Below are 72,089 nucleotides of genomic sequence, written 5' to 3' on the forward strand. Positions count from 1 at the left end.
CGCTTTACAATATAACAACGGGTACAAAAGTGAGAGAAGCATATTTACAAACATGAACAGGTCATTAGAACAATAATTCCCTGCAGGGCCAGCGACATTGTCTCTGCAATGATTGATTGTACACTGTTGCCCTCTCTTACCCTTCTGGAGACCAACATGTTAGATGTTGCACAACGGGATATTTCACATGATAGGCGGCGGACTGACAGTTTGTTGCTCTCATGCTGCAACCACGATTCCTCGCGTTGGAGCCTTGATTCCTCCAGGTGTGGTTCCACAAGTCTGCTCAGCGTGTCCCAACATTGCTCAATGCGCTGCAGGCGAGAGGTCCACTCCTGCAGCGGGGAGCGCATTGGACTGTGGAGGCTCATTGGGCTGAATGTGCTCAGTTGTTCTGGCATGGCGGTAGACCCCTCATTCCCTGACCCTGGTACCTCACTGGCCTGTTGGCCTTGTGTGCTTTGGCCATCATCAGACTCTGACTGGTCTGGAGGTGCTGCAGCAATTACAGGTCCACTTGGAGTGGTAGCAGGGGGATTGACCAGTGGTGGCTGCAGGTTTGCAGGCACTGCAGAGGGAATGACCCGCAGTGCCTGCTGGTTTGCTGCTGCAGCAGGGATGGTGGTCTCCTGAGGGCAGTGCACCTCAACCGTAGTATCACCAGGGGTGTCGGAGGTGCCTGCGCCTGATGTCAATTGTCGTCTAAGACAATGTTCACGTCCAGTCCCCCTTGACGTCACCTGATGACCCCCATCTGTGTCAGATGATGTTCCTGTAGGGGATTGTAGGCATCCTGTTAATGGTATCACAGCATGTGTATGGTACAATCACATGCAACACACTCCTCGAGCTTCATCTAGATGCAGTTACACACATTGATGTGTGCTGTGGTCATGTGTGTGAGTCTGGGCATCCACTTTGGTGCATGCCATCTGGCTGGCCGGGGGGTGGTGGTGTCCCATGGGGGTACTGGGTGTGCTAGGGTTGATGGGGATTGTGACATGTGGCTCTCTGTGCTTTGCTGGGGGGTGACCCATGGGGGTACTGGGTGTGCTAGGGTTGATGGGGACTGTGGTATGTGGTTCTTTCTGCATTGCTGAGGGGGTGTCCCATGGGGGTACTGGGTGTGCTAGGGTTGATGGGGACTGTGGTATGTGTCTCTCTGCAAATTGTTGGGGGGAGGTATACCTTGATTTACATTCATGTCTTTGCACTTTCTGTACTTACTGGCCTCGGCAGGTGTCAGGGCTCTGGCGTCGGCTGAGCCGACTCCCTCGAGTCCCTCGATGTGCAGCACACTGCTACACCTCTCCTCCCATGGTAGCAGCTTCAGTGGGGAATGTGGTCCACCTCCTGTAGCGCTGCATTGCTGTCTGTGGGCTGCCAGCATGTTCCGCACCCTCAGCCGCAGGTCATCCCACCTCTTATGTCAATCTTTTACTGAACAGGGGGTAACCCCAACAACTGAGACCTTCTGGGTAGGCTCAGCCCATATGGCCTTTCTTCTCTGCTGCATGGGGCTCCTCTGGTCTGCGCTGAGCAACTCCCCTGCATTGTCGACTATGTGCTCGAGAAGCACAGTGAGTTCCGCCCGCCTCAATGAAGCAGGGTTTCTGCTGCTGGCTGACTGGGATCCTTGATATCATGTTCCTCAGTGTTTTTGGGCTGACACAGTAGTTGTCATCCTTGTGGTATCAGAGGATTGTAGTGGATTGTGATTTATGTAATGGCTGCCGCTCTCTTTCCGGTTTCCGTGATAACGGTATTTCCGGCATCAGTGTTTCCGCATCCGCTATATCAGATAAGGCTTTACCTCTGGCATTTGGGCCGGTGCATCTGTCTCCGTAGGTGTTACCGCGATGGCGGTGGCACTGTTTCCGCACTGTGGTGAGGCGCGCAGCCGCCAACCCGTAATTCGTCCTTGTTACCGCATGCATGCAGTGACAGAACCGCTGTCACCGCCATCATGGTAACACCGGATTTCAACCGCCAAACTTGTAATGGGGGCCTTAGTGCAACTGCAATAGTGTGCTACAGGAATGGGGAATACATCTGCCCCAGTGTGTACCCGGACCGTGGTTACGGCATGAGTTGGATTTGACGTCCTTGTGTGCAGTATATCACTGGAGGTTGTGCGCCTTATTTCGTAAGTGCCTGACTTATGTCAGATCTGATAATGTATTAGCTACGCTCTCAGCCTACATGTTATCATCAGAACATGCCTTTGTTAAAAAGTGGGTGACATACGTCTATAGAATCTTGGCCAGAGCAGACATTAGTTTAGACACTCTGCTTGGCAATCCTGAACGAGCAAAAATCAAACTATTCAGGTGTGATTGGATTGAGACGAAAAGGGAGTGTCTTGGGTATAAAGATTTCCAAGCTTTGATTTTTGAGCACAAAAAGCTCAATGTGCTTCCACCATATCTAAATCAAGCACCTTGTCCTCAATTAAGAACGACCATCATGCGCCTACGATTTAACTTAGTTCACTAGAAGATAGTTATTGAACCCGAAAGAGAATGTGTGTAGATTCTGTGGAGAACGTGAAGCTAAAGAAACGTTAGAACATATCATAACAGAATGTCCATCACTAAATGAGTTGAGAAACAAATATTTTTTGCAAACATATGACATATCTTGGCCCAATACATCCAGAAACTCGATGGTCAATAATCTTGTCGACGAATTCCATAAGTATTCGAATACCAACATTCAATTTCATTTCTGCTTTAGACTTGGAGAACGGTGTGTCTTAGCAAAAGGGTTAGGTTAACAAGAAATATGATGGAGTAATGTATGATCTCATTTTATAAGAAGTGCTTTGACTCACAAGAGTTATCCTATTGTCTGCTAGATATTTTGTTTTCATTTAGGTTATATATATGAATTTTCATTTTTCTGTTCCATCTTGGTATTTGAAAGTGGTTTTATTCTCCTTTTTAATGTTACTTAATCATTCTTCTTTGTTTTTGTTTTATCTGACTATATATCTTATGCAATGTTTAACATATGTACATTTATTTGTAATGTATGTTTAACATCTGTTTCATTCACTTTATTTATTTTGATCGTGTATTTTATATATTGTTTAACAAATGTACATTTTTATACTTTACGAAATAATGTATTGATTTATATTGAAAAAGTTGATTCTTCAGCTATATTCAATAAAAAACATTTTTTAAAAATGGGGAATATGTCATAGCATCCCAGCAGCGATTGACATCGCATTATTCAGCAGAGGCAGCAGAGTTAGTGGCAATTATCAGTGCGTTAAACATGAGGTTGGGGTGAGGGAGCACTAACAGCAGTTTATATGTGTGCTCGCTAATCCCACACCTCACGGGGACTCCAAAACAATTCTTGCCATAAGAAGTAGCAGTTGAGGAGGGGAGATGCTTGATGCATTTATCTTTATGTAGAACTAGGGAGCTGTTCCAGGGGCACACGGTAGAAGTGCAGTGGATAGATGAAGGGGAGCAGGTGTATGCAGGTCATTATGTCCAGCTTGAAAGCATGGCCTGGGGAGAAGCTACCAAGCATGTCATAGCAGAAAATAACATTGATCGAGCACAGAGGGGGACACAGCTGACTACTACCCACAGGAGAATATTTTGCAAGAACCTGACAGTACATAAGGCCTGACAGCCTCACCATGCTCTTGATGTGAATAAAGGGTTTGGTGTTTCACAATGGGAAGTAGCAAAGAGGGATGGTGCAATGCAAAGGGCTATTGTGGTATGAAGAAAGGGTAGTGAAGAAAATAGATAGTCAATCCAGAGGAATATGGGATGCCAATGTGCATTCTTTGACTTGGATGGATGAAACACACTGACCAGTCTACATAAAACTGCTCACACAGTATTCTTTGTGTTTCAGAGAAAATGGGACTATCGTGCTGGGGGTTGACACTGGTTGCGGGAGGACAATGAGAATCTCGGCATTGCAGAAAGGGACAGCAGCAGTGATGGAATGCTGCTGGGCCTGCGGGTCCTCCAGAGCCTATGTCCAGTTACCTCCAGAATGGGGAGGAATATGTGCACTGGTGACCTTCCACACCCCTACACGGATCATGCCCCGGGCAGGCTAGTTGCCATTCAATTAATTTTCCACCTTAAGAAAGAAGAATAAAGAAAAAGAACTGAAGGAGGTGAGAAACGAGCCAAAGTGCATGACAAGGAGGAAAAGGAACAGTAACTACATATATGCCGAATCAACACAGAGTTTGGACGCAATCCCACAGCATTTAAAACTTTTCAGCAAAGCATCCGTGTTCTTCACCTGCCTCCTGCTACCAGTGGTACAAGCAGTCGTCAATGTTAAATGGCTGCAGATTACCAAGAACGAGGTGCTCCAGTTGGCTAACGTGACCAAAAAAAGGCCAGAATTCAGTGCTAGAAGAGCTCTGTGCCCTGCGCTTGATGGGCCTGCAAAACAGATTCATTCTCGACTTAATGACTGCAATGGAGGGTGGTGTCTGCCACAAAATAGGAAGCAGCTGCTGCACTGCTATACACGTTAACGTGCCATCAATAGGACAATCATGGAATCTGTTGAGGAGAAACGTACCATACATGAAAACATCATCAAAGAAAGGCATGGCATCATGCCGGACAGTTGACTCAATTCACTATTTGCCAGGGAGCCAGAATGGCTAGCGGCTATGTTCAAAATAACTGTACCAGTGCTCGTCATGATGCTCGTCGCCATCTGTGTCAGTCAGTGGGTCATCGGCCGGGGCGATTGTCACAAGAGTAAAGCACAGTATATAATGCCTGCTAATCGATGAGGATGGTAATGAACTAGTAGGGCAGCCTCCAAGGATGAATGAGGGAGAGGACGGAGTGCATGTCATTTTTACAACACTTCCACCAAATGTAGAGGACTATGATGCTTTCTGGGTTGCATGTTCCCTAGATGGATGGGATTGTGTAATAATTGGGGACACCCTTGAGGGGTACGAAGAAGAAGGAGCGGACAGGAGCAGGTTAACTAAGCTATTGATGGCTAAGGAAATATGTAGGGAGATGATGGAAAAGAAGCTATTGACCAAAAGATCGATCAAAGGGGGGAATGTAATGAAGGTGCTGATTCAGCACCAGACAGGGGACGCACCTCCCAATTGAGGGAATAAGCAGGATGGGCTTGGACATCCTGTAGGGGGTAAACAAGGGGAGCAGTAGTCAGCCTCCGAATCAGGCCTGGTAACGAATAAGGCGATGGGGATGCTCTGTTTATGACATCAACGCAAGGAACCTGTATGCACAAGTGTGAGAAATGAGACAACCACAGGTTAGTGCACTCTGCAGGGATGCCACAGGTTGGGTTTCACCCTGAAGGCCTGCTCCAAAAACATAACCTATGCACCACGGCCGAGGGACGTGGAATCTGAACTCAAGCTGCTTGTCTCCAGTAGACCATAGTCACTGAGACAGTACTGGGTGATGTAATCGAGCCAGCAAGCCAGTCCCACGGCTGCCTGTGGGAGCTGGGTAAATCGGCTTGATCCAGAGAAACAGTCGCATAACACCATGGCAGTCTTTATATCTCTTTGGCCAGTGGGTATGGGAACGGGGAGGTGGAAGGATGGAAGTTCTGGTGTCCCTGAGAGGTAACCATCGCTCTGTGTTTCCACTACAATGTTTGTGAAGGTCGCTATCTTGCAGGTGCCGTGTGAATGACTCCCTTCCCACAAGTTCAGGGTGTCTTGTGTTCCTGCCACCGTGGTGCTCACCAATACCAGGTTAATAAAGAACCGGAGGTCAGTATAAATGTTTTTACTAATTGCAAACTGTTTGCGGGAGGAGTGGGAATCAATGTGGAGCCACATGAGAGAAGATAAGCTAAGAGACGGCAGATCGGTTTGCTCCAATCATATTCTACTAACGTATGTCTAGCTATAATGGTATTATGTATTTTAACCAGTAGGGTTTGTTGGAACCACAAAGACATGAAGTTTGAAGCACAACTGTTTCTACTACCATGAACATTCTATTAGCAGTATAAAGATACTGATCACCTGTCTACAGCAGCTGCCTCCTCCAGCAACGCTACCACCTGGATTCAATCCTTCCTGTCTAACCGTACCACCAGGGTCTTCGCACCTTCTGCCGCAGTGGACCCAATCCCCATCCACTGTGGCGTACCACAAGGCTCTGGCATCTCGCTATCTCTTTACAACATCTTCACCAAGCTCCTCTTTGACCGTCTTGACAACTTGGGCTTCACATACACCAATTACGCTGATGACACCCAGGTTCTCATCACTCTCTCGGGGTGCTATGAAGATGATTGTAAAAGAATCAACAAGATTTACTTGGAAATCCAGGCGTGGGTGTCAGATCACTGTCTTTGCCTCAATGACGAGAAAACTGAGCTGCTGATCGTCGGCTCCCTATCCCGCCTGAACAAAATAGACCCTTGCTACGACTCCATCTGCATCGATGGAAACCCAATCAAAGTGGCCAAAGAGATTAAATCCTTGGGAGTATACCTGGACTCCACAATGACCCTCAAGAAGCAGGTGAATGCAACAGCATTCTCCAAGGCCTACACAAACAAACAAATTAACGCCTGCAAGCAATTCCTGTCACCTGGTAGTTGCATCACACTAGCCAGGGATCTAGTGTTAACCAAGATCCACTACTGCAACACCCTCTACCTAGGCACCTCCGAAAAGAACCTCAACAAACTCCAGGTCCTTCAAAATAACACCTTAAGAGCAGCTGTAAGCATTCCAAGATGCGTGCACATCTCAGGCTTCAGGCAGGACGCTCCCTGGCTCCCGGTACAAGACAGAATCGCCGTCCGCACCCTTGTCATCACCCACAAGTATCTCTCAAGCACCGCCCACAAATACCTAGCCGATAAAGTCAACTTTCGCCAACCCACAAGACCAACTAGAGCCATCCACTCTTACTGTCTAGCCGTTCCAAGATTTCTTCTAAAAAGAGCAGGCAGCACAAGCTTCCCAGTACTAGCGGCCACATTGTGGAACGTCCTTCGTCTCAGCCTCAGGACTGAAACTCCATTCTGGACCTTTAGAGCGAAAGTAAAAAGCTGGCTCCTCGGGAATCCCAAGAAGGTTCAGCTCCCGGCCCGTCTGCACACCCCCCCGCACCTAACGCTGTATCTGTTTGCTGTTTTGTTTTTCCATATATGACCACCTGCACTTATGGTTGTTGTTGTACTTTTTGTCGATAGTCAAATGTGTAACTACTGTATAAGCTTCAGCGTCCAGTTATCCGAGGGTTTGGTGCGCGGCACAATTAAATAAACTAAACTAAACTAAAGATGATGTTCGCTGTATGAGAGTTTGTCAGCTCTCTTCAACCAGTTCTGTTCCACTGTCCTGTTTCATTTGTGCTCACTCAGCTATAATAAACTGCGTAACGTCTTGCCCGGTTTGCGCTCCTTTTGGATTACTTGTGGTAACTATTTTTTACAAGCTTTTTGGAGGACCCCTGATACACCTTACAGCCAGAGACAAACATTCCACCTGTGAAAATTCCATCCATGTCCCTTTTTATGTTTTTACAGCATGGGGCAAAGAGCTGTAATACGATTGCCACTTATTCCTCCCCCACCAGCTCTGTGCTGCAAATACATAATGATCACCACCACATAGAATGTTCATGTGGGTGAAGATGATGGCTCCCCATTGATAATGCCTCATTTTACACCTTAAAACCAGTGGACTCCATAGGAATTCACGTTGAATTCACCTGCCACACATTCATAGAAAATGGCATTAAAATGTGGTTTTGGTTAGGAATGTAAAAAGGCACAGAAAACCAGGACTGTCTGTATTTATGTCCCTCACGTTCATACCGAACCAAAAGCAATAAAAATAGAAGGACACTGACCATGGCAAAATTAATAGACATTGGCCACAGAAGCATTTTAGTGGCCCCGGCCCAGAGAATCGAGACACAATTTGAAATCGCCCTGAATGGTTTTTAACTGACTGCTCACTTATCACACTTAGTACAGATTTATAATAACTGATGCAAGTGTTGGGTTTTTTGGCCTTTTACCATCTAATCGCTACTTAATATTCAACAGCATTTCTCTTACAAAATTATGAGAACCGTTTCATTATTATATTTCCTGTTGAAATGGTTTTACAAAAGGTTTCTCGTTTTAAAAATAAAATCATCCACAATTCTTCATGTTAAGTATTTGGCACATAACAGATTCCGTTTTGAAATGTTCATGATCATTTCCACATACCACTGTATGCGTTGTCACACACCAGCCACTGCTCAACAAACAGGCCAGACCAGTAAATCAGGTTAAAAAAGAATTTTAATACTACAAGTGTAAAGGACTGGTCAAAATAAACAGTTTTTGAAGTATATCACCATTTGTCCAGATGGATCTTCGCGGTGGGTTAGTGCTGTGGGAAAGGAAATGTCTCTTGTGAAAGCAAAATGTACATACAAATGTTCCGCCAGTGCTCTGTAAGTCATGGGACTGGATGTCCCCTGGCAAATCCACACACTACAGGTTTGGGGGTTTCTCACACCCTCTCTTACCCCACTGGTTTTAGGGTTTCTTCGCTGGAATTCTCAGTGTTGTGCTTAAGGGTTTCAAAACCCTGTTTCCTTGAGTGCTCAGGGTCTTTTTTCCTTGGCCCTTAGTACCTTGCTCAGAGCCTGTGGTTGATTCTATAAGTGTGATCGTGAGAGGTGGTCCTTCAAGGATGGATTGGCACCAGAGGGTTCCATGTGTTAAAATCACAGCAAAAATGGCCGTGGACACAAAATATCGTGGCAAAAAGGCAGTGGTTTTGACGCCGCAATGCATGTAAAGGATGTAGGGGACACCCATGCGACCCCTGGACCCATTATACCATTTAAGGGGAGCGGGGGACACCCCTGCAACCCCCGCTCCCCTTAACTGGTGTAATGGGGTACACCTTTAATGGGTGAAACCATAACATTTATGCCACAATTACTTGTACTGGCAACATTTTTGCCGCGATTCTATCACTGCACACCCACCAGAGCATGACAGGAGGCTGCCCTAATACTGCCTCCATTAAGTTCCTCCTTCCTTCCTCTCTGTCAGGATACAGCTCCTCCAGACACATACTTGAATCCTTATCTCTTCCCAAGCATCTCACCTCACATTTTTCTCCACAAAGCTTTTTCCTTCATTGGGTATCGTTCTAGGTGTAGCTGTTTTTATCTGTCATGATCTCTGCTTCCAAAAGATCAGCACTTGCCCGACTCCCTTGGAAGCAGACCCATAACCCCGGTTCCGAGTGCCAGCCAGTCTCAATTGGGACCTTTTGGACCCTGTCCTGGCGCCAGTGGCACCAGGCTCATAAAGATGCCCAGTCCCAGCGCTGGAAGCGCCGGGCTCATAATGCTTGGGTGGACTTACCTGCAGCAGACCATGCTGCTTACTTACCTGCCAGTTGAACCCCTGATCCTCTTCTGTTTGGGACTACTTTTCCTGTTGGGTGGGGCAGGAGCCACTCCCTAGGTTCAGAACACTGGAACTCTTCTGGAAAGCAGGAACTCTTTTCTTACCTAGGCGTGGCTGTGGAAGGAGACACCTAAGCACTACAGGAGGCTACTTAAACCACACCCGATGGATGAACCTTGCCTTGCGTTATTCTGCATTCTCTGCAGCAGAACGCTCATCGTGTCTTCTGCTTCTGATCCTGGGCCTAAGGGAACAAAGGCTTACCATCCTGGAATCCAGCCTTCAGCAGCACCTGTAAAGACAAAGAAAGAACAGGTTAGCACTACAGTCTTCAGTGGCAGCGCATCTCTTACCTGGTCCATCGGCTGTCACCAACGCCTCGCGCTGCATTCCGGCACCTGAAAGACAAAGGCTTACCTACTCTTCGCATGCTCCGGAGGTCTTCGCACTGCATTCCGGCATCTGAAAGACAAAAGCTTACCAGCTCTTCGCACGCTCCGGAGGCCTTCGGCGCTTCATCCCGCACCTGAAAGACAAAAGAAGGTGCGTTTAAAGACATTGGGCAACTTTATTACTCACGTGCCATTACTCCTTCCCACACCGAATCCAGTGGGTATTCCAGCACCCTTCAGCTTCTCTAAAGCTCCGAACTTGTACCTGCAAGATAAAAGGGACAGTTAGTGTGCATCGTGAAGCAGGCTACAAGCGCTTACTTACGTGCTTCCAGGCGCTTCTATTCCTCACGCGGGTTCGATCCTCAACTCTCATCAGCCCGCCATCCGCCATCGCCGGAACCCTGCAAAACAAGAGATATCATTACAAAAGACTTTTAAGACATTTGAAGTGCCCAGAACTTACCGTTCGTGCAGTTAACGACGGACAGCAGTCCTCTGAGGTCAAGAGGCCTGCACCCTTATCCAGTGAAGAAACTGGTTACGGCACCCTGCCCTGAGGCAGATGGAGAGCTCGGCGTTCACTTACCTAAGGTGAGGGTGTTAACCTTTGGGGTTCTACAGGAGAAGAGAAAAGGAAGAGGAGAGAGGCACCCAATAACCCCAGTTCATTAATCCCATATTTTCTATCTGCAGACATCTTACTCTTCGAGTCAGACATACAGTGCACAGAGGTCCAGCCCAAAGAGCCAACCGTGTGTTACACATCACCTTTGAAGATACGGCATTCACCCAGTCAAGACCGGCGCCTCTGCGGGAATCAGGTGAGCGTTACAGAACGCAAAGCCTATCGCAAAACTCCCACCCAGGCGCTATGGAAACCTCGGATACCGACCAGCTAGCCCAGTTACTTGGGGAACTAAGAGCAGAAGTGCATGCAGCCTGTCAGGAAACAAATGCTCTAAGAAGGGAACTGATTATTTCCAAGGAGCGAACAGACGATCTCGCTAGACAATTGCTACAGTCACAAGCCGGACAAACTCCGTTACCCGCATCAGGGGCAAATCTTCCTTCAACATCCTCTACGAACCCAGTGCAGATCAACCTACCTGGGAATGTACCTCTGGCTCCGCCCGAACGATTTTCTGGTGACCCAAAGAGGTTTGCAGTATTTATTAATCAGTGCCGGTTGCACTTCTTATGCCGGCCAGCAGCCTTTCCAACTGATCAAGCTAAGGTAGCTTTCGTGCTTTCGTACCTTAGTGGCAATGCGACAGACTGGTCGATCCCTCTAGTTAATCAAGATGATCCGGTTCTCCATGATTTTCAAGCTTTTCAGCTCAGTATGGAAAAACTGTTTGCAAGACATTCACAGGGGCAGGCCTTGGACAATGAACTCCTTTCATTGCGACAGGGTAATCAAGACCTTTTGGCTTATATTGCGTCTTTCAACAGACTGATAGTGGAAACTCGATGGCCTGAGGACAAAAGGATTACGCTGTTTTATAGAGGTCTACGTGGAGAGCTCAAAGATGTGTTAGCCCAAGTAGTGAATCCCCCGCAAGACTGTTCGGACTATATTGACTTAGTCGTTCAAATTGACCACAGACTGCAGAACAGGAAGGCCGATCGTTCCAAGTTTGATGCTCGAGTATTTTCCAAACCACCAACTCCTACCAAAGGAGTAGACTCCGGGGAACCCATGCAAATAGGGGGCCTGAAAGGACCACTAACACAAAAGGAGCGGGAAAGGAGAAAACAGCTGCAATTATGCCTCTATTGCGGAAACTCGGGGCACTTTCTTCGAGACTGTCCGGTGAAACCAGCCAAGAAGGCAGTAGGCGCTGCAGTTACCAGTGTCACAACCTCTGAGCAGGGAAACGACCTCGCCCGACAAGAATAGAGGTCCTCTTGCCGAGCGTTAAAACCAGTTCCGTGACCTCTTTTCGTGATACCTACGGTCCTCATTAGCCCTGAACATCCGGAGCGATTACATGCGATTGAAGCTTACGTCGACAGCGGTGCCATCGGCAATTATGTGGATCATAAAATGGTTTTGAGGATGAATCTGACTCTTTGTCAAAAGGCTGTAAAGGACGTCATTACTACGGTGGATGGTACGGAGATAGCCTCCGGACCAGTAACGCATACCACCCAAGAAGTGACGCTAGTAAGTCAAGATGGACACCATGAGAAGATCGTGTTCGATGTGATCAAGGCCCCTCAGTTCCAGATTATTCTAGGAATTCCTTCGTTAGAGAAGCACAATCCTCAGATCGATTGGCGAGCAAGAACGGTTCCGTTTCCAGAATGTGTCTCTACTTGTCACCCTCGACCTGGTGTTGCACTGGCAGCAATTTCCTCGGAGGCTCCTCAGTTACCTCCTGAATACCTAGAATTCCAAGATGTTTTCCGGAAGGATCAGGCTAACTCTCTACCTCCTCATAGGTCTTATGACTGCCAGATAGACCTGATACCTGGATCTACTTCTCCTTGTAGTAGAATTTATGCCCTCACCGAGCCTGAGAATCTTCACCTCCGACAATACCTGGATCAATACCTAGCGAATGGGTTTATTCGTCCTTCCAAGTCCCCTGCTTCCTCAGCTTTGTTCTTCGTTCCAAAAAAAGAAGGGGACCTTAGAACTTGTATAGATTATCGCGCCCTGAACCAGATCACCGTTAAGAATAGATATCCGTTACCTTTGATCCCTGAACTCCTGGACCAAGTCAGAAAAGCATGCATATATACAAAGCTGGATCTTAGAGGAGCCTACCACTTGGTACGAGTAAAAGAGGGCGATGAATGGAAGACGGCCTTCCGCACCAAGTATGGGCTATTTGAATATCAGGTCATGCCCTTCGGACTTTGCAATGCCCCGGCCGCCTTTCAATATTTTATGAACGATGTCCTCAGAGAGCTCATAGATGTGTGTGTTGTTGTTTACATTGACGACATCCTCGTTTATTCTTCATCGGAAACTGAACATCGGAAACACGTGAAAATGGTCCTCGAGAGATTGCGTCAACACAAACTTTTCGCTAAGTTGGAAAAATGTGTTTTCAACGTGACTGAAGTTGAATTCTTGGTATTCATATTATCACCTACCGGAGTGCGTATGGATTCAAAGAAGGTCGATGCAATTCTCAAATGGCCATCGCCATCCTCCGTAAAAGGTGTTCAAAGCATGTTAGGCTTCGCTAACTTTTACCGCAGGTTTATCCCCGAATTCTCTCGAATAGTCCAGCCCATCACCGTCTTGTTAAAGAAAAACAAACGTTTTGAATGGTCTACCGAGGCGGAACAAGCTTTCCAGAGTTTGAAGACTAGATTTATCTCTGCACCGATCTTAAAACATCCTCACCCAGAACTCCCCTACATCGTTGAAACTGATGCTTCGAGCCTTGCTATGGGGGCAGTTCTATCACAAAAGGACCCAGTAACCAATCAGTTGCATCCCGTGGCATTTTGGTCCCGCAAATTCTCGCCTCCTGAAATCAATTACACTATTACTGATAAGGAACATCTAGCTATCAAGTCCGCCTTTAAGGCTTGGCGGCATTATCTTCTGGGGGCCCGACACACCGTTACTGTGATTACAGATCACCGAAACCTGCAATATTTGAAAACCGCAAAAGCTCAATCCTCTAGGCAACTCCGTTGGGCACTATTCTTTGCCGAGTTTGACTTCATAATTACCTATCGACCTGGTACAAAAAACGGTAAAGCTGATGCCCTTTCTCGGATGGGAGTAGAAGAACATTTGATCAATCCTAAACCTGTACCTATCATTCCCGAACAAAGAATTCTAGGTGTAATCGCCACACAATCCATAGAGGAAGTTAAGGATAAAGCCAGGCTACTGGTAACTCCAGCAGACATACAGAATTGGCATCTGCAGGGAAAGGACTTTACGGTGAAGGACAACCTATTATATTTCCAAGAACGGTTACACCTGCCCAGCACAGATTTACAGAAAAAGCTAATCTCTTGTTATCACGATTCTTTAATGGAAGGACATCCCGGTATGACCAAGACCTCGGAAAAGATCAAGCGCTACTTCTGGTGGCCGTCTTGAAAAAAAGATATCAGAGACTTTATAATGTCCTGTGGAGTATGCGCCCAAAACAAGAGTCAAAAGAAAAAACCAGCCGGCCTCTTACGCCCTATTGATATCCCGCCTCGCCCTTGGCATACGCTTTCTATGGACTTCATCACCGATCTACCTCCATGCTCCGGATACAATACGATCCTAGTAATCGTGGACCTATTCTCCAAGATGGAGGCTTACCAACAGCAGCAACTCTGGCCCGAGAATTTCTCGAAAACATCGTCCGACTGCACGGTTTTCCTTCAGTTCTAATTTCAGATCGAGGTAGTCAATTTTTTTCTCATTTTTGGCGAAGTTGCTGTCGGTCGGCTCAAATTGATGTGAGACTTTCGACCAGCCACCACCCTCAAACCGACGGACAAACCGAGAGGACCAATCAAACTCTGGAACAGTATTTGCGCTGCATGCTACAACAAACTGAAAAAACTTGGAAAGATATCCTTTGGATAGCCGAATATGCCTACAATAACTCTGTCCACTCGGGAACTGGGAAGACCCCGTTTTTTCTTTTATACGGTAGTCACCCTCGAACCTCGGAGTTGGATCCACTCCAAGATCTTGAAACACCAGCAGTAGACCACCTGCATTCTACAATCACCCAAGCCTTTAAGGAAGCCGTTTCTCACCTTCAAAGGGCTAAAGAACAATACAAGAAAGGAGCAGACCAACATCGGAAGGAAGCCCCCCAATATCAAGTAGGAGATCAAGTCTGGTTATCCACCAAATATCTACCTCTAAAAGGACCACGCACATTCAACCCAAGATACCTTGGTCCCTATTCCATCACTACCATAGTAAATCCAGTAGCGGTCAAGTTGGACTTGCCCCCTCACATGAAGATACATCCGGTCTTCCACGTCTCTCTATTAAAACCCGTGCAACCTCAAACCCGACTAACTACATCTCCAAAACCTATTCTAGTTGATGGAGAACTCGAGTTTGAAGTCAAAAGCATCCTGGATTCCAAGATCTCCAAATCTAAACTATTTTACCTGATTGACTGGAAAGGCTACCGTCCCCAAGAAAGATCCTGGGAACCTGCAGAATATGTCCACGCGCCTAACATTTCCTAACAAGCCCAAACCCCCGGAGAAGCCCGGTTTGGGAGCGGCCTTGAGGGGGGGTGCTGTCATCATCTCTGCTTCCAAAAGATCAGGACTTGCCCGACTCCCTTGTAAGCAGACCCATAACCCCGGTTCCGAGTGCCAGCCAGTCCCAATTGGGACCTTTTGGACCCTGTCCTGGCGCCAGTGGCACCAGGCTCATAAAGATGCCCAGTCCCAGCGCTGGAAGCGCCGGGCTCATAATGCGTGGGTGGACTTACCTGCAGCAGACCATGCTGCTTACTTACCTGCCAGTTGAACCCCTGATCCTCTTCTGTTTGGGACTACTTTTCCTGTTGGGTGGGGCAGGAGCCACTCCCTAGGTTCAGAACACTGGAACTCTTCTGGAAAGCAGGAACTGTTTTCTTACCTAGGCGTGGCTGTGGAAGGAGACACCTAAGCACTACAGGAGGCTATTTAAACCACACCCGATGGATGAATCTTGCTTTGCGTTATTCTGCATTCTCTGCAGCAGAACGCTCATCGTGTCTTCTGCTTCTGATCCTGGGCCTAAGGGAACAAAGGCTTACCATCCTGGAATCCAGTCTTCAGCAGCACCTGTAAAGACAAAGAAAGAACAGGTTAGCACTACGGTCTTCAGTGGCAGCGCATCTCTTACCTGGTCCATCGGCTGTCACCAACGCCTCGCGCTGCATTCCGGCACCTGAAAGACAAAGGCTTACCTACTCTTCGCATGCTCCGGAGGTCTTCGCACTGCATTCCGGCATCTGAAAGACAAAAGCTTACCAGCTCTTCGCACGCTCCGGAGGCCTTCGGCGCTGCATCCCGCACCTGAAAGACAAAAGAAGGTGCGTTTAAAGACATTGGGCAACTTTATTACTCACGTGCCATTACTCCTTCCCACACCGAATCCAGTGGGTATTCCAGCACCCTTCAGCTTCTCTAAAGCTCCGAACTTGTACCTGCAAGATAAAAGGGACAGTTAGTGCGCATCGTGAAGCAGGCTACAAGCGCTTACTTACGTGCTTCCAGGCGCTTCTAATCCTCACGCGGGTTCGATCCTCAACTCTCATCAGCCCGCCATCCGCCATCGCCGGAACCCTGCAAAACAAGAGATATCATTACAAAAGACTTTTAAGACATTTGAAGTGCCCAGAACTTACCGTTCGTGCAGTTAACGACGGACAGCAGTCCTCTGAGGTCAAGAGGCCTGCACCCTTATCCAGTGAAGAAACTGGTTACGGCACCCTGCCCCGAGGCAGATGGAGAGCTCGGCGTTCACTTACCTAAGGTGAGGGTGTTAACCTTTGGGGTTCTACAGGAGAAGAGAAAGGGAAGAGGAGAGAGGCACCCAATAACCCCAGTTCATTAATCCCATATTTTCTATCTGCAGACATCTTACTCTTCAAGTCAGACATACAGTGCACAGAGGTCCAGCCCAAAGAGCCAACCGTGTGTTACACATCACCTTTGAAGATACGGCATTCACCCAGTCAAGTCCGGCGCCTCTGCGGGAATCAGGTGAGCGTTACATTATCCTCAAGTGTACTACATTCTCCTCACCAAAATTGTGCCCTGCACCTCGCTGTACCACCTCATCCCCTAATTCTTCACCAGTCCTCAGCTGCACTGCTTGACTGCCTTCTTCCTGGAGGTTATCCAAGGTTTGCCACTCACTTCTTTCTGACAACTCTTGTTTTCTTTTCCATAGGTTCTCCACTATTTCACCTAATTCAATCCTTCTACCTCTAACCACTCATTTTCACTTTCCTCTATGTCCTGTCCTTTAATTGTCCATCCCTCATCTCTATGTTCTGGCACCAGCTGTGTATTCCCCACGCCACCTTCTTAACTCCTGTGGGCCCCTCATTCAAACCCTTTCGGCACCACCTTAACCCCTTATTTGTATTTGTATTTGTATTTGTTTTATTTGTATAGCGCAAACCAGGCCCGGAGGCTACCGGGCGCATATTTTAGCAACAATGGTTACATAGTATTCCGACATATCAAGTAACATTTAAATTGACATAGTAATCAGCAGCATTGATATTTTGTACATATATACATAGGTGATCAGGTATTCACAGTGCAGCTTGGACCTCAGATGTGACTAGCCAATGTTTGGCTTTGTATTTGAAGAGATTCAGAGAAGGAAGGTTTCTGATAGTAAGGGGGACAGAGTTCCATAATTTGGCTGCCAGAACTAGTAAGCTGCATCTACCGGCTGTTTGGAGCTTGTATTTAGGGATCATTAGGTTCTGGTTGATGGTGGATCTTAGAGATCGAGACGGTGTATACTGCGTGAACCGTGAGGAGAGGTAGATGGGGGCCAGGTTGTTCATGCATTTGTAGGTTAGGGCAAGAGATTTTAGAGAGATCCTTTGGGTGACTGATAGCCAATGAAGGTTCTTCCTGGTTTCCGAGATGTGGGCCGATCTAGGGATATTCAGGGCTGCTCTAATGGCATTATTTTGTGTGACCTGGAGTTTGTCTAAGTTGCCTTGATTGGTGCCTTGGTACAGTGCATTACAGTAGTCCAATTTGGACATGACCAGAGTTCTAGCAAGGATTGTGCAGTTATGAGTGGACAGAAAAGGGCGGCCTGCTGTGATCAGCTTGCAGGTGTAAGCAGCGGCGGCCGCAACTGCATTTGTTTGTCTGTGGAGGGAGAGCATGGAATCGAGGTAGATTCCGAGCGTTTTGGTATCTTTGGAGACTTTTATGGAATTTCCATCGATATTGAAGGAGCTGAACAATGGGTTAAGCTGGTTAAGTCTTTGCTGTGTGCCTAGGATGAGGAGCTCTGTCTTGTCGTCATTGAGACAGAGCTCATGTTGTGCCATCCAAGTTTGGATGACGAGGTATATGTCATTTAAGGCTTTCGAGTCAACTGTGTAATCGCCCGTGATGGGGATGAGTATCTGGGTGTCATCGGCATAGTTAGTGTAGGTGACACCCAGATAGTCAAGCACATCAAACAAGGGTTTAGTGAAAACATTGTAAAGGGTAGGGGATACACAAGATCCTTAGGGGACTCCGCAAGGGACTGGTGCAGGGTTGGCGGAGGCGGTGGGGGAGAATACCCTCATCTGTCTGTTATCCAAGAAGGATTGGATCCAGTTAGTGGCCTTGTCAGAGAAGTGGGCGGCCGTTTTCAGGTGGTGACAGAGGATTTGGTGGTTAACCAAATCGAAGGCTGCTGATAAGTCCAATAGTAATAGCAGGGCTAGTTTGCCTTTGTCTTTAAAGTCCTCAATTTGGGTTTTGAGATCTAGGAGGGCTGTCTCGGTACCGTGCTTAGGTCTGAAGCCGGATTGTCTCGTGCCTAGTAGATTGTTTGTTTCCAGGTAGTTCTGTATCTGAAGATACGCTGCTCTATTTAAGATTTGTAGCAGAAATGGGACCGTCGTGATGGGCCTGTAGTTGGTTGGGACCTCCGGATCTAAGGTGGGTTTTTTTAGGAGGGGGATGACCCATGCATCCTTCAAGTTTTTGGGGACCACTCCCGATTGAAAGGAGGCATTGATAAACGTGGTGATATACGGTGCGAGGTCATGAGCTGATTCCTTAATGATCTGGGCTGGACATGCGTCCCCTTGGCAGTTAGAGGGTTTTAAGTTGCAGATAATTTTTTCAACTTCCATAACAGAGAGCGGTGTGAAGATGAATTGCGCCGGGGAGTCAGGGGTGGTTATTTTCGGTGGCAGGGTGTTGCTGAATGTAGGAGTGTGGAGGGAGTTTTGTTTGCCGTTAATTTTGGATTGCAGTGTGGTTATTTTTTTGAGAAGTGCGTTTTGTATATTGTTGCACCAAGTGCTGTCTTTGGTACACACGTCAGGGACAGGGGAGGGGGATTCTAATTCTTTGAGAATTTTAAATAATTCTCTTGTGTTGGATTCTGCTTGGGATATGCGTGAATTATAGGTCTCTTTTTTAGCTTGAAGGATAGCTTCCTTATAGTTGAGAGAGGTGATCAGTAGGGAGGCTTTGTTAGCTGGGCTGGGATGACTTTTCCAGAGGGCTTCGGCCTTACGCTTTTCTTTGCGCAGCACGTTAAGCTCTGGAGTGAACCAGGAGTTTAGGTGGGACTGTTGTTTGGCTTTGCAAATTTTTAGTGGGGCTATGCTCTCAATGGCTTTGATCATCAAGCTGTTGAAGGCGTCTACTAAAACAGTGGGGTCCTTGTCCTTATGCTGAGAAGCGAAAGTGTTCAGGCAAGGGAGGATAAGAGGAAGCAATTTCACCCTGGTAATATCCTTTTTATTTCTGGTGGGTACAGCGGGGGCTATAATAGGTGTGGGATGGGGGTTAGAGGCTGGCAGGAGGAAGGTAATAACATGATGGTCAGACCAAGCGCAAGCATCGTTGGAGATGACATTAGTATTGCAATTTAGGTCAGCTAACCAGTCAAGCGTTCTACCCTTGTTATGTGTGGGATCACAAATGCGCTGCTGGAAGCCTAGATTGGAAAGGGTAGTGTCAACTTCAGAGGCCATGTGGTCCTTGGGAGCAGAGAGGCCGAGGTTGAAGTCACATAATAACAGTATCTGGGAATTCGGCTTGGTATTAGCCGACACGGTGGAAGCAACATTGTCAATGAATGAGCCCAGTGGACCTGGGGGTCTGTACACAAGATGGAGTGTTGCTGTGTTGGTGGGAGAGAGAGACAGTTTCACTGATAGTGATTCTGCGGAGCTGAATTGTGTGTTGTTGGCAGCTCTCATAGTGATCTTGTCTCTATGTATGGAAGCGACTCATCCTGCTTTAGACGCGTTGGAATGACGGTCATTTCTAATAATAGTATAACCCTTGGGTAGGGATAAGGCGAGGAGTGGGCCAGAGGCATCATGTAGCCAGGTTTCGGTAATGGCTAGGAAGTCAAGGTTATGGACAATGATGAGGTCAGCGATGTCAAGGGCATGGGCAGTAAGAGATCTTGCATTAATAAGGGCTCCCTTTAGCGCTGAGGTGGGTATGGTGGACGGGTTGGGGCTGGGTGCTACAGGTTTGTTGGGCTGTGAAGGAGCGGAGTGATTGCGCTGAATACAGGGTGGTCTGGGCAGTCTGGATCTAAGTCTGATATTCCTATGTTGTGGTGTGCATGGGAGGTTAGGTGTAGGTTTGGGTGCAAAGTGCTTGAGCCACAGGGCTGGGTCGTTAAGGTAGGGGTTCGAGGGAGGGTCCGAGCAGTGGAGCATGGTGGAAGGACGAGTACGTTGGCGGTTGTGGTGTGTCTTAAGGATAGTAGCAGGGTAGCTGCTAGCAGTAAAGGATAAAGATCCTAAGATGACTATGTGGGTGAGGTAGAGGCTAGTATAGGACATCGACTGCATCGACTGCATGTCGTGATTAGTTGGTTCACAAGTAACTTGTGGTGTGGTGCCAGTACGTAGTAGTAACTGTGTTTGCACTAATGCAGTGAGGCTACAATTATCAGTAGTACGAATATCATTTGGGCTTAGTACTAGGGCAACTAGATTCAAATAATGCACATTAGGCTACAAACAGCAGTCTACAGAAATCATTTGGGCTTAATGCTAGGGCATCTAGATTCAAATAATGCACATTAGGCTACAAACAGGAGTCTACATAAATCATTTGGGCTTAATGCTAGGGCATCTAGATTCAAATAATGCACATTAGGCTACAAACAGGAGTCTACAGAAATCATTTGGGCTCAATGCTAGGGCATCTAGATTCAAATAATGCACATTAGGCTACAAGCAGCAGTCTACAGAAATCATTTGGGCTCAATGCTAGGGCATCTAGATTCAAGTAATGCACATTAGGCTGCAGATAATGCAGGTTAGACTACAGTCAGTAGAGCTGCAGGAACATTTGGACTCAGACAGAGGCTACAGTCAGTAAATCTTACATGTAATTCGACTCAATGCACTGAAGTATCAACTATGAAGTATTAGTTTAGGTGGATAGACCTGTGGTGACTGCAGATGAGCATACGGCTAAGCAATAGCGGAGAGAGCAGTGTACACAGAGGCTCGTGGGGGAAGTAATGACAGGCATAGAGGGAAGAGCAGGTGGAGAGTACAAAGTGCGGCACAGGTGCGGCACAAAAAGTTACAGAACCGAACGAGCGCCAATAGGCAACCATCAGCAGGGTGCTGAGACTCGTTATGTCGTATGGATAGCTCACGTGTGCACTGCGATACAAGATGGGGGCGTGAATTATGCAAGAGCGATTGTTTGTAGCTTTGCAGCCAGCGTAAGGTAGGGCAGGAGTACCTTAGTGTTGTCGGCGGGATGGGCAGCAGGACATGGCCCTTGGCCCAACGGCTCAGGACAGGCTCAAGACAGGAGCCGAGCCTTGTTGGGTGAGCCTTAGTGGGTGTTGCCGGCGTTCGCCCTTAGAGAGAGCAGCTCCTCTAAACCAATTCTAGCTTTACTACGCCCTGTAATTTCTCTCCCCCCTTCTCTCCTTCTTCACCCGTATTAAATCATGTCAGATTCTCTGTTTTTTTACTATCCCTCTCTTCATCTCCCCCCATTTGGGTACCCTCTTCCTTCCACTCCTCTGGTACTTCCTTCTCCTGTCCCCCAGGGTCAGTCTCTTCACCAACCCTTCACCTTTTCCTCCCAAGCCGTGTGGGTCTTTTGATCCCTCCACTTTCAAGGTTTGTCTTACCTCAGCCTCCTAGGTCATCCCTGCAGCCTCCTGTTACCTTCTTACCCCAGCCTGCTGGGTCTCGCCTCCAGCCTTCTGGCTCATTTTCTACCCCAGTTCCTGAGATTCTGCTCAAGTCTGCAGCCTCCACCTCCTTTTCCAACTTCTTCACTTCCTGTTTCCAGCCAGCACCAAAGGAGCTTGTCCTCCTACTGCCACCACGCTCTAACCGAGCACTTGAGTTTTTATAGAGCATTGGCCCCTCTTTCCAGCCTCCCTCTGGTGGAATGGGAATCAGGTGTGGTGGTTCTGCATGAGGAGTTTGAGAATCATAGTTCTCTGGGTCTGGGTGGATCTGGATAACAGCTTTGAGAACCACGTCTGCACAAACCTTAGCTATGAAACAATGGATCGCTGTACATGTCCTTAAGGTTGGGCAGGAATGCAAGAAGATTTGTATTTGAAGATTCCAAAATGTGCCAGTCTATGTTTTAACCTCTTTGATCTTTAATTGGGCACATCTCATATGGGATGGGAGGATAGCACAGGTACAACATGCTTGACTTGGAAGCAAGGCAATGTTGAACAGTAAGGGTTCAAAACCTTGTCCCATGCTTAGAGGCTAGACTCCTGCATTAAGTGCGATAGAAGAACTCAATTCAGTAGTACTTCCTTACCAGCCGTATGGCATTTTTGTGCCTCTTCCAACTTCTACATTTTTTCTTTTGGTATTAATGCCCAACATTACACCAACATCCTTTGTGTTTTATATCCAATTGTTTCATCCATGATTGATCGTTATGGGCCCACAGTCTATCTGACTAATCAGGTTGCATGTTCTTTTTATGTAATGCAAGAGAGAGTTTTATGTAGTACTTCTAAATGCTTCAACTTCAGATTAGTTCTCTTTGTCCCAAAACACAGCAGGAACTGATAGAAAGGCAAAGCAAAAGTATGTTCAGGATGTCCAAATACAAGGTCCCTTGCCTGGCTCTCTGAGTACATGGTGGGGTGGTCATGGGGCCTTGTTCCACTGCCAGCTCTATGATTTTTTTTTTTTTTTACAGGGGACATTGGGATGAGTAACCCCTGGACCATCACACCATTTCCTAGCCATTTGTCAGGGACTTGTCACATTGGTTCACCACATGCACCAACCCCATTCAAGAAGACTTCAAATGGGGGGTTGACTCATCCATCCACCAGAAAATCTCTCATGACGATATCCCAAAAGTAAGCCTATTCAAGTTGGCATGAGACCCCCATCCCCTGAGGGGCATGATGACAGAGGAAGTTTTAATATGAAAGGTAAAATATTAGGGTATCCAGGAAGGGAATGTTTAGTGTTTTCAAATTATGTAGAAAGGTCCGCTAAGGTACGCTATAACTAGAAAATCCCCTGATGCATGTTGAACAGTGTGCTTCCTGCAATGCTGCACCCACTGTGGTTTACTGTGCATGAAGGAACTTCCAACAGATTTCACAGCGAGCTGAACCATGGAAAGCAAGTAAGGTGTTTCTACTCCAGAGCATGAGCAAATTCAAGACAACAGTTGACCATAAGAAGTGCTTGGTCACCATAATATCTGAAGTTCTAATGGTGGAAGGGTAGGGAGTGGTGTAGAGCACATGAATCAGAAAACGTCAGAACACGTCATCCAATTATAGATATAACCCACACTTGACTACGATTAGGAAGGGGAGGTCACAGGGGTATGACCAATTTCATATGTAAACTGGGAGCTAGGAGAGAATAGTGTTGTTGGTAAGAGAAGGATCTCAGGAGAGTGTTGATGGAGAATAGAGGAGAATTAGGAGGTTTAGCAGGAAGGTATAGGGAGGGGAAAGCTTGACAGGAGAATGTAGGGGGCGTGGCTGGCAGATAAGCGGAGTACTATCTTTAGGGGTTAAGTACCCTAAGGAGGAGGTTGGAAGTAACATCAAATAGAGGAAGGGGAATAGAAGTAATAGGGAAGAGACCCAGAAGAGAGATGAAGATCTAACAGGCAGAAAATAAGTAAACTAAACATTACAGAGGAGATTGGAGTAGTGAACAAAAAGGAGCAGGCATGCTGTTACCCTGTGAGACTGGAGTTGGGAAAGGGTAGATGTCGGAACAGCTGGTGAAGCATGAAGGGGTTACAGACAACGAAGTGGAGGGGAGAGAATAGAAGGTACAGCGAAGAATCCTCTAGGCAAAATATTACTGTGAGTCTTCAAGGTAGTAGATAAGGATGCCATTTTGTGCATTAGGACCCTGAACCAGGGAAAATAGAAGGCCAGCTTTTGTGCACCTGCATAAAACCCAAGATAACCAACCTCAAGGTAGATGTTTTGGGGCTCATCCAGTCCACCGAGCCCGACTGTTGCCATCATCCCGGTTTATCATGCATATGCATGCAGGGTCTTTAGAACCCAAAGAGTGGTGTTTCCAAGAGGCAAGGATGGGAAGCAAAGAACCTCAGGCACCTGAAGGAAAAGTCAAGAAAGAAATGCAGAAGCACTTAAGCACCAGAACTGTGATTGCCTGGGGGGGCCTACCAGCGATGACACCCTGGACAGAGAAAGGGAAAATCAGAAACTTTTTATTGTTGACTACAAGGCGAAGATAAGCTAATCTGTACGTTGCATTGCTCCTTTAGTTGGCACACATGTGTATAAATCCCTAATAAACCTGGAAGCTTATGCATACATCTCGGTGTTCCTCTTCTACAGATGTTACTGAGATTCTCATTAGTGCTTAGTATCTCAATTGGGCTCATTTTATAAGATGTGCAAATTAAATTGTGGGGACCAAAACTTTACCCCCTTTCATTTTATTTTACATGTTTACAAAACAGTGTTAAATAAAAGAGTACAAACAGACAGAATTGCCTTTAATATTTAATTTATTTGCCTGTTTTGTCACAAAGTAAATGCGGCCTGCACATTTCGCTTTCCAAAAAGCATTTACCAATGCAATCCTGTGGAATCCGCCTTCTTTTAGCAGTTGCTAAATTGAGGCAGAGTCCATAGGAATCCATTCATTTTGCACCTGCATATGCATCTCATGCTGGCATAAAACAAATTGCCATTGCAGTAATGGCTGCCTAAACAGTGAGCTGCGCCTGGAGTACCTGCAATCCTAACATATCTGTGATTTCGACCGAAAAGGTCAACTATATATGAGGCGGGAAGCTCCAGGATAAAAGGGGATCTAACTTTGCAGTTGAAAATCTCCCGCCCTCTGCTAATGAACCTGAGTGGCCTGGGAGAGAAACTGGCATGTGCTGCTCCACCCGCTTGGTGTGACTTGCCACCCTGAGCCTTTGGAAGTGTCGGCGGCTGTGGCCCTTGAACTGTTGTGGCTGATCTGTGGTGAAGGAGAGGAAGAGCTGAGAGGAGGAATCGGCACTCGAATGATTGCTTTTACCACTCCTTCCTATAAAATGAGACTAAAGATAAACAGTTGTATTATCATGCACATATATAATTATAACCCACCGACAGATTGTTGTGGCAATAAAAAGGCTGTAGGCTTTATTAAACATAATACGAATAACATTATACCTATTGTGGTTTCCACCCTCAGTTGTGCTGCTTGTCTTTGCTCTGTGCGTTTGGGCACTTGGGCCAGACAAAGGAAGGCTGTCCTTACCCACCAGTGTGACACTAGTGTGACCATAGTCCAGCAGTTCAATTTTCCAGGTCCGTGCCAGTGGGACCTCTTTATGTAATCTGGCTGGTGCTGCACCCCTGTGCCTTAAGGCAGCTTCCTTCCTGGCCTATGCATCTGTTATCTCCCTCTGTGTATTGTCTGTTCTCTTCCAGTTGGGTGGGTGGGATTGGAACAGAAAAAGTTGATTTTGAACGTTGGCTCTGTGCTGAGCGCAGGATTCTGCTTTGTGCCTCAGGAGCCAGATATTTAGCCAGATATTTAAGTAAGATATAAGCTTGTCTCTGTAACCACTACTAACGGCTGGCACGACATTTTGATCTCCACAGTGTTTAGAACCAAGAGCTCCATGAAGAGATCTTCAGATTTATGAGACCGTGCTGGCCCCCTCTTGTACCTTTTTTCCTGTATGATTGGGGAATCTGCAATATTCATTCATTCATTGAACTTCTTGGGGTGAAGGGACGAATACCCTAGAATTGTCAAAATACGCAAATGGCACATGATAATTGCCCCTTCAGATGCAATGGCAGAACGGTTTTAAAGAGGAAAGGGTTCCAAATGTAGAAAGGGAGACAATCCCATCATAGCACCATCCTGCTTTACATGCCATGATGTTACATGCCATGATGTTTCCAGTTTACTGTTTACAGTTACAGAAATTGACCAGCCACCAGCCGCATTGAAATGTTAATTTCCATCTCATGGATCTATCATGTATGATAGGTGAAGCCAGGTTTTCAGGTAGGAATATAACGTGGAAGGCTGTTCAGAATCACGCTAGTGGTAATACAAATTCTGAGAGACAGTGAAGGGTATTTTGAAAAAAAGGACTTGCCTTAATTTGGTGACCCATTCAACGTGATTCCATCGCTCCCGTACCTGCGGGGGTATCCAGGTGGCATCTCTGGAAGGGCCGTGCGCAGCTAAAGTGACCAGTCCCAAAACGCGCAAGCTGAGTGGCCTTGTGGGTCCAGTCTTTGCAGAACTCCCGCCTGCTCATTGGAGTGGGTGCGACCCCAAGGAGAGGCCCAACCCGGTTGTGGATTCCCCATGAATGGAGGCTTTCGGAAGAACGTGAACACGTGAGTATAGCCTGCAAGAGATAACAAAGTAGAGTTGGGTGTATAGAGCACTGTGAAAAGGATGAACACGCAGTCACTGAGAGCGAGAGTGGATAGTGATTTGGAGATTGTGGAAGTTTTTTTGGCTATTTTTTATACTTGTGTAAGGATATTAAGGATAAGGAAAAAGGAATACGGGAGCCTCCCTGAGTGAGGGGAGAAGGTGGTGCCACATGTGCACTGTCTCGGCCAGTGCAGGAGACAAATAAGGCAACATTTAGGAACTCTGTATAAATAGAGAGCTGGGGAGAAGTAGTGGTTGTTATTTTAACTTCTTATTTTAGTTTGTTTTGTTGGTGTAGTTTAACGTGTACAGAGGAGGCCCAGAAGGAGCGTGTACGACATGTTTGAGTGCATCAGGAGAGCGTGTAGCGAGTGTATGAAAAAGCTCTAGCGGGGACCAGGGAAGGGGGGGGGAGAAAATTGCTGATTTGTCTTGTGAAGTTAACGATAACATTGACTGGTGTTGAGGACACAATTAAAGTATGTTTCAGCTAGCTTGGACTAATTTCTGCTTTGACTGTGACATGGTAGTATAAAAGTATGTTTCAGCTAGCTTGGACTAATTTCTGCTTCGACTGTGACATGGTAGTATAAGCTAAATACCGGCACCCGACACCCTCTGGACTCGACCATGGGGGCAGACACACCCCTAGACCATATATTTAAAGCCTTGCCCCTGCACTGTGAGGACATTAAAAAGTATCACAATCAATGGGTGACTGAGACAAAAGGTGAAGGAATGCCCCAGTCCTGGCCAGAGCATGGGTCTTTCAAGAGATGTGCCCTGGACCATATGTCCACGTACTTGACTACGAAATATAAGGGTGGCCATTGCAAAACTGAAGGGAAATATTGTACCTCTGGAGAATGTTTGAAGAAACAGATGCCCCGACGGGAGGCGGGCTGACATCTGACAGTGACAGAAAGAAGAGTACAGAGGAGGGAGGAGGGAGGAGGGAAAGGGGAGACAAAAAAGGGAACATATCTATTGTATAGTGCTTGTGAGTTTATGCGGAAGTCTATGATGTCATGTAGAATGTTATGGTGGGGATGAGAGAATATGTGGGGGTTCCAAGCTCAGGCAGTTAGAGAGTCCCTGCCTGGGTGATGATTGCCAGTGTTTAGGTTCTATGTAACTTAAATGGATAACTGTAATTTAAGAAGATGTGAACAAACCTGAAGCAACCTTCAAGAAGCCTAAGAAGTCACGTTATTACATTGGTGACAAGCTTGTCAAGAGAAGAACCTACATGTGAGAAAAAGAAGTAAAGCTGTTAAATCTGCTGTGGGAGTGCAGAAAGAAGAAGGAAGAAAACACACTGCCCCCAGGCAAGTAAGACCCATCATCCAGGGCTGATAAGAGGGAGGATTTGAGGCCCTGCAGACTAAGAGAGTGAAGGACAGGGGGAAGCACACCCCAACGCAATATAGGGCGATTTAAAGGGGAGAAACAAATAGAAAGACTGTCCCAGGGAACACCAAGAATGGTACAGTGTTGTATGACCCCAGATAAGACCATGGGCAGATCCAAAAAGGAGAGCTATTCCTAGTCCTGTGCAAAAAAGAAAAAAAGGGGAGGAATGCAGGAGATTGAAGGCTTTGGTGTTAAATGCCCAAGGGACAAAGTAGCTGGCTTTACAGGAGCGGTAAAGCAGTTGTCTATATAAAGTGAAAGATGTGGCAGTGTTTAAACGCAGAAAATGCTACGTTTTATCTCGAGTAGTGCAAGCTGTTAGCTGAGCCATTCAGTGACCGTTAAGCAGCTGGAGCTTTGAAGTGTTTTGCTGACGTCTTGTGACTGGTGATGTCACGGCTGGAGGAGATGGTGAAAAGTAGAATGCCCGATTAGAATGTTGTCTCTCAGAGCTCTGCAGTAAGGGGAACTGCTTGCATGGGTGGTTGAAAAAATGCACCTTCTGCATTATGATGTTTTTCATGCCGTGCGAGGAAACAGTGTTGTATTGGAGCTGTGTAGGAATGCAGTTGGAGCCAATGGCCCATGGGGTTTGGTTTATTTCCCTGCATGGAGCGTGATACCATAGTAGTTGTGGTGCAAAGAAGAATTGAAGATGACACATAATGAAACGAAGTCGGCATGGAAGGATGCTGAAAAAATTACAAGTTTTTGCAGCGTTCTGAGTTCATCAAGGTATTGGGAAACAAAGTGTTTAGAATGAATCGAGGGGGTCAGCAAGTCATCGGTCATTAGTCGCATGAATTCGAGGTACTGTGAACTGCAGGTTCGGAAGTGTGCAGATGAGGGCATTTTAAGTGCTAACAAAGATGCATCCAGAGAAGTTTTTTTTTCTTAAGCACAAGGCTGAAGGAGATAATGTGTCTTGATGTTAATGCCAATTTCAGCAAGTTATGGAGGTGGTGCCATGTTGTTGAAGAGATTATATTACGGCTGTACTAGAAGATTTTTATATTGTATTTATACTGCACTTTAGATGCTTCAGTATGCTGATATGTGGTGTAAATGTGGGTGAGTGTAGATGGATGTATTATTATTGTGGTTGGGAATATGTGCTAGCATATAACGTTTTGAGGAATTGCAGGCTAGAGCCATGAGGGCTGTGGACTTTTAGGTATAAGAGATGGCAATGTGAGTTAGAGCCATGCGCTGGCTAAGGACTTATAGGTAAAATGGTTATTAAGTTGTTCAGAGATGTATGCGGGTAATGTTAGACATGATTATAGATATAACCAAAGTTTGAGGTTTTGCAGCTGTAGGTTGCCTAAATGCAAGATGGAGTATTAGTATTCTGAATCTGAGAAAGGGTATCTTTAAGTTGTCATGTACTGTAATGTGTTGCAAATCTTAATGATGTAGGTCAGAGTATGGCACAGCAGGTTAGTAAGAGTGGTGTGTGTGAGTCATGCCAGGTCAGTATGAGTGGTGTGTGTGAGTCACGCCAGGTTAGTCTGAGTGGTGTGTGTGAGTCACACCAGGTCAGTGAGTGGTGTGTGTGAATTACACCAGGTTAGTCTGAGTGGTGTGTGTGTGAGTCATGCCAGGTCAGTATGAGTGGTGTGTGTGAGTCACGCGAGGTAAGTCTGTGTGGTCTGTGTGAGTCATGCCAGGTCAGTATGAGTAGTGGGTGTGAGTCATGCCAGGTTAGTCTGTGTGATGTGTGTGGGTCACGCCAGGTCAGTATGAGTGGTGTGTGTGAGTCATGCCAGGTCAGTATGAGTGGTGTGTGTGTGTCACGCCAGGTTGGTAAGAGTGGTGTGAGTCATGCCAGGTTAGTCTGAGTGGTGTGTGTGTGTGTGTGTTTGTCACGCCAGGTCTATAAGAGTGGCATGTGTGAGTCACGCTGGGTTAGTCTGAGTGGTGTGTGTGAGACACACAAGGTCAGTATTAGTGGGGTGAGTGTGTCACCCAGGTTAGTCAGTGTGGTATGTGTGAGTCAAGTCAGGTCAGTATGAGTGGTGTGTGTGAAATCACGCCAGGTTAGTAAGAGCGGTGTGTGTGAATCACACTGGGTTAGTCTGAGTCACACCAGGTCAGTAAGAGTGGTGTGTGTGAAGTCATGCCAGCTTAGTAAGAGTGGTCTGTGTGAATCATGCCAGGTTAGTCTGAGTTGTGTGTGTGAGTCACGCCAGGTCAGTAAGAGTGGTGTGTGTATCACACCAGGTTAGTCTGAGTGCTGTGTGTGAGTCACGCCAGGTCATTATTAGTGGTGTGTGTGAAGACATGCCGAGTTAGTAAGAGTGGTGTGTGTGAATCACACCGGGTTAGTCTGAGTGGTGTGTGTGAGTCACACCAGGTCAGTGAGTGGTGTGTGTGAATTACACCAGGTTAGTCTGAGTGGTGTGTGTGTGAGTCATGCCAGGTCAGTAAGAGTGGTGTGTGTGTGTCACGCCGGGTTGGTAAGAGTGGTGTGTGTGAATCATGGCAAGTTAGTATGAGTGGTGTGCGTGAGTCACAGCAGGTCAGTAAGAGTGGTGTGTGTGGGTATCATGCCAGGTAAGTCTGAGTGGTGTGTGTGAGTCACACCAGGTCAATATGAGTGGTATGTGTGAAGTCACACCAGGTTAGTAAGAGTGGTGTGTGTGAATCATGCTGAGTTAGTCTGAGTGGTCTGTGTGAGTCACACCAGATTAGTAAGAGTGGTGTGTGTGAAGTCACGCCAAGTTAGCAAGAGTGGTGTGTGTGAATCATGGCGGGTTAGACTGAGTGGTGTGTGTTAGTCACATCAGGTTGGTAAGAGTGGTGTGTGGATCACGCCAGGTTAGTCTGAGTGGTGTGTGTGAATCACACCAGGGTCATTAAGAGGGGTGTGTGTGTGTCACACTGGGTTAGTGGTGTGTGTTTGATCACTCCAGGTTTTGCGTTGTTTTGGAGATACAGTTTGGGTAGAGAAGGAAGGACGCCTTTCGGGTTGTGGAACCTGAGTTAAAAGGGAGGAGGGATGCCTCCATTTGTTCCACGGAGTTGCCTACTTTCTAAACAAGGTGCTGTGTATGTTTGGGTGAGCGCAGGGTTTGTTGTGATGTGCCTCAGTGTGTGTGTGTGTGTGTAGTGTCTCCATAAGAAAGGGGGATGTCATGTAGAATGTTATAGTGTGGATGAGCAAATGTGTGTGAGTAATGTTTCCAAGCTCAGGCAGTTAGAGAGTCCTTGCCTGGGTGATGGGTGCCAGTGTTTATGTTGTATGTAACTTAAATGTGCAACTGTAACTTAAGAAGATGTGACTAAACCTGAAGCAACCTTCAAGAAGCCTAAGACGTCACGTTATTACAATATCCATTAGCCACACGCTCAGCAGAAAGGTACACCAACCCGACCTATGTGTCGGCAGGCACTATGGTGGCCACCCCAGGTACAGCCTCACCCCCATGTGTGTCTCTCCCCCTGGGGGTGAGTGCAAGAGAACTAGAGGTAGCATTAGCATCGACACGCACAGAATTGGCAAGGGCAATGGACGAGCACACTATGTACCCTGGGCACAAATGGATAAAAATAATCTCCTGAAGACACTCCCACAATTCACAGCAGGGGCGGGGAAATGGATCTACACATTCAAGAAAAACACAACAGGGGTACCCATAGCCATAGGGGACATTAAAAGCTCGTTAGTGGAAGCAGTGGGGGATCAGGCAGAGATGGTGTGGATTAAAGCTGGGTACCCGGGAGTAATGCTGAGTAACGATGGCCATGATGGAGCATCATTTAACTAAATTAGAGCACAAATATGGAATGCACTGCGACACACGTTCCCAGATACCCCAGACTTACAATCAATAATGTCATTAACAATGTGGGATGAGGAAGACGCTGCACAATGTATTCTCAGGGTTCAAGCGATGTGGAGAGCAGAAACAGGCAGCACCTAGGATCAATCAATATCTTTGTTTTATTTCATTGCGAAGACAGGGCGACCTAAGGAAGTGCAGAGGGGGCTCTATAAGATACCTGGGGTGGAAGCTAAAGGGTGGCCCGAGATTCAAAGTATCATAGTGCACCATTGTAGGAGGATCAAAGAGTGGGAGAAAGAAACTGTTCAGAGACGGCAGGAAGAGGGAGCAAAACTAGTTCAAAATAAGCTAGTGAAGGTAGCAGCGGTATCAACAGTGCTGCCCCCAGAGCAGACGGGAGAGGAAGGGTGTGTCTCCACTACAACTCAACAGACAAGGACAGTGGGGAGGAAACCAACACTTTTCGGGGCCCCAGTGGCAAGAAGGGCAGCAGCGAGGACGAGGTGGGTTCCAAGGACAAAGGGGAGGGGATTTGGAGGACAAGGACAAAGGGGTGGCAGACCAGAACAGTGTTGGTCAAGTGGGAGTTGGGGACACTTTTCGAGAGTATGTCGAAGCAGGCAGAGAGGGAACTACAACTACAATCAACAACACAATGGGTACCCCTGCCCAGGTAGCCCCCAAGGGCCCATTCAGGGAATGTCATCGACACTGTATGAGATCCACCAGGTGTGTACACTATTATCCCCCCCAATCACAGGCCCTTACAACCCAACACATCAACAACAGGCCATGGAGCCACACCATTCCTGCCCTAGCCCACAGGTCATGGAGAACAGACACCCTTTTGCTACCGCACCCAATGGAGCAGCGGCCCCATATCAAGGAGCAACAGTGGTAGGGGGAAATCCTTTTTGTTCCCCAGGACGGACACATACCCCGACTAGGACAGCCCATGGAAAGCACTTGGATGTCCAGTCCTGTCAATGACCTTACATCCTTAAGATGAACTGCTGGTGGGGGCAGAGAAAGGGAACAAACAATTCAACTTTATGGTGGACTCAGGAGCAGAGAAGTTGTGCATTAGTGAAGGAAATTTCTCGCTATCAGAAAAGACTCTCGACACGCCTGGATTCTCTGGGGCTATATTAATGGTTCCTTACACAAAACCTCTAGACGCCAAGGTGGGAGGGAAAGCTGTACGAGCTCCCCTCCTGTATTCAGAGAGTTCTCTTGTGAACTTGGTCGGTAGGGATCTGCTTAGCGAGTTGAACATGACAATCTTTTTCATAGACAGCGGGATTGTCTGTGCCGGACCTGGCATGTGCTCCTTACAAACAATGCTAGTAATACATGCCATGGCCGGTGAAGTGGCAGTGAGAGGTATATGCGTCAACCCTGACATCTTTGTCTATGGCATCAAAGTACTTACCCAAGCTGTCCGTCCAGATCACCAGAAAGAAGTGGAGAATACCCACTGATTTCCTTTTCTGACCAGTGGTGTTCCCTGAAGTGGTTGATGGTACAATCTTGTCATAAGATGTGGAAGGACTGCTGGTGTCTGCTAAAAGAATTGTAGTGCTGGGTACTGACCCCCATGGGTACCAATGGTGCACTGTGTTGTGCATCAATCCCAATGTGCCCCTAAGAGAGTTGACAGACGAGAATCTATTTGAGGATGACAATAATGATGGAGAAAGCCTCCTTATGGCTATTGTCAGTGGCTCAACCCCATTCAGCGAGACAGATTTGCAAAACGTCCCTGCACACTTATGGACAACTAACCCGCATGATGTAGGGATGGTGCAAGAAGTGACCCCTGTAAGAATTACACTCAAACCAGGAGCAAAACTCCTGTGAGTAAAACAATACCCACAACAAACAACTACCTCAAATGTGCTGCTCATGCTGTCCACATTATTGCATGTGAAAAGACAAAGAATACTATAACACGAGCTACGTAAATTAAAACTCTCTATCTCTCTCTCTCTCCCTCTCTCTCTCTCTCTCTCTCTCTCTCTCTCTCTCTCTCCCTCTCTCTCTTTTTCCACACCACTTACCTCTTCCATCCCTGTTCCTTCCAAAATCTGCAGGTACAACAATGATGGAGATGACACTGCTGAGAATTTCATCAAATGTACATACAATTAGTATTAGCAATACTAGGGCCTGCAGCTATGACGGTGGGCCTACATTTTACAGCAATTTTTTTTACAATACTTATGTTTGCATTAGGGATTTATTGGGGGTGTCTCTTATCTGGGCTGGCCATCTAAAAGAAGGGGGGAGGGGTCAAAAGGGACCTGGAACAGAAGTACACCGTGGAATGTTACATGATTAGTTTTAAATGGAACTGCAACACCCTCCAATATTACTGTATTTCTTTCAAATGTAACTGAAATGCCATCCAGTGCCCTTACTTCTAACCTTATGTGCTCCACAGTGACTAAAACTCTCCCGACCCCTACATCTTTCTCTGACACCGTAATAGCCCAGCCCAAACTTGAATACAAATTAAAGGATGAATGAAAGTACACCAGTAACAGTATTTGAACTCCCCACCATGCCAACCAATGGAAAATCGTATAACAACACCCTTGCAAACAGTAGGAGCTCCCAAACCACAATATGCAACAGTATAATGTTTGAATTACTAATGCCAGGTGTAAAATGATCCTTATGCAATACCAACATCACTACAGATGCAATGTTAATGGGGAAAAAGCCCACGTTGCGCAGTAGCATAAAGAAAAGGCAGGCGCACCAACGTAAATATGATGCATATCATGGCTTAGGACTAGATACAGTGGAAGATATTTGTCATCCCAAACACTCGAACAGTTGGTACTCCAACATGTGTGCAATGGGAAGGTGGACAACTAATGGGAGTTGCTACGTCTGTTCATTAATACCGCATGCATCTCGGGTACCCATGGTCTTACTTCCGCAAGAGGTACCCATGATAGAGACCCAATCTTTAATTAATCTTGCGCTATGTAGGATCAAAGGCATTTTCCAGTCATGCAACGTTCATCTAGTACTAATCGACCCGGACCCCCAAAAATACAAAACAAGTTACAACAACCACAACTGCCTTAAATAACCGCATCTAGTAAAAGAAGGGGCGAGATATGTCAACAACGAGTGGCAAGAAACAACACATGCATGCAGGGCTGAAGGACTTCTAGGGCTGTCTGAGAAAATTGCTCATGGAGCAGACATGCAAGGAAACATGGGCAGAGCATATCATGAAGCTAACTTGGTTTGCAGGCCACGAGAGACCAGTAAAGGTGCACCAACAGAAATCATACAAACTTGTTTTTTTTAGCGAAGGGACAGTTGCCGTTGGCTCAAACGAAGAATGCAACCGAACTGTCATAGTACCCGACCTCAAGAAAGGTACAGCTGCACTGATGGACTATTACTGGATCTGCGGCCAGCAAGCCAACTTGCACCTCCTGCCTTCTGGAAGGGTCTACTGTTCGCTAGCAATGCTGCACTGCGTCCTGCCGATCGTACCAGAAGAGGGGTTCAATGTCATAAAAGTGGAACTAAGGGCCTTAAGACTAATGAGTATGCAAAATAGGTATGTATTGGACATCTTGACGACAATGGAGGGTTTACAAAAAGATCGGGAATTCATGTTGCACATTTGTACCTTCTGAAGACACTGAAAACGGGACATTGCCACACGTCATTCCAGCAGGACATGAACTAGGGGTAAAAATGAAGAAAGAAGGTGGGGGTCACAGAAAAATACTGGTTTACCCTGACCTTAAACTGGGTCCCGTCCCAGCTTGGAACACTGGTGAAAGTGTTAGTGTCCATCATCATGGTTATCTTGTAGACTTTCTGCACCTGCCAATTAGGTCTCTGGTGTTGTGCCAAAGCTGTGCCTAATAGCGCAATGAGGATGTCAGTATTGGAAATAATAAAGTACTTTGTGATACAAGGGAAGTAGAGATACAAACTGAGCAAAATGACCGCCCCGTCCACCACATGGGCCCTATCCCTATTGGCAATGTAGTTGATAACCTGTATCACACAACAATTGTTCCTTCCCCTGATCCCAAGTAGAGGTACTGTAGTATCTACAGTAGATGCGCAGCACTAAGAAAACACATAGTACACAACGCCATTTTGTACTAGGCCCAAAAGTAAAGGCTTGCATGATCACGCTGTTCACAGACCCTGTACACTAGGCCCAATCTCATGAAAACAGAATGAATCTGCAGAGCCTCCTTCCCACGGAAGTTCACTCCCCCCTTGTCTCTCCAGTGCTGCAAATATTTACTATTAGCCAAAGGAATGTGCCCTGCAAGAACGTGAGACAACACCAGGCTGCGCGCTGTGTACATTCATCTCCACTAAACTGCCAATAGGCCTCTCACCCCCAGCCTGAGAGTCCAGAACCAGCCCCACACCACTGACCCAACCCCCACACCTTTGCATTCCCTGGTAAGCAGGCAAACCCTCTGTCCCACCACAAATCAAGTGCCTTCAGAAGATCTAAACATGTACGGCAGTATTTCTTCAAGTGAGAAAACACTTCTCTTGTAACACGAGGTACAGGGAAGGATACATTAAAGATCAAAACCCCTGGTGGAGACCTTGAGTGTGGCAACTGTGATATCAATGAAACCCTGAATGTGTGGGTCGGTGTGACTGTATTTTATCCTCCCTTCCCCCTTGCACCATTTCCTGTGCCGCCCAGGTGCCTACCACAATGCTATAGTAACTAGGCTCATCATATGTAGTTTAGAGTGAAACAATGCAGTAATGTGTGCCCTGACCTTCACTGTGAGGATGAGCCCAGCTGACCCATGTGGATCCTGATCAAAGGGAAAGAACCAACCAATTACAGCCTGGCATCCCCTATGGAGCAGGCACATGTGTAGGGTGCCTCCAATCAGTGGTACCAATTAGTACTGTAAGGAATTACGTTGTTTGGGCTTGTAAGCTTTTGTATGTAACAGGACGAGTCAGAGCGCTCTCGAGCCGCAGAGTCCTTTGCTGATATTTGTATTCTGTATTATTAAACCTTGTTATCCTTGCAACACTATCTTCTGGCATATTTCCCTAGCGGGTTGTCTTTATTCTGGAGTGTGCTTAAAAAATGGACTTGCCTTCAAACCGTAGGACCATGTCCTCACAACACCCTCAGGGTTGTATCCAGGGAGCATCATCATGAATTTGCCATCACTAGACTCTGCACATTTACAGGGTAATTCATAGAATTTCGCAGAAAAGTGTCGCAAGCGGCTGGCGCAGAGTGTCCGCGTGCGATTGTCTGCGCCAGGCACGTGCGCTAAAACCGATTTCCGCGCACAGCGTATTCATGGATTTTAGGCTCCCAAACCAGCCGTGGCGCAGAGTATCGCAGCGACCCTGCAGCAGCGGCAGTAACGCCCCCAAGAACGCCCTCGCGCAAGGAAAAGCCATCAAAATCGCTAAATCATCGCAAAGGGCTGCGCTAACCCTGGACCAGTTTACAGGGCTGCCAAACAAGGAACGCAAAGCGGGTAACGTGCCTCTCAGGGGTACGCGTGAAGTTATACACGCGATTAGCCAGGGTGCCAGGGTACGTGTATTTCAGGGGTGCGCGGGAAGTTCAACACGCGATAGTCCAGGGAACGTGTATTACAGGGGTACGCGGGAAGTTCAACACGCGATAGTCCAGGGAACGTGTATTACAGGGGTACGCGGGAAGTTCAACACGCGATTGTCCAGGGAACGTGTATTACAGGGGTACGCGGGAAGTTCAACACGCGATTGTCCAGGGAACGTGTATTACAGGGGTACGCGGGAAGTCTTACATGCGATTAGCCACGGCACGTGTAATACAGGGGTACGCGGGAATTATCACACGCGATTTGGCAGGGTACGTGAATTACAGGGGTGCGTGGGAATTATCACACGCCATTTTGATGGGTACGTGTATTACAGGGGTGCATGGGAATTATCACACGCGATTAGGCTGGGTGGGTCCTCACAGGTGTTCCCTGTACACCCTCCACGGCCCCTGCAGGCATCACACAAAACAGGGGACTACCCTGCACACCTGCTTATGTCCCCCTGCACCCCCACCCCCCAGCCACCAGGGGCACCCACCACCAGGCCCCCACCCATGTCTCCTACCACCCCCACCCCCCAGCAGTGCAGGGGCAGCCTCCACCAGGCCCCCACTCATGTCTCCCACCACCCCCACCCCCCAGCACTGTGGGGCACCTGCCAGCAGGCCCCAACCCATGTCACCCACCACCCACACCCCCCAGCAGTGCAGGGGCACCCTCCACCAGGCCCACACTCATGTCCCCTATCACCCCCACCCCCCGCCACCAGGGGTACCCTCCACCAGGCCCCCACTCATGTCTCCCAGCGTGCTACGTGTATTACAGGGGTGCGCGGGAAGTTCCACTCGCGAATAGCCTGGGCGCGTGTATTTCAGGGGTGCGCGGGAAGTTCCACACGCGAATAGCCTGGGCGCATGCATTTCAGGGGTGCGCGCGAAGTTTTACACGCGATTTCAGCAGGGTACGTGTATTTCAGGGGTGCGCGGGAATTCTCACACGCGATTTGGCTTGGTACGTGTATTACAGGGGTGCGTGGGAAGTTACACACGCGATTAGGCTGGGTGGGTCCTCACAGGTGTTCCCTGTACACCCTCCACGGCCCCTGCAGGCAGCCCACAAAACAGGGGACTACCCTGCACACCTGCTCATGTCCCCCTGCACCCCCACCCCCCAGCCACCAGGGGCACCCACCACCAGGCCCCCACCCATGTCTCCTACCACCCCCACCCCCCAGCAGTGTAGGGGCAGCCTCCACCAGGCCCCCACTCATGTCTCCCACCACCCCCACCCCCCAACACTGTGGGGCACCTGCCAGCAGGCCCCAACCCATGTCACCCACCACCCCCACCCCCCAGCAGTGCAGGGGCACCCTCCACCAGGCCCACACTCATGTCCCCTATCACCCCCACCCCCCCGCCACCAGGGGCACCCTCCACCAGGCCCCCACTCATGTCTCCCAGCGTGCTACGTGTATTTCAGGGGTGCGCGGGAAGTTCCACTCGCGAATAGCCTGGGCGCGTGTATTTCAGGGGTGCGTGGGAAGTTCCACACGCGAATAGCCTGGACGCATGCATTTCAGGGGTGCGCGGGAAGTTTTACACGCGATTTCAGCAGGGTACGTGTATTTCAGGGGTGCGCGGGAATTCTCACACGCGATTTGGCTTGGTACGTGTATTACAGGGGTGCGTGGGAAGTTACACACGCGATTAGGCTGGGTGGGTCCTCACAGGTGTTCCCTGTACACCCTCCACGGCCCCTGCAGGCAGCCCACAAAACAGGGGACTACCCTGCACACCTGCTCATGTCACCCACCACCCCCACCCCCCCAGTCACCAGGGGCAGCCTCCACCAGGCCCCCACTCATGTCTCCCACCACCCCCACCCCCCAGCAGTGCAGGGGCAGCCTCCACCAGGCCCCCACCCATGTCTCCCACCCCCCCCACCCCCCAGCAGTGCAGTGGCAGCCCCCACCAGGCCCCCACTCATGTCCCCTATCACCCCCACCCCCCCAGTCACCAGGGGCACCCTCCACCAGGCCCCCACTCATGTCTCCCACCACCCCCACCCCCCCAGTCACCAGGGGCACCCTCCACCAGGCCCCCACTCATGTCTCCCACCACCCCCACCCCCCAGCAGTGCCGGGGCAGCAGGCAGTCAGGCAGCAGCAGGTGGGAGCGTGCTCGGGCTCTGGGGGGCAGTAGTTCGGCCTTCCGGGCAGGAGCGTGGTATTCTGTGTGCGTACGGGTGGCCAGCTTGGTACGGAGTGATTTGGCACGTGAAAATCCTGCACGTCAGCGTGAAAACTGAGGAAAGGCCCTCAGCGCGTAAGCGCGTCTGTGACGTGACCCGCACAGGTGTTTCCCACACAGCACGTGATGACAGAGCACACGTGGAAAGACTGCACGTCAGAGTGTAATCGCGTGTGATTGGTGGAAATGGCCCTACACGCAGAAGTGACAAAGCGTGTGATTGGTGGAAATGGCCCTACACGCAGAAGTGACAAAGCGTGTAATTGGTGGAAATGGCCCTAGCGCGTACACGCCGCGTAAGTGACGCTGGACGTGTGGGCCTGTATAAAAGGTACGTGTAGAACACGTTTTCCTTGTACGTGCTTTTCGTGGAGAGCGAGTGGGTGAATTCTGTACTTCTTGTCGTTTCACACGCGATTTACTTCACGGCGTTTCAAGTTCGTATTCCCTGTTACCTCTGACAGCTTTTTCTCTTTTTTCTCTTTTACTGGTTTACCTGGGCCTGTTCCCTCAAACAGTGTTCCCTTCTACTGTTGTCCTGTCTCCTCAGACAGCGTACAAATCTTCTTTTGGCGGGGGTGTTGCCAACCAAACGTGCTCCTTTTACACGCTCGTTTACCAGGCAGACGGTGAGTCACGCACGTATCTAACATCTGTGCTTGCCCCGTGTGTAGCCTACCCCTTCAGAGGTCATTCTAGGCTGCGTGTTACACGCATACGTTCATTCTTGTGTTACTGGGTGCCACAGCGTAGTGCAGGTTTTTCTTTCTGCACACGTGGTTTAGGAGGGGTTGCGTGCACGTCATCTCCCTTTTTTGGGCCTCCTGTGCGTAGCGTGATCCGTCATCTTTCCCCAGGGGTTACATTCAGCCTTGCTAGAGCACTAGGGTACAATTACCATCTGGTACCCAACCCCTTTGACCCCCAATTGCCCAGGACAATAGTCTACATCCATTCCCATACGCACATTAACATCAGTGCCATGGCTGGGAGGCGAGGATTCCGTAAGGGTGGCAAAGGTGGAAGAGCCACAAGTGGTGGCCGTGGTGGATCCGGTAGGGGACGTGGTCGTAACTTGCAGGGTGAGCCTGTCCCCCCATGTGTGGAGGACCAGTCACGGGCACCCATAATCCCCCCCTCCCCCCCTCCCGTTGAGGCTGATGTGGCTGACACCATCCATGCTCAGCCCTTGTTGGACCAGCCCATTGTGGCACCAGACCTGGCTGACTCCATGGCTGACTTCCAGGTCAGCAGGGCTACGACACGTGCGCTGGTGCACGTTGATGCCATCATGCCACGTGGATCTGGGGCAGCAAGGTCATCTGCTGCACCAAGGAGGCAGGGCGGAGAGGCTGCAGGGGCAGCTGCGGCTCCATCCACCCCAGCCCTCACACACCCAGCCAGGACAGTGTCGGTCCTAGTCCATGCTGCTGACATTCCCCCTGACACCATCACACTAGAGCCAATGCCTGCACCAACTCACATGCTGAGTGTGCAATCCCACACTCCTGATACAGAGTCCACCAGGGCTCCTGCCCCTAGTGTCCAGAGCGGTGCAGGACACTCAGGATCACCACCACCTTCCAAGCGGAAGAGGAAGAGTGCTCGTCCGGCACAGGCTGATGCCCCAGACACGGCTACACAGTCCGGCCCGTCCAGGAAGCCCAGCTTCACGGATGACGAACTGAATGCACTTGTCGAGTATGTGTCCGGACATGACAACGAGATGGTCATTGTTGCAGGATCCAAGACCACACCTGCACAACGCCAGGCACACTGGCAGACCGTTGCAGACATCGTAAGTGCCCTTGGAATCGTGAGGTGCACAGCCAATGATTGCTATAAGCGCTGGAATGACCTAAAGCGCAGGGCAAAGAGTAAGCTGGCCTCAAGTCATGCCGCAACTCTAGTGACTGGAGGTGGGTCTCCAGTAGTAGACACGGAACTCACTCCACATGAGTCAGTCGCTGGGACCTACGTCACGGAGGAACAGATCCAAGGCGTGGGAGATCTGGCTGATTACGAGGCATTGTCCGGTGAGTGCACATGCATGTGTGTGTCATCCATGTGCATGGTGTGTGTGTGAGGGCTTCTGTTTGTGTGCCAGGTGAGAGTGTGTGCGCCTGAGTCGTATGGGTCAGCCATGTGCTTCATGCAATACTTCCTGCGCAGCTGCATTTGGCCATAGCAGTATCCCTTCTGCCAACAGTAGACATCTAGCCCAACTGCACGCCAGTTGCCCTTGAAGTGTCACCTTGCCACAACATTGTTGCTTATTTTTCACTGTTCATTCAGTCAGATTGTTTGCATTCCCCCACTTTTACTAGCCATGTCGCTGTCCACTAGTCACATGTCTGACATTGCTATGGTGAAGTGGAGTGACTTTGTTACCTGGATATCATTTGTACACACATGTCCCTGTGCAATTGGACCATTTCAGACTGGCAGCTCCAGGTGAAAAATCTGACCTGTTAGAATTAGAAAAGCAATTACATGCGGGAACTGGACTGAATGAATAGGTGCTGCCCTCCTCTCCATCTTCACTCAATAGCAATGGTACATGCCATCTGTGTGATGGCATGTGTGTTTCACCTGGCAATCACAGGCCAATGTGTGATGCCACTGCCAGGCAGCATGCAGAAAATGTGTTCATTTACCATCTTGGTGTCATCAGTGTGTGCCATTTGCCTGCACTTCATACGCAGTGAGGGTGCATGCATGGGAGGGTTTTAGTCATGTGGGACATGTGTCAATCAAGTACTGGTTCTCTTGCTTCTCAGCCCTCATTGTGTGCCATGGTGCTAATGGCTGTTTCCATTTCTTTGTTTTCATGTCTTTGCAGGGGAAGACGCACCTGATACTGCTGGGGTTGTGGAGATGGTGCAGACCCAGGACGGGTCCGAGGGCCGACCAACCACCAGTGAGGGACGTGGTGTGGTGGTGGGGGAGAACCCACAAGTGCTGCAGGTCGTGCTCTCAAGGGGTGTCTCTGGCTGCACCTCCCCCGAGCTGTACTCAGGTGTTGATTCGGATGAGACCTACGTGCCGTCGCAGGTGAGTGTTCCAGGGAGGGATTCTGTTCTGTCTCACCCACCTGCACCAGGGTCAGAACCCTCCATGGGGATGTCAGTGTTGGCAGCTACGCCTTTGGTGGTTACGGATGCAGGGTCACACTCCGCAACATCTGATCCTGTTCCTGGGCCAGCAGATCAGAGGGGGAATGCAGTCCTGCAGCCTCAGGAAGTGCCGGCACAGCAAGGCGCAGTTCGCCTTGCCCCAGACAGGTGTGGTGCCCGCCGACGTGGTGGCCGTACGCCACCTGGCAATACCGCATGGGAGCAATCCATTCACGGTATAGCAACCCAACAGGCTGCATCATCCGAGATGATGGCTCAGGCCATGGATAGGGTGGCCACTTCCATTGTCCCCCCAGAAAGGCTGATGGAGCGACTAGAGCAGGCAACCGACTCCATCTGCCAGTCACACAGGGAGGACATGTTGGGGTCCAACAGGGACAGGCGGGCGGCACTGGCGACTCTGCAGGAGGCTATCTCCATTGAGTCCCAGGGCCACAGGGAAGCCCTGAGGCAGGAGCTCCTTCACCTCAGGACGACTCTTGTTGAGCTTGAGGCTTCAACACACCAAAGGACAGAACAGCAGCTGGAGCGTCTCACCCGTACGCTCTCAGCTGAGATGCAGGCAACGAGGGCGGAGGTCCGGGCATCCCGTGAGTTGTTGCATGGGGACCTCCGCACACTCATTCTCCAGAACCAGACCTACCACACCCGCATGCTTGCAGCCATGGAGGAGCAGACTAGGGCCTTGTGTGGGCTGCCTCCCATAGTGCAACCACCTCCGGATGCAGCTGCACAGGGTGATAATAGCGACAGCAGTGATACTCCCACAACAGGGTAGCCGTGTGGGCCATGAGCCCATGGAGGTGTTTTATTTTCCCAGGATCCACGCAGGTGGGTTCTGGTGTGCATCCTGTCCTCGGACCTCCTGGGTGGCCTCCCCAACCCCCCCCGGGCCCATCAATGGCCATTTTTGATTGTTTCTTATTTTTATTTTTATTGTTATTTATTTTATTCCCTATTTTTTTGGGACGATTTGTTGGCTTCCGTGGTTCCTGTGGGCATATGCTGCATTGTGGCTGGGCACATGCAGGCTTGTAATGTATTTGGTTCAGATGCTTGGGTTTGAGTCACACACACCCCTCCTGCTTCCCGTTTCCATGGGCTTGCAAAGGGTGTGCCCAAGTGACAGTGAATTACACAGTGACGTTGGACTCCCATGAGCTGTTTGGGCAGTCTGTAGTCAATACTGTGTATACATTCCTAGTGCATATTGCTGTTGTGTTGTACACTGCATGTTGCATTGATGTGTAACTCATCTTCTGTGTCTACCTCCCAATTTGCAGGTCCCTTCCTCATGTCTACACAAGGACCTCTAGTCTGGAGATGGGGTCCATGTTGGCAGCAGTGCACCTACAACTCTACATGGCGCCAACACTGCACAGTTGGTGGTGGTGGGAGTGCAGGCATTTCCAGGTGGTGAGACTACTAATATGTAAAATTTGTGATGTCATGTTAATGGTAGTACGTGCTCAAGTATGTTGTTGGTCCGGCATTGCTGTGAGCATTTCAGGTGTTGCAGGTTTCTAATAGGGACACTGTACATAGTGACACTAGTGTCATGTTGTGGGGATTACTTTGTTTACCTGCAAATAGCATGACATGGTAAGGTGTGTCGTGTGGCGGTGCTGGGGTTGGGTTGGCTGACATGGCACTGTCCTCTTGTTGCATTTTGCAAGTGGGTATTCTTTTTAGCTGCTTGAATGTGTAACTCCACAAAACTGCATTGGTGGTGTCTGTGTGGGTAGGGATGCACACATTGTGACACTTCCAGGTGAACAATCTCAGGCTGATATGGTATTCACGGTTCATTCTCCAGACATTCAGGATCAGTGTCAGGTTGAGTCATCATTGATTGTCAGATGGAATGTGCCAGGGCAGTGTGCACTCCACAGGGGTGTGATTTCTATGTGAAGTAATTAGCCACTAGCTGTGTACGGGCTGCCTCCCCATCGTGCCCTTTCCCCTCCCATGCGCAGCGGCTGTGCATGTGGTTGGGGATGTGGGGCCACCACCATGTCCACGGCCAGGCCCCGGCGTGTTGCAACGTTGTGCAGGACACATGCTGCCACTATGATCCTGCACACTACTGGTGGAGCGTATAACAGCTGCCCGCCAGAACGGTCAAGGGAGCGAAAGCGTGACTTTAGCACTCCGAATGTGCGCTCCACTATGCCCCGGGTTGTAATGTGGGCTGTGTTATATCTTACCTCGGGTGGCGTGGTGGGGTTCCGAATTGGCGTCATCATGTGGGGGCTGAGAGGGTAGGCACTGTCCCCTGTGGAGGTGGTGATTGGTATCATTGGTGGGGTTGTGACCTTGCTCAGTATCCAACATGCATGCATGTGCAGTGGCATACATACTCACCAAGCAGCCATGTATCGCCATGCCGCCCAGCATCTAGGTCCCGGCATAGGGTGGACATTCGGTAAATGAAGCTGTCGTGGGTGGAGCCGGGATAGTTGGCATATACTGAAGTGATGATTCCCTTGGCATTACATACTACCTGCACGTTGATGGAATGCCATTGCTTGCGGTTCCTATAGATGTGCTCAGATGCCCTGGGGGGACGTAGAGCCACATGGGTGCAGTCGATGGCACCTAGCACTTTGGGGAATCGTGCCACACCGTAAAAATCCAGGGCGGCAGCATGCCTTTCTGCAGGTGTTCTGGGCAGGTATATGTGCCTGCGGACTGATGGGCGTGCAGTGATGATGTTCAAGACCTGGTGTAGGCAGCGTGACTGGGTGGCCTGTGACACCCCACCCACTATGGCACTTGTCCGCTGAAATGATCCAGTGGCTAAGAAGTGCAGTACATTGAGGACCTTCTCCAGGGGGCTGAGTGCTTGGGAGCACAGGGTGGGTGATGTGAGGTCATCCTCCCACTCACTCACCAGGTCCAGTATTATGTGTGGTGGAAACCTGTACCTTCCATACACCTGGTCATCAGGCATCCCGAAAAGGCTGGTTCTGGGTGTCAATATTCTGGCCCTGACTATCCTCCTCATCCTCCTTTGGTAGCCCACTGCCACTGCTGCTAGGAACGGTATGTTCATCCTGGCGTCTGGCTTGTTATTGTTAAAGTGCGCAAAATCATGCTTTGCGCGTGTTCTAGGCGAGCGTGTGACCCGCGCACCCCTGGAATCCAGTTCCCAGTCCAATAGCGTGTGGAAATTCACACGCACAACGGGATACAGGTGCGCTGACGTACTTGCGTGTGTAAGTGCCCGCGCACCCCTGAAATACACGTACATAGGCCAATCGCGTGTACACGCACATTTGTCCAATTACACGCGATGACACTCTGACGTGCAGTATTTACACGTGTGCTCCGTCATCACGTGCTGGGTGGGGAACACCCGTGCGGGTCACGTCACATACGCGCTTACGCGCTGAGGGACTCTGGACCAATAGAATCGCGTATGCGTGCTTACGTGCTTACGTGCTAAGGGCCTTTCCTCGGATTTCACGCTGACGTGCCGAATTTTCACGTGCCAAATCACTCCGTATCAAGCTGGCCACGCGAAAACACACGGAAGACCACGCTCCTGCCCAGAAGGCCGAGTTACTGCCCCCCGTGCCCCGAGCAGCCTCCCACGTGCCATCTGCTGCTGCCTGCCTGCCTGCCTGCCTGCTGCCACCGTGCCCTGCCATTTGGTGCCTGCACATCAGCCATCTGCAGGGGTCCAGTTGCTGTGTCCACCCCTGCTGGAACTGAAGACTCCCGACTGGGATTACATCGCTCCACAGCCCAGCCCCAGGACCCAGTTGCCCACCCACACCTGCCTCTGGGGTTGCCATGTTGGGCACTTCCACATCTGGCACCAGTGGCAACCCCAGGCCAGAGGGGCAGAGGGGCACCAGCTTCACTGCCACCGAAGTTGGTGTCCTGGTGGAGCATGTCCTGGGGCAGTATGATGCCCTCTTTGGATCGTCCCGCGCCAGCAAGGATGGATGGGAGAGGATCTGGGCCGACTGTGTGGTTGCCATCAACGCGGAGGGGGTGGCAACCCGCAACGTCCAGAAGATCAAGAAGCGCTGGGAGGACTTGAGGTCCAGGACCCTTGTGAAGGCCCGGCGCCTCGTGGAGGGGGGCCGGGGCCGCATGAGTTCCATCCAGATGAGGGTCCTGGAACGCGTACGCCCAGCGCTCCACGTCCAGATCCTTGAGAGGGAGGCCCGTCTGGAGTTGAGTGGTAAGTGTCCAAGCATTACTGTGTGACACAGGGCATGTTGCTGTGTGCTGGGTCTATGATACTTGCCTGTATGTGTGCCATAGACCATGTATGCATGTATGTGTGCATGGACATCATGGTAATGCATGTGCAACCAGTGATGTGTGACCCACATGGTTGTTGCATGTGTTCAAATGCCGCATGGGGACCCCTATGCAGATTTTGAACATGAGAGCATGCCAGTCTCTGTACCGGGACATGGGTGGGGGTGAGGGATGGGTGCTGATGCCAGGTACATATGTGGTAGCCATGTCTGTGTGGCTGACCTGCGTGTCTGTGACTTGTGCATGCCATGGATGCATGACACATGTGTGTGACAATGCACAGATTCAGTGAAGCAGCCAAATTGCCCTTGTATCCGCTGTGTTTGTTGTGTTTGGGGCCAGATGGATGTGACTGAGGTGAAGTGTGTGCATGTGAAAGGCATGAGCCATGATGCATGTGAGTTCCATATCATTGAATGTTTCAAGAGTCCATTGGACATGCATGGAAATGTCCATGGCATGCAGCATGCCTGTTACTGTGTGTGTTTTGCCTGGACTGACCCATGTGTTGTGGAGGGACATGATGGAAGTGTACTTTGACAGTGGTGGTCATCTGCTATTGCTACCTGTCTAGGGGACCATTGTACAGTACCCTGATGCTTGTGTTCTTTGTCTCCCTCTACGCAGCGGCTAGTGAAGAAGAGGGCGGAGACGGCGCTGTGGAGCAAGGCGGCGGGGATGCCCCCACGGCTACAGCGGAAGGGGTGGGTGAGCCCCCACAGGGGCCTGCTATGGTGGGAGACGGTGAGGAGCCATCCATGTTGGTGGTTTGCACAGAGGAGGAGGAAGCCGCCACTGGGGCACACATGGGGCCTGGTGGGGGCATCCCTGCTGGTGCAAGTGGTGCAGTCCAGGGGCAGGAGGCAGCACAGGTCACCGTGGAGGGGCCTGTGCATGTCGCTGTCCCTGACCCTGTGAGTGCACCACCATGCACCAGCAGGGATGCCCCGTCCCAGGCCCGTCCGCAGGTAGAGGGGATGTCCATGTCACCTGACTCCCCTCCACCTGCGGACGTGGGAACCCCTGGCCGTGCGGAGAAGGTCCTGATTGGGGTCGCGATGCGCACGGCTGTGATTCGTGATGCCGTGCGTGCTTCCCGGGAGGAGCACGCACGTCATCACGAAGTGCACCGTGCCGACGTGGCCCAATTGGGATCGGCCATGTTCGGGGGTTTCCTGCATGTGTTGGCCAATGTGGCGGCCCTCTCCTCCTCTGTGCAGGCTATCCACCAGTCGTTCTCCTTGCCGTCTTCCAGCCCAGATGCCACCAGGGCCCCCTGTGGACCTGCCCCGACCAATGCAGCCAGCTCAGTGGGGATCCCATCCCTGCCACAGTTGGGAGTCGGAGGTCCAGCAGGGGTGGACAACACAGCAACTGGACCCCAGCAGATGGAAGATGTGACAGCATCATCAGGCTGGGCACGTGCACGACGGCGTCGGTGGTTTCCATCAGCCTGGATGCCGTCGTGCTGGCAGAGGCAGTGGCGTCGGAGGCAGCAGCGGGCTCGACGTGGGAGGCATCATGGCTCGGGGCCATCAAGATCAGAGGGGCAGGCATCGGCCGGAGGGCAGGGCAACCCTGGGATGGTGGTGTCTTCCGTGTGGGAGCAGTTGGTCCAGCGGATAGGTGCAGAGCGGCAGCGGGCGGAAGAGGAGCGGCTCGCCATGGTCAGGGCGGAGTTCTCCATGCGTCGGGCGTTGAGGCGGGCTGAGTGCCTCGAGGAAGCTCGCAGGGAGTTTGAGCTGAACATGGGGTTATCCCTGCGAGACCTCGGGACCAGGACAGAGTCCCGCCTCCAGGACATAGACATGGAGTTCGATGATGCCCTGGCCAGCAACATCAACAAGTGAGCCGCAGGACTTGCCCGCTGCCTTTGTATATAGTTATATAGTTAGTTAGTTTTAGGTTTCCTTTATTTGTTTTTATTAATTTGGACCGCTCGGACAATGGCCACTTTTTTGTATATATTTTTTTCATTAGGTAGTAGTAGGTTTCCTTTATGTGTTGGGCTCATGGACCCTGGTACATTCCTGTATTTAGTTTGTTTTTTGAAGGAACATTTTCTTTTTTTCATTATTGTGTTCACCATGTGGAAATGGTTTTTCATTCTTTTCCTTCTACTTGATATTGCTTTGGTCAACATTTGTTTTTGTATTCCTTTTTCTTTTTTTGATTTTTACTTTTGTTCTCCGACATGGACCATTTATTTTGTTATCCACATAGTTGTATGTTTGATTTGTTTACTTATTTTTAATCTTTAATACATTTTTTATTTTTACTTCCACTTGTGTTATTTTGTCTTTGGTTTCATACATGTCATGATATGGGTTTTGACATTCACTTGCAGCCATTGTGTATGTGTGTGTGACGGACATGTGTTCATTTACATACTTGCCATTGGGGTTGTGTCATGTAATTGCATTCACTATGTGGGTGGATGCAATCCTTGCCTGGGTGTTTGTGCTGGGTATGCTGCCCATTACTGCCATGATTGTGTATCGTCAGGACCTGGGGGCAGGGGGACACGGGTGGGGGCCTGGTGGAGGCTGCCCCTGCACTGCTGGGGGGTGGGGGTGGTGGGAGTCATGAGTGGGGGCCTGGTGGAGGGTGCCCCTGGTGACTGGGGGGGTGGGGGTGGTGGGAGACATGAGTGGGGGCCTGGTGGAGGGTGCCCCTGGTGACTGGGGGGGTGGGGGTGGTGGGAGACATGAGTGGGGGCCTGGTGGAGGGTGCCCCTGGTGACTGGGGGGGTGGGGGTGATAGGGGACATGAGTGGGGGCCTGGTGGAGGGTGCCCCTGGTGACTGGGGGGGTGGGGGTGATAGGGGACATGAGTGGGGGCCTGGTGGAGGGTGCCCCTGCACTGCTGGGGGGTGGGGGTGGTGGGAGACATGGGTGGGTGCCTGGTGGAGGGTGCCCCTGGTGACTGGGGGGGTGGGGGTGGTGGGAGACATGAGTGGGGGCCTGGTGGGGGCTGCCCCTGCACTGCTGGGGGGTGGGGGTGGTGGGAGACATGGGTGGGGGCCTGGTGGAGGCTGCCCCTGCACTGCTGGGGGGTGGGGGTGGTGGGAGACATGAGTGGGGGCCTGGTGGAGGCTGCCCCTGGTGACTGGGGGGGTGGGGGTGGTGGGAGACATGAGTGGGGGCCTGGTGGAGGCTGCCCCTGGTGACTGAGGGGGTGGGGGTGATAGGGGACATGAGTGGGGGCCTGGTGGAGGCTGCCCCTGGTGACTGGGGGTGTGGGGGTGGTGGGAGACATGAGTGGGGGCCTGGTGGAGGCTGCCCCTGGTGACTGGGGGGGTGGGGGTGATAGGGGACATGAGTGGGGGCCTGGTGGAGGCTGCCCCTGCACTGCTGGGGGGTGGGGGTGGTGGGAGACATGAGTGGGGGCCTGGTGGAGGGTGCCCCTGGTGGCGGGGGGGTGGGGGTGATAGGGGACATGAGTGGGTGCCTGGTGGAGGCTGCCCCTGCACTGCTGGGGGGTGGGGGTGGTGGGAGACATGAGTGGGGGCCTGGTGGAGGGTGCCCCTGGTGACTGGGGGGGTGGGGGTGGTGGGAGACATGAGTGGGGGCCTGGTGGAGGGTGCCCCTGGTGACTGGGGGGGGTGGGGGTGATAGGGGACATGAGTGGGGGCCTGGTGGAGGGTGCCCCTGGTGACTGGGGGGGTGGGGGTGATAGGGGACATGAGTGGGGGCCTGGTGGAGGGTGCCCCTGGTGACTGGGGGGTGGGGGTGGTGGGAGACATGAGTGGGGGCCTGGTGGAGGGTGCCCCTGGTGACTGGGGGGGTGGGGGTGATAGGGGACATGAGTGGGGGCCTGGTGGAGGCTGCCCCTGCACTGCTGGGGGGCGGGGGTGGTGGGAGACATGAGTGGGGGCCTGGTGGAGGGTGCCCCTGGTGACTGGGGGGGTGGGGGTGATAGGGGACATGAGTGGGGGCCTGGTGGAGGGTGCCCTTGGTGACTGGGGGGGTGGGGGTGGTGGGAGACATGAGTGGGGGCCTGGTGGAGGGTGCCCCTGGTGACTGGGGGGGTGGGGGGGTGGGAGACATGAGTGGGGGCCTGGTGGAGGGTGCCCCTGGTGACTGGGGGGGTGGGGGTGATAGGGGACATGAGTGGGTGCCTGGTGGAGGCTGCCCCTGCACTGCTGGGGGGTGGGGGTGGTGGGAGACATGAGTGGGGGCCTGGTGGAGGGTGCCCCTGGTGACTGGGGGGGGTGGGGGTGGTGGGAGACATGAGTGGGGGCCTGGTGGAGGGTGCCCCTGGTGACTGGGGGGGTGGGGGTGGTTGGAGACATGAGTGGGGGCCTGGTGGAGGGTGCCCCTGGTGACTGGGGGGGTGGGGGTGATAGGGGACATGAGTGGGGGCCTGGTGGAGGGTGCCCCTGGTGACTGGGGGGGTGGGGGTGATAGGGGACATGTGTGGGGGCCTGGTGGAGGGTGCCCCTGCACTGCTGGGGGGTGGGGGTGGTGGGAGACATGGGTGGGGGCCTGGTGGAGGGTGCCCCTGGTGACTGGGGGGGTGGGGGTGATAGGGGACATGAGTGGGTGCCTGGTGGAGGCTGCCCCTGCACTGCTGGGGGGTGGGGTGGTGGGAGACATGAGTGGGGGCCTGGTGGAGGGTGCCCCTGGTGACTGGGGGGTGGGGGTGGTGGGAGACATGAGTGGGGGCCTGGTGGAGGGTGCCCCTGGTGACTGGGGGGGTGGGGGTGGTGGGAGACAAGAGTGGGGGCCTGGTGGAGGGTGCCCCTGGTGACTGGGGGGTGGGGGTGATAGGGGACATGAGTGGGGGCCTGGTGGAGGGTGCCCCTGGTGACTGGGGGGGTGGGGGTGATAGGGGACATGAGTGGGGGCCTGGTGGAGGGTGCCCCTGCACTGCTGGGGGGTGGGGGTGGTGGGAGACATGGGTGGGGGCCTGGTGGAGGGTGCCCCTGGTGACTGGGGGGGTGGGGGTGGTGGGAGACATGAGTGGGGGCCTGGTGGAGGCTTCCCCTGCACTGCTGGGGGGTGGGGGTGGTGGGAGACATGAGTGGGTGCCTGGTGGAGGCTGCCCCTGCACTGCTGGGGGGTGGGGGTGGTGGGAGACATGAGTGGGGGCCTGGTGGAGGGTGCCCCTGGTGGCGGGGGGGTGGGGGTGATAGGGGACATGAGTGGGTGCCTGATGGAGGCTGCCCCTGCACTGCTGGGGGGTGGGGGCGGTGGGAGACATGAGTGGGGGCCTGGTGGAGGGTGCCCCTGGATGGTGGGGGGTGGGGGTGGTGGGAGATATGAGCAGGTGTGCAGGTTAGTCCCCTGTTTTGTGGGCTGCCTGCAGGGGCCGTGGAGGGTGTACAGGGAACACCTGTGAGGACCAACCCAGCCTAATCGCGTGTGTAACTTCCCACGCACCCCTGTAATACACGTACCAAGCAAAATCGCGTGTAATAATTCCCGCGCACCCCTGAAATACACGCGCCCAGGCTATTTGCGTGTGGAACTTCCCGCGCACCCCTGAAATACACGCGCCCAGGCTATTCGCGTGTGGAACTTTCCGCGCACCCCTGAAATACACGCGCCCAGGCTATTCGCGTGTGGAACTTCCCGCGCACCCCTGAAATACACGCGCCCAGTATATTCGCGTGTGGAACTTCCCGCGCACCCCTGAAATACACGTACCCTGGCTAATCGCGTGTAAAACTTCACGCGCACCCCTGAAATACACGTAGCCCGCTCCCCCAGGCCCGATCGCGTGAAAAACTTCACGCGAACCCCTGTAATACACGTAGCCCACTCCCCCAGGCCCGATCGCGTGAGAAACTTCACGCGAACCCCTGTAATACACGTAGCCCGCTCCCCCAGCCCGATCGCGTGAAAAACTTCACGCGAACCCCTGAAATACACGTAGCCCGCTCCCCCAGGCCCGATCGCGTGAAGTAGTACCCTGCTGAAATTGCGTGTGAGACTTCCCGCGCACCCCAGTATACACGCACACGTATTTTTTGTCAGCGGGTGTCCGTGTTTGTGGGTACCCCTTTGCACGTCATTTTTCCTGGAGGGCCACAGTATGGGACATTCATCATGGCAGTATATAGGTGCTATTTGTTGGCGCACCTTTTGGCACACATTTCTTACAGCCGCAGAGACGCTACCGCCTGCTTTCTTGTGGCGGTCGTGTTTGTGCCTGTGCGCTGGTTTAAGCGTGCGCTTTTTTCCCCTATTCTATTCCATGAATACGTGTTGTAGGCAAGCGTGTGGGCGTTCCGCGCACTTGTGCCCTGTACTTCCCCCGTGACGCCCACGTTTTGGCAAGTTGTTCCCCATTCCGAGTGTTACGCCCGTGTTCCGCCTACTTTTGTTGCGTGCGCCGCGCTATGTGCGAATTTCGCTGTGGCCTGTGCGATTTTCGCTGTGACCTGGCGCACGCTGTTAGATGGCCTGTGCGCCAACGTGCGCGGCGCACTTTTTTATCGCACACCCGCTGGTTTTCTCGCACACGGACTTCCATGAATCGATGTGCGCTGCTTTTCGTGCGATTTTCGCACTTGCACTGCGATTTTCGCTATTCCACTGCGATTCGCACGTTTTTGCCCACTTGCGCCGCGCTAATTGTCTCATTCTGCAGATGTGACCATACTATGATATGAAAGTTGCATCCACCATTTGATACTGTTCTGGTCATGTATGCATGGCAATGCACAGGACATGTGTTCACATGTAGTCAATTTGCAAATATGAATTTGATTTCATTTGCAGACTGGTTCTCCCTCCCTTAGACCCCTCCCTACATCCCCCACACCTTGAGATGTCATTTTTCTTTGCCTGCCAGCACTTGCACAACACTCATTCTTATTTTGACGGTGTTAGACTTTGGAATGTAAAGCAGGTATGACACTGCTGACGTCACCTATGTTACACTATAAACCTTTGGTGACAGATGGTGTTCTGTGTGTCTGTCCTAGTGTGGAACTGTGTCACCATGTTCTATCGTAAGTTGGTAGGGGCAATGTGTGTAGAGATCAGCTTGATGCTAGGATGTTTCTTGTCTCATCAGTGTGTGTGTGTGTGTGTGTTTGTATTTGGTAACTGCACCTTGTGTTGTTCATTCCAACTTCAGGCAGGCACTGCCCAGTACTCCGGAACTGCATCAACATCTGCCTGGCAAGGATTCTGCACATATTGTGTCAAATTTCTGCCAGGAGAGGAAACGTGTGGACTGGTGCTGAAAGAGCGTTTTCATGGCTAAAAGAACCATGTTGTTCAGGAGATGGCCTATGGCAAGTGTGCACACACCCCAAAGCCTCCCACGACTACAAACACATTTCTGTTTGCTGTGGATGGCACACATGCAATTAGTTCTCACACAATACTGAAGAGGTATGGCCACTTCCTAATGTTGACACATTATCAGGGCACGTCAGGTCCCTTCCAGGTGGGGTTGGATTCTGAAGAGTAGTCCCAGTTTATGAATTATTGGTCATGAACTCGCTCAGGTCAGGTTCATGGAGCATGATCATGCCCTTGTGTCACCATTCATAACCTCCCTTGGGACATGATGCTGGAGCCTGGCACAGAAATGGTGATGGTGAAGTATGTGGTATTGAGTATTTTCGACTGTTGCTGGGGGTATCTGCAGAGTGGTTGCAAGTAAGCCTGCTTTGGAATTGGAATGATAGGTTTATTTTTCTTTTATGGAAGTGACAGAAAGATTGTGATGGTCACGAGGAACATAGGCCAGTCAACTTTTTATGCATTCACAGAAGGTAGGCCAGGGCATGTTGATATGGAGATATGGCCCATTGACTCCATTACAGGACATGGCAGGAATAGGTAATAGCTTGAGAAGAGCGAGGGTATGGGTGGGCCAAGCACACATGGCATGTGAAACGTATGGTGAGTCTATCCCAGCGATTCATGTCCCAGTCAAGGGCTACCTGGGTTAGGCCACATGGTTGCACACCGGTCTCTTCTCCATCTGGCTCCTTGCATCATGCAAAGTTAATGACTGGCCTAACATGAAGGAGTTTGAAACGGAAGTGGTATTCTTTAGAGGTAGCACAGGAAAGGTGAAAGTGACAGGTCAAGAGTATCTGCCATCACTCACTCATGGTCCATCCCAAAGCAATGCGAAGAGTCAATGCATGAGTGATTTTACAGTTCTGCATGTTACTTGTGGTTACATCTCATGTATGCCTGCCACCAATGACATTTTCACTTCCCCTTCCAAGACCATGTTAATGTCGAATGGTACTGTGTATTGCATCATGTTGCAGCCCCTTTATCATACACCCTGTATTTCCCTGCTCCTGAAATGTCGTCAGTCCTTCCCTTCCTTTGTCATCAATATATGTATGCATTTCCTTGAGAAATCTCTGTCTGTTATCATATGTTGTAAGAGGAGATGTGAACCTCTGTGTCTTCAAAAACGTTGCGCTATTTTTAATTTAGTAATTGACACAAATGTAGGTGGGCACAATGATACACTGATGTAATGAATGTCATGAAACAGGACATGTATACACATGTCTGTAGGTGATGCATGTAGTGTGTGTGTTTGAATCTGTGGCCATTGCCTCATATCCCATGTATGTAGCATATCTGTTTGTGTATGTCATGATGTAGAAAGCACTGGCAGCCACTATTTATATGGGCGTGACAAGCATAATAAGAACATTGTGAGGTTGTGGTGGCAAATTGGTACTCATGTGTGTCCCCTATGTTACTCTGCACAGAAGCACACACCATTTTGCCAGGTTAGAGGTGACTATTGTAGCTGATGCATTCATGCAGGGTGTTCTTTGCACATGGACAAGAGTGTACGGAGCATCCCCCAATGTTGTACATTAGAATGGCTGATGTGAGTGTCTTGTGCACCAACTATTCATCATGACATCCTTGACACACATTTGCCAGATGTAATTGCAGCACCCACACCTGGCTTGCTACGGTGAAATAGGTGTTTGCCAGCTGATCTCTCAATCTCATGGAATGTTCCCCTTCTGCATATGGTCGTTGTGGCACAGGAACTGTGCAAATGTGTAAACCCCCTGCACATCGATGCTGTGCAAGACGCAACAGTCTTCAATGATGTAGTAGTAATAGTAGTAGTTTGTCATTTATATAGTGCCTTTAACCAATTTGTATGGTCTCAGCGCGCTTGGACCGCCCTCAGGGGACTGAGGTCCAAGTTCTGGGAAAGATTGCCAAAGAGGATTCTAATGCGTATGTGCATTTGGTCGAAGTAGGTAACTGGTGGGATGGCCGAGCCCCGGTAAACTACCCATGATAGTCAGTCATGTGGATGTGTGCTGAGAGGAGCTCAGGAGAGAGCACGAGTGCAAGAGACTGTCCAGCTACACCATCTTTATCGTAGGACATAGCTGTATTCTGATGGCAGATGGGTTGTGCTTTGTGTTTAGTTTGGTATATGGAGGCGAATGTGTGCAGGAATGCGGCTGTGCCTGCGGCTGAGGGTACATCAGCATGGAATGCAACAGGTTTAATACATTGGCTATACTTTTTAAGAATGCCTTAGGTCCTGCCCTATGGCCTATTCTTAAATGTCCAGGTTGAAGAAAGATTAGTGGGCACCTTCTGCAAGCAGCCGGCTGTAGAGTATTTCATCTGGATTCAATCCATAGGCTACATTATACAATCACATGATTTAGTACATTGGCTGCATTCTACATTCACCGCCGGATTCAGTACATAGGGAGCAATCTACCTTCTCCTAGATACATTGCATTGGGTACATTCTGCGTTCAACTAGATTCAATATCTTGGACATATTCACATTCACATACATTCAATACATTGGCCAGAAATGACATTCAACTAGATTCAATACAGGGCTATATTCTGTAAATGACTTTTGAACAAAAATTGGCCACATTCTACATTCACCCAGAATAGGTACAGTTGGCCACAAACTGCTTTCACGTAAGCTGTCCTACCAAATCCTCCATCTACAACACACTACTTATCCCCTTCCTCCAAGTATGTTATACGACAGCTCCTAAGCTTTCCATCGAATGCAAAGTGTAACCCAACCCCCAACACCTCTCCAAGTGCAATAAAACAGCCATATTCCCAGCTCCTCCAAGTGCATTTGAACCCTGTGATTAAGTTGGACTTTGTGTTGGCAGTATTTGTCATGGTCATAAAGTCAGGGGGACAGGCATGCAGGGGTTGCATGCAACGGAGACCTGGGTGGACCCTGTCCTGGAGCCAAAGTAAACAAGAACATCCATTTAACACCAACAAGCTTTTATTATGGACATAACACTTCAGATGCATTAACCTTGAACATTCATCCATTAAGCAGGATGCATTAACCTTGAACATTCCATCCATTAAGCAGCCCCAAGTGCATTCTTGGGTGTGGCTGCTAATGGATTGCCTTTGCATGTGCTCACTCTCTAGGAGTGGCAGGGTGTGGTTGATAAACCAGCCCTAATGGGCGTGCCCATGATCTCAGCTATATAAGCTGCCCCGATCCTCAAGACAGACGCTTACTGTTATTCTGCACTTGCAAGCAGCGTAACACTCACCGTCGCCTGAGGTCAGACTTACCTTTGAAGCTCCTGCTTCCTGGACATCCTGCTTCCTGTCAACATATTTACCAACTGGGGGAAGCTGTTCTTACATGTACATCTCTTCGGCGAACCAAGTATTCATCTTTACACTTTCCGGAATGCCGAAATCTTCATTTTAGCACGGCAGCATGACCCACTCCATCGTTGACAGCAGAGCCTGCAAGGAAAAACAGAAGACAAGGTTAGACATCAAAAAAACAGTCAGTTTAAGGTTGGCTTTGCCATACTTTGCGCTTTTCCTTAAACCACCACTCACCTGCTGTCGAAAATTGCAGTAGCATCCATCTTCCATCCGGCTGCGTCTCGTGTCTCACAGCTGCATTGAGGCCGCATTTCCATCTAAGGGAAGAAAACAGAAGAGAGACATTATTGTGGGCAGAAATAGGAGCAACAAATAAAGACATTAAACAGAACGAGCAGCATCACAAGAGCTCAAGAAAGACTTACCAATCATAAGGAGAAGCATAGTCGCAGCTGGACTGTACTAATCCTTATCAGGGATCAGTGAAGGAACTAGATCCCATTCGACACACCCCTGCCAGAAGTAGCAGCACGGAGAGCTTATCTTCCATAATTCAGAGGTGAGCTTTATGGGCCGGCGTATGTTCACAGAAACCGTACTTTGGTGTGAAGGGTTCGAGAGGTACAAAAATCACAGATTGGTGCACTCACACACTCTTATGTCCACACAGGAGCAGTATCACCATGTACCACCGCTCACAGCTTTTCTATTGAGGGAGAGGCCTGAAGGGGTGATTCAAGTTCAGGGAGGGCTGCAACCGTGCCCCAACGCCTCCACAGAGACCAGGTGAGCATAACAGTATTCTTGTGGACAGATGCTCTGATGTGGTCCAGATTTAAACTTTACCTTGCTCTGTGCAGGATACTTGGGAAATCCTGGGCAGTGTCAGTGCCCAGGAGATGTGGGATGGGTGTTAAATGGGGGGAGCGGAAGCAATCTACAGGTTTCTGGTGGGAATAGCCAGGTTTTGAGTGCCTTGCTGAAGGAGAGGTAGTCCTCTTCGCAGCGTATGCTTAGCAGGGAGGGAGTTCCTCTGGGTGGGAGCTTGGATAAAAAAGGAGGATACTCCAACTCTTGTGGAGTTGAAAGGGGGTATTTATTTTTATTGATATAGTTTAAAATGTCAACCTTTCAATAGTAATAAAGTAAACAAAGAAAAATACATAAAAAACAATGTTAGAATATTAACATGCTGGGGAATTCATGTTTAAGGTGAGGCAAGGTGTTGCAGCTCAGATTTCGGCAAACATCCTGCTGTTCTCTCTCGTGCTGGCGAACAGAGCTTTCGCCTGATTGACGTGCGCAGAGCAGGGTCTTTCTGTGACTGTACTGAAAAGAGAGAAAGTGGTGCGTGAGTCCCGAAGGAGTCCCAGTCTCTCCCAGTTAGTGTGCGCTTTCATTTGGTGAAGGAGAAGGAGTGGTCCTGGCCAAAATACGTGGTGGTTACTGCAGCTTTAATAAGAGACTCCTCCTTTAAATAATGACTCCGGGTGCGTAGCGCTGTGCGTGAGTCCCGAAGGAGTGGCAGTCTCTCCCAGTCGCTCCCGAGGAGCGACGAGATCGGTGGCTCCCATGGAGCAGAGTGGCGATGGAAAACGATGCCCCAACACCCGCCTGCACCATCAGAAACAAGAAGGTGGCAATATGATTAAAGAAGACCTGTAATTGACCTTTGGCAAACAACCGGTGAGTGGCGTGCCTGAGACACACACCCCCAAAGAGACAAATGCCGCAAACACTACATGCAAAAAACATGAAATAAATACAGGGAGTCAGTTATACTGCCTTGACATAACTGATGCTGAGCCTTCAGAGGCAGAGGTTGGGGCAGAGGTTGAGGCAGACAAATAGTCAGCACTGGTGATGGGTCCCAGTCATTCCTCCGGTACCATAGATCCCAAGAGAGTCACCAAAAACATAAATACAAACAAAACTAACGACTTACCTCTGGATCCTCGCTGTACTGACCTCGAAGTACCTGAAATAGCACCTGGTTCAGCAGACACCGACATAACAATTTCGCCCAGAACTAGCTTTAACAGCCAGGATAACGAGCACAACAAGGAATTTGAGGATATCGAGGTTTTGTTTGTGTCGAGCGAAACTGCAAAGAAATGGGAGGCCAACCGAGACACAAGAAGCAGATTCGAAGACATGAACAACAGAGAATGTGTCGACCATAATCGATCTGGAGGTGAAAAAAAAGAGACACACTAATCTGATGCTTGTAATTCCTAGTCAACATGAAACTAAAGTCACAGCAGAAACTCCAGTGGCAGAGAGGTGTATGATTCTTGAAACACCAGTTATAACACCAGTATCGGAGAGACAAATGTCCACTCCACTGACAGAGGGAAAACAAAAAGTGCCAAGATTCCAATTTAATGATGGGTCAATTGCGGACAGATTGAAAGAGTACGACTTGCGTGCGTCTTTCATTACCGAATTGAAACTGAATGATAAATCCAAATGGGATTCTCAGTCTAATAGAGACCAAATGGGCAAGTGCACAAGTAGACGCGCCAACGTCATAGGCGCACACTTTAAGGAAGACAAATCACAATAGTCTCGTACAACGGCTCCTGGCATAAGTGGACAAGTTGTAAAGAGAACCAAGCGGAATAATGAAACAAACAAAACAACTGACAATAAGGTCAATAGGGCACACGTCAATGAGGCAAATACTATACAATAATTGGGGGGACGGGAGCTGGAGAGCGCTTTCCCGTGCCCGCAGAACCAGTCACAAAGCCTTCTGGATGACAGTGTGCGTGAAGGGTGAACCTACAACTGCAACTCAAGTTCAGAAACAAAACAAAAAAGTCCTACCTGAGCCGAGTGGACAAACAACGTGAAAATCAGAAACAACAAGAGTGGACAGGGACGTCTACATGGAGATCATAATAAGAACAATCTCTCTATTGTGGCATGGATTCAAATTCAAATGTCATGGCCGCCATGACAATTGCCATGGCCCCCTTTACCAAGCTCTACAAAGTATTGAATGACAACATGAAAGATAATGCCACCCTGCTGGCCATGATACATACAAAAATTATATTTCTGGAGACGTTCACAACAATAGTGCAGGAACGATGAAACCTAGAAGCTGAATCCTCACTAAACTGGCAGCATCGCCTGTGTGACATAGCCTGCAGTGAACACAGCGAAAACGCAGCAATGATGGCAGCCCTCCTCGACTCAATAAAATGGATGCAAACTCGAGTTGCTGACAAAGAGAAAGGCACAGCGACAAATACTGGAAAATGTGTGGAATGGGAGGAAAAAAGTCCACAACACAACGCGGCAGACAGCAGAAATTCGCAAAATAGCCTTGAGGCATGTGCCAAGGTGGCTCATAGCAACCCAGAGGTGTTAAAAACTTCAAAAACGAAAAGCGAGCCACTTGGTGAAAGGATTGTTCAACAACTGAGAAATATAGATAAAGCTTGTGACACCAGTCTTAAAAATGAAAGCAGTAGACTTGCGAACGAAAATCTGAATAGAAAAAAGAGGAACCCTGTCAAAACATTGTTACTGGAAGACAACAAGAAAGCGAAAGTCACATATCTTGCCGATGGAAGCCAGACCTAGAAGGCAATCAGTGAAAGAACACCCTAAAGGTCAAAGTAGAGATCAGAGCCAGCAAGGGTATTGTATGAGAACTAAATGTCCAAACCAGGACTGTGAGTGCTCAGACGACAAGCTTTACCCTATATTTCAGCAATCCAAGAAGAAAGACGAAAAAGAAGCTTCAAATGACCAAGTCTATACTACGAGGAACTCAATATTGCAGAAGAGACAAAGTGACAAAAAAGCTAAACACATGACAAAGTGTACTACACTGAAATCAAATGGATCATAGGTTTTCCTGCGGAAACTTATCAACGCCGCCCTGCCATTCAAATGCTGCAGCAAGAAAAGGCACAAATACAAAGAATAAGGCAGTAACGGCAAAACAGAGCACCTCAAGAAAGAGTGCTAGTGAAAGTCATACACTTTCAGATGATTCTATTGCAGGATCAAACCGGGATGAAGATGGTGGCAGCATAGATCTGATTGACGACATTTCATTTTACATCAATGAGAATGAAGAGAGTGTCCATATGCGGAAATTAAGTGGCGAGCAAACAGTGGAGAATCAGAGACCTAATAATACATACAACCAACCCACAGTCCCACTCGGAAAAAATAAAACAACGAACCGTATGGCTCAAATCAATAAACAAAATACTTTGTTTCTAACACTCTCTGGAAAGCGAAGAATGTACATAGATATTGCAAAACAACCATTAACAAGAAGCTCCAAATGACCAAGTCTATACTGCGAAGAAGGCAATATTGCAGAAGAGGCAAAGTGACAAAAAAACTAAAAACATGACAAGTGTACTACACTGAAATCAAATGGATCACAGGCTTTCCTGCGGAAACTTATCAACGCTGCCCTGCCATTCGAATGCTGTAGCAAGAAAAGGCACAAATACAAAGAATAAGGCAGTAACTGCAAAACAGAGCACCTCGAGAAAGAGTGATACTGAAAGTGATACACTTTCAGATGATTCCATTGCAGACTCAAACCGGGATGAAGATGGTGGTGGCATAGATCTGATTGATGACATTTCATTTTACATCAATGAGAATGAAGAGAGTGTCCATATGAGGAAATTAAGTGGCGAGCAAACTGTGGAGAATCAGAGACCTAAAAATACATACAACCAACCCACAGTCCCACTAGGAAAAAATAAAACAACGAACCGTATGACTCAAATCAATAAACTAAATACTTTGTTTCTAACACTCTGTGGAAAGCGAAGAATGTACACAGATATTGCAAAATGACCGTTAACAAGAGTGATAAAATGAGGCCAATTGTGTGTAACTGGATTCCTAGAGGACCAGAAAAAAATAGTGGTTTAAGAGCGAGTGGACCAGCACAAATACAAACCAAAAACTCAAAGGAAGTGACAACGAGAAAAGTGTCTCTAGAAAACATATTAGCCGAGAGGAACAAAGTAAATTTAAAACAGAAGAACATAATGAAGTTGATACACAGCGTTCCATCCCTCCGAAAAATATCCTCCGACGACATAGCAATTGTGGAATACACCAATGAGGATAGAGCAGATCGGGTTATCCTGCACATTAAATCAAAAATGGTTAAAGAAACTCCTCTAAAAGGAAGCTACAAAATGCTGCGTTATGGTTTTGATCTGGTTGACAAAGATCAAGAGACACAGGAAAGCCTGATTACACATGGCCTAGACTGGCAAGTATATGGAGAAATCAACAATGTTAACATCACACAGTGTTTGGGCGGTGAATTTGACGACCGCAGACCCTTAGCCATAAGAGTCCCATTTGACAACAGGTCCAAGTCGAAAACAGGCAGCACAAACAGACACAGGTTGAAAGACCTTAAATAAATCCAACAACTGGGGCTGGCTGTCCTCAGCTTTGAACAACCCAAGAAAGGCCTAGCGGAGAAGCAAGTCAACTACCTCCGCAGGCCCATTAATATTGTGGAATAGTAGAGGATTTCAACACCTGTTTAATAATAAGTATGCTTATCTGAAAGAAGCCCATATTATCTGTCTTCAAGAAACGTGGATAATATCGAAGTCGGTTTGTGACTGTTTCGAAACATTGACCAATCCAGCCCACAAGGCCAGCAATGGAAGTCCATGCGCCGGGCTTCTGACATTGATCAAAGCAGACTGTAATTTAAAAGTGCTCGATTACGGAATTCCTAACTCATACATAATATGGACCATTTTACAAACCACTGAGCAAGCGACTAATACTCCAACCTTTCTGGTCCTCATAAATATATACTGGAATATAGTAAAAATAAAGTCGAGAGAGATGTTAGACACAATTTCACTAAAGATTGACAATGCCCAAGAGCAATACATCAGTCCAATTGTATTAATCTGTGGTGACTTAAGCATGAAATGTCTAACTACAGAAGGTATCCCACTTAAAAAGTCTATGGAGACAGTCAACAAGAAGCAAATGAAATGGACAAGAGCGATGGAGACAAGAAACATGTACATGCTAAATGGCTAAATAGACAGAGACATCGCGGGCAAAATGACATGGTCCAATGGGAGCCAAGCTTCCACAATAGACTATATTTGGATCTTGAGGAACCATCTCGACAAAATACAAAGTTTGGAGGTGAAATCACAGACCCACAGTGATCACAATGCACTAATTGTAACCTGGAACGTAACACGTGTTTCCGTCTTGGAACCAAGCTATCAACCTCTGGAAATAAATCAGGGAGGAAACCGACTAAAGCTCAAGGAAAAAGACATTAAAAAAACGAACTGATAAGTAGATAGATGAAACCAAAATAGATTGTTTAGACATTTCATATGATCCCCTTCTGGAACCGTATAGGGTGGTGAGGACCGGATTAAAACTGCCACTATTAAAACCAAGGTATGCATAGAGCAGCTCAATGGTGGAACAAAGGAAATGCCTAAGGAAAGATCTGAGAGACAGTCAGAGGCAAAACTCCCACATAAATGAAACAGAACTAAAGCGATTGTTAAAGACCAGAAAACAGAGATACTGAAACTGGATGATCAGTTTTAGAACTATTCATGAACAGGAACAAGGGGAAGACATGATAAAAGCAATGTCTGATCTAAACACACGAGAAATGTGGTCCATTATAAACAAAACCACGCTAAACCAGCAAAGCCTGTTGACTGGTAGAGTCTCTGAGGCAGACTGGTTGGCTAACTATGCCAAAGTCTTTGCAAGTAACGACAATGAACCGGCAGAGCAAGCAGTTCGCCTTCATCACAAATGGGCAGTGGAAGCTGATGCAGACCTAATTGAACACAAGATAAAAAAACATCTCACTAAAAACAAACCCAGAAGCATTTTCGAGCTTTATAGTAGTGCTATTTAAGAACATTGAGAAGTGTTGAAAGCTTTCTAATTCCTGGACATCAACATAACAGTCCCAATATTCAAAAAGAGAGCAAGAGACGATGCAGTGAACTATTGGCCCATTGCGTAATTAGTTGTGATAGGTAAAATCTTTGCATCAACTTTGCAAACACTGTTAACGCAATGGGCTGAGTGTGAAAGAATCACAGCTCCATGACAATCTGGATTTACAAAGGGCACTAGGACAGACTTTAACTTATTAATTTTATTGCTGCTAAAACACCATCAGAGCAAAAGGCAAACTCTTCATATCCTTTGTCGACATGAAACAGGCGTTCGTTGGAGTAAATCGCCAAAATCGGTGGTCTAAACTACGTGACTGGAAATTCCCAAAAGAGTTGCTGGGTCCCATAGAGGTTCTCCATCAAAAAACAACAACTTGTGTCAGGCTCGAGACGAAAGCTACTCTATCAGCGGCAATTCAAGTTAACAAAGGAGTAAAGCAGTGGTGTCCCCTGGCAGCCACGATGTTTAAATTGTACATAGCAGACCTACCTGATGCCTTACAACATATAAAGAACTTCCTTCCCAAACTGAACAACACAAAGATCCCAGTAATTGTATATGCGGACGACCTGGTAATAATGGATCAGACCTAGATCGGTCTCCAGCGTTTATTGGACAAACTAGACTACATGCATGAAAATGATCTGGTCATAAACAGCGCAAAAACAAACATAGTGCCCATTGGGGCAAGACATGGGGAGATTTCCAAATCATTTAAATGGAGAATTGGTCAAGACAAGCTAAAACTAGTACATGTACCTAGGAGCCAACAATTACATAATCAACAAACTTCAAACACTGCAAAACAATGCACTTAGAACAGCCCTTAACCTACCTCCCAAGGAACACATTTCTAACAAAAGTAGAGAACACAAATGGCTCAAAATCTGTGACCGCATATCACTCAAAATGGCATCACTCACCTTCGAATGCCTAAAGAATGCAGCCCCCCTATCTCGCAACCAGAATTGTAAAAAGAACCTCCACCCGCCCCACCAGATCCATTAACTCTTACTGCCTACAGGTACCCAAATTCAAAAAAAAGAAAACGGGCGGTAGCAGCTTCCCTGTCATGGCAGCTCAACATTGGAATGGTCTCCCACTCAACATTAGAACAGACCAATCCTACCACAGCTTCAGACGAAATACTCTCACCTGGTTACGATCTAACGACCCCCATGACTGAACCGAGCACTCCCACACCAACAGACCTTAGCCAACCTGACCCACACCAACAGACCTTAGCCAACCTGACTGTACATATGTACATTCCCTTAATGACCAGCCAAAATGTAACCTAATGTATGTATATATGTATATATGCCATTTCACCAGATTCTATGAAATGCAATGTTTCTGCCTTATACTCAATTGTGCCTTACCTTGTAACTAAGTTTTTATGCATTCTTATCTTCCTGTTCTCTGTTGCGCCCTGTTACCTCTGGGTTTTGTGCGCCATACTAAATGAATAAACAAACAAACAAACAAACAAACAAACAAACATGTGACAAATGCGGCAAACATTTCAACACCTCAGTGGCTGAAAAGGCGTGGCAAGAGGAACTATAACAAAACGCTACCCTGCTAGCCTCCCAAGGTGCCATATTGCACGCCCGCTTTGACAGATTTTCAATGAGGCCGCTGCAAACATTGTATGTGCACAAAGTGATACCCATTCTGACATATGGAGGAGAGACAGTGCTAAATCTCTCCCGGAAGGTGTGTGAAGTTCTAGGAGGAAAAAAAGTCTGCCTATAGTCGCAATCTGTGAAGAGCTTGATTTACAATCCCTCCATTCGATAGTTTTGTGGAAAACACTAGGGTGCCTACGAAAACTGTCAGAAGATCCACCAGCGTTGGGGTATATTTTCCTAAAACAAGAATGGAAAGGCAAAGGATCTAGGACCCTAATCGACTGGAAGCAAAAATGTGAGAAACATCTAATGTACTTAGAATCATCATTAAAACAGCTGATTGAAATTCCAGAGAAAGTGAAGGAAAAAGTTAAAAGAATCGACTGGATTAATATCCTGGAAGCAAAAACGCAAATGACTTCACTGAGAAACACGGCCCCAAACCATTGGCGAAGAAATACTATTCCTCGATACCTGCAAAAGTTCCCAAGTAAAACTCATTGCGATACGTTTTAAAGGGTAAGACTGAACATTTATCCAACAAATGAGTATCTTCATAGGACAGGAAGATGCAGGGAAAATAATGGCCAATGCAGATTTTGCAGATTTTTCAAAGGAACATTAGAAACAGTGAAACATCTAATATTGCACTGAAAAGGAGTAACTGAAGAGAGATCTCTATTTCTAGCAAAATATGCTGAACAAAGCAAATCGCTCACAGCAGACGAATTGTGGGCCCTATTCTTAGAGGGATACAAATATGGCCTAGTATGCGCAGGAATCAATTTTCTGGACAAGAACATGAGAGATTTGGTCATAACTGATTGCAGCAGTAATGTAGACATTCACAATGGTTAGACCAATGGCTTGTTGTTATTGTGAATTAAAGCTTGGAAACAAGATGGCCACTCATGGACTATGCCTGAATGATGATAAAACTGAACACATCACCCTGGGTACCATTGCCAGCCTAAAGAAATTAAGCCCAGCTTACTCATCCTTCATGTTCGATGGCAACACTATCAGAGTGGGACACGAAGTCAAAACATTGGGCTTCTACCTGGATTCCAACTTCTCCTTTAATAGACAGGTGAACTCACTAGTCTCCTCCAAGGCTTACACGTGTAAATTGATCTGTGCAGCCAAACCTTTTCTATCCAATACCAGCTGCCTGACCTTGGCCAGAGCCCTCATGCTATCCCGCTTAGACTACTGTAACGCGCTTTATCTTGGGTCCACCAAAGCCACCACCAGCAAGCTACAAATCCTCCAGAATAATGCACTCAGAGCGGCTCAGGGCATCTCCAGAAGAGACCACATCACAGCACACAGCCAGCAGAACAACTGGACCCCCATCATAGACAGAATCTCCCTAAAAACTACTTCACTCACCCACAAGTCCCTCAATAACGTGGCCCCATCTACCTGATTGACAGATTTCACAGACAGACATCCTTGAGACCGACAAGGTCAGCATACAGAGACTGCCTCTCCACCCCTAACTACAAACGCTCTACCATAGGAGGTAATAGCTTCCCAGTGAAAGCGGCTAAACTGTGGAACTCCCTACCACCCACTCTTAGAATGGACTTACCCTACCAAAATTTCTGTTCCAAGATGATGTCTTGGCTGAAGATAGCCGCTGTCTAAACATACTGAGCCAGGATCTGCTCCTCCCTCTTGTCACTTGGACATGCCAGACACACAATTGTTAACTGTATATATATATATATATATATATATATATATATATATATATATATATTCCTTGCTTTCCTTCATTATTACTGTGTATATGCCATGTATATATCTTATTGTCTGCAACTAAGCTTCATAAATTCCTGTATCTGCTGCGCCCTGTTACCCTAGGGTATTCCGGCGCATTACAAATAATAAACAAACAAACAAACAAACAAGACCTAATGTGAAATAAGGACACCAATTACGCCTAATTGGGAACTGTTTTAATTCTTAAATGACAATCATGATGACAGTGTGTCAAAAGTTTGTTAGTAAACTAAAAATACACAATAAAATAAAATAAAAAATAAGAAGAATATTACATAAAATGTTGCAAAATACATTATTATATGGACAGTTCGGTATCCAGTCATTATGTCGAAAACATTTTTTCGACAGTCAAATATGTCGAATCAAAAGTGCCAAAATGTTTTTTTTCGAATTTCTTGTTTTTTTATTTTTAAGGGTTTAGTTTTGTTTAGTTGGCCAAAAAAGATTTTTTTTTTTAAACGGGGGGTTGGGCTCCCCAATTTTTTAATTTTTTTTTAAAAAGGCATTCGAAAAAAATATGTTCGCCAATTTTGATTCGACATATTTGTATTTCGAAATAGTGACTGTCGACAAAATCACTATAAACCAGACAGTACATAAAACAACACACAATTATCAGTTGGGTTCATTGGTGTTGTAAGAAATATCAGAAGTAAAGAGAAATGAATGTAAAAGTATGCTATGTTAATCAAGTCAGCCAGTCAAGACTCAAAAATAGCATAAAAATGACTACGACAATTCGTATGGACGTTCTTTGACAGTTAAATAGTCTAAACCACAAGGAATTATATGTTAAAATCATGTCACCATGAAAAAATATATAAAATACATTTTTCGTTTAGATAGCAAGACAGTACAAGCAGTTATCAAATGCTTGAGAGTTTCCAGTTGCTCTGCATTTAAACCAAATCTACATTTGTTGCTTTCCTTAGAAATTATCTTATGTCTGCCTAGAATATCCTTGGTGTTTCACAAATTGAATCAACATCGCAAGAATATGTTTCTGTATTTTGGTGCTGGAAATGTGCTCAAATATGTCTCTACCACATGGAGTCGTTTTATCTGAAATTGATCCTTTTGAAAATGTTTATATGTCAGGCATTGCTCTCTCCTACAGATCTAGTCATGTTGCCACAACTTCTCTTTTGCTCTGGTTGGATTTGTTTTTAGGAGTTCTTCAGATATGTCAGCAGATGTGATCGACTCAAGAACCTTCTGCCTCCAGGCAGTTATCATTTTATCATTCAAAGTTTGAACGTATGAGGAAAGAATATGCAACAAAGTGCCTGTATTTGATGGCAAAAGGTTTTTCCAATATAAAGAGATCATTTTCCATATGTAGATAGGATAGAATGCCTAATTCATGTCTTTCAATAGGCATGGGTTGAAAGCGAGGTAGAGATAAAACTTGTTTCCAAAAATAACCTTCAATTCATGTCCAAAAAGGTTTATGGACACCAGGTTCTTGTTTCAGCGCTATATATGATGGTCGGAACAACCTTTTGTTTATAGAAGGTTAATAGGGGAAGAATAGAGAATGGCTTTTAAGATCATTGCTTGGGCTGCAGCTGCACATTTTATTTTCTTCAGGTCCAACAAATGAGGCCGGTCCAAGACATGATTATTAGTGTTCAGTCCCATATATGGATATTCATCTACTATTCATAGACAATTACTTTGCAGATACCAGGTGAAAAAGCATTTCTTAACACGATATCTCGATGCACATATTATTATCTTTGTTTTTTTAAGATTTATAAGTAGATATAAATCAGTATACCGGCCCAAATAAGTCAAAAGAAGTTGCAACCCCCTTTTGGCTAATAAGATCAGATTGTCAGCATAAATCAGCCATGGGATTGCTTGAGGGCCTAGTTTAGGCGGGTCTGAAATATTGCCAGCAGGTGATGCCTCATGTCTGAAATAAAGACATTAAATAATTCTGAGGCTAAAATGCAACCTTGCTTAAGGCCCCTTGCTGTTGATATGGGGGCTGACAACTTGCCATCTAGCGTCAAATGTATCTGAACTGTGGTATTGGAATAAAATTGTAGAATCCAGTACTGAATATGGGTCAGACATAAAGCATTTCTCTATTTACCGATGTGTAGCTCTATGGAGATTGAATCAAAAGCTATTTGAAAGTCTATAGACACCATATACAGTGGTTGATTCACCTGAAAACTCTGTGACTTAATAGCATGTAAAGTTTGAAGATTGATTGCTGTGCCTAGCCTTGGAACAAAGCTTATTTGGTTTGGGTCATGCAATTTCTAATATCCAAGTATCAGGCGGGCAAATATTTTGCCTGGCACAAACAGCAGCGCAATCGGTCTGTAATTTTTTGCAAGTTGCCGATCTCCCTTTTTGTAAATAGGGATAATGATGGATTTACGCCACGAGGGTGGAATTTGTCAATTTCCAAGACTCTTGCAAAGATGCTAAACAGAATTTGAGCCGACACTTCCGGATGAGAATCAAGTACCGCGTTGCTAAGGCCGCCCGGGCCAGAGGCTCTGGATGAGCTTAACCTTGCTATGTAAAAGATTATATCATGAGTATCAAAGTTAATGTTGCAACTTCCTGGTGGCAGGGAGACAGATTCTGGAAAATGGAGAGGAGCAATGGCGCATGTGGCACGATATTAAGTAATCCACGTCTCTTCAGGGACAGCTTTTATTTGCATCAGTATTTGGGTTATGTTATTGGCCTTGTTCAACAGCCCCCACATAAGAGCTGAGTTCTTAGAGGCCAGGGCCTGTAACCTCAGTTCAGCATCACGTTGGATCATCAAGGACTTTCTGGATTTGATCCAATTTTTATATTTGGTTTTAAGTTGCTTCATTTTGATGGTCTTGATAAATAGAGGTAGCTTAGCAATAGCTCTCTTGGAAGAGCGATAAGTAGTTCTCTCAGTGTGCAGTTCATGGTCATAAACATGTTGATGTTTAGTCTGGAGTTTAGATATGGAGCAATTTGGAAGTTTAAAAACTTTCAAGGCAGCCACGTAAAGGCCATCTGAGTAAATCAGTTTCAGATTCAATATGTCTGGTGGATCGACAATATGGGAATGCAACACTTGTAGTAGGTCTGGAGCCCACTTCAAGCGATTTTTGCCATTTGATACTGCCAACGGGGGGGGGGGGTCATAAAACTGATGTTGGTGCCGCACAATGGGCAAGTGCCAAGTCCAAGTTAAGGACAGTAGCTTGTGATCACTGCTTGTCTGGGGTTTAACTTGAAAATCATGAATCATAGCAAACAAATTAGGATCAGTATAAATGTAGTCTAAAAGAGCAGCTTGCCTATTTCTAGTCCACGTGTTCTGGGGTAGATGCTCATTTAAAGTGGACCCATTGACCATTATAAACTGTCTGTCAGTCATAAGCATAGAACAGGATTTTACCGAGCTGCAAGTGCTTGTTTTTGATTCTATTATACAATTCATATTTACATCTCCAGTTAGAATTGTATAATCAATTGCATGATCACAGGCAATTAAGTCCAAGACAAATTCTAGATTGCGTAAAAAGATGTCATCGCGTATACCAATATGGTTCCAATATATGTTTATGAGCGATAAGGTGTAATGTGCAGTGCAGCCTTTATTTTAACCAATTGGATAAACATATTCGGGGTCGCCCAAGGGAATAGCTTCATGCCTGATGAAATGCTTACTGCCACCAGTCGGCCCGCCCAAGGTCAACCTTTGATAGATGCTACTGCTGGTAACAAGGTAAGCGTATAGTTGTCCCAAGTAGGATGTTTTAAAAGACCTCCTGCAGAATAACAATATCATATGCATTTAACGGATTTAGATCAGTGGAGGTAAAATGTTTATGCACTCTTGTAGTCCAGCAAGCAAGGGTACACAAAGGCGTTTCTTATTATCGGATTGTTAATTTTGGTGTCACGCTTCTAACTGCATTTGTGTTAGTTCTACTTCACGCAATCTATTAAAAGCACCTTGTGAGCAAGTTATCTTCAAAGGAAATAACCGAGGGGTGATGTTTGGTACATCTGAGTTCATTTTAATGAGCATAATAGAAGGTTGTTCATCAGAATAGAGCTGTTGAGCAAGCAAAAAACCCAAATTATACAGGGCCTCACGCGCTTACCAAATCATATTGATTACTATTCCAGGCAGCATCCATAGCCTAAAAAAAGTCAAGACGTCATTGTTTACAAACTCAATTTGGGCTATGTCAGCAGAGGAAAGGTCCTCCAGCATGTCTCAGAGAATATTAAGGACATTAGT

The sequence above is a fragment of the Ambystoma mexicanum genome, chromosome 2q (assembly GCF_040938575.1).
Source record: "Ambystoma mexicanum isolate Mex_15411 chromosome 2q, UKY_AmexF1_1, whole genome shotgun sequence".
Taxonomy (NCBI): domain Eukaryota; kingdom Metazoa; phylum Chordata; class Amphibia; order Caudata; family Ambystomatidae; genus Ambystoma; species Ambystoma mexicanum.